Below are 72089 nucleotides of genomic sequence, written 5' to 3'. Positions count from 1 at the left end.
CCCTATTACGTGGATGGACAGATGAGCTCTGTTCTGCAAACTCCCTCATACTGGCTGCCGTCACCCACCATGGCATCTACTGTGACTCCCTGCTCCTGTGAACCCTATCTATGCTGGAGCGAGAAACATATCTAGCCTCTTAGGTATGGATTCTGTAGTATCTGGCTCCTTCCAGAGTGAGATAAAGTCAGTCAACTCATCAGCTGGGTGACCACCCAAGACGTAGCCAGGGCAGCCCTGAAAGCCTACAAAAACAGACTCCTCCTGAGAAGGGGGTTTCAGAAGATAATCTCTCTGTTTAAGAAGTTCCAGGATCTCCCAATGGGAGACATTATCAGATGGAGATCTGAAAGTCCCTCCCTTCATTGAAGTTTGTGTCTCAGGTGATGGATTTCTGAGAGGAATCTAGACATTTCCTTTTGCACGTCCTCTTCCTAGGGACCTCAACAGTGGTACGGTCTGTTGAAGTATCGGAAGTAGGTGGGGAGTGCTGAATGAGGACTGTCTGAAGGCTAGTACTGGCAAAATAGAAATGAAAGGCTCAGACTTAAATTCAATGGAGAAAGGATTGGATCCAAACAAGGTAAGGATGTCCTCTCTCTGGGTAGAGAGAAAGCCTTCTCCACTATCTCAAAGCAGAAGGTCCAGGAGACATGACAGTTGGTTGTACAGGCACTGAAGCTAACTGCACCAAACCCTGAATCCATGTAGACCGCTGCCTCAAGGATTGAGTTGGAGCTGAGCTAATGCCAATGGCGCTGACAGGCAAGGACAACTCCAGCAGCTTCACAGTCACCCCCAACCCTCCACAGCCGATGCTTCGGCTGAGTCATCATAGGTTCATACTAGGCTATCTGCCCTAGGGCATTTATAAGCCTAGCCAGAATGTGTTTGGTGTTTGCCACCCATTTTAAATTTATTTTGCTATGCCCTTTTCCGAGGTTAGTATACTGTGCCTCTGTCTAACAGTGACACAGAAGTGATACCCGGGGTAAACCCACACAGAAGTGATACCCGGGGTAAACCTACGATCTCCCATCCACTCATCAAGATTCCTCTTGGAGAGAGTCAATGAGGGACTCTGCCTAACCTGGACTGGGATTTTATTCCAGAGTGAAGGGAGCCTCTGGGTTATGAATCTGTCCCTCCAGCATGTCCTATTTATTTCAGTGCTGAGGTTCAAGTCTCTCGAGCGCGTAACTCGATGGGATTTGGATTTTCTGAGGTGCAGCATGTCCATTAATTCCGGGTTGGACATGGCTTTATACGCCAGGCACAGATCGCCTCTGAACAGGCGGTATGCCACTGAGTAGAGCTGGAGTTTCTTTAACCGGGCAGCATATGGCATCTGTTTGAGCCCTTTGATCCTCTTGGTGAGGTACTTTTGGGGTCTTTCCAGTTGCTGCAGTTGTCTGGTAAGGTACATCCCAAAAGGGGCATTGTACTCAATTATGGGCCTGATGAGGGATGAGTAAAGAGGCACGATGACCTCCCTGATCTAGATGTGAATCCCTTCATGATTAGGTGGGCTATATAAAATGTTTTTCTAACCACTTTGGCCACGTGGTTGTCAAACGAGATTGCCATCAACTTGGGTCCCCAGGTCCCTAATTACTTCTTCTGTACTTAATGGATTACCACCTATGTGGTAATTTGTGGGCACTTTGTTTTGCCAAAGGGGATGACTATACACTTTTGGCATTTAGCTTGAGGCCATGGCTCTGGCACCAGTTGTCTGTTTCTATGAGGCCCTTTTGGAGGATGCTTGTGTCGGCTGGAGAGTCGATTATGGCGCCCAGTTTGCAGTCATCTGTGAACTTGGTCAGCCACAGTCCTTCCGTGTTGGCCTGTACCTCCGAGAAATATATACCGAACAAGAGAGGTCCCAGGACTGAGCCTTGTGGGACACCACTTGTAACTGGTTTGGAGTCTGACATGGCTCCAGCAATTCTAACCATGTGGGTTCTGTCCTTGAGCCAGTTTGCAATCCATCTAGTGACATAGGGTTTATATTTAAGCTGGTGAGCTTATCTATAATGCCCGAGTGGGGTATTGTATCAAAGGCTTTTGTGAGGTCCAGGTAGGCTGTGTGGACCACCTTCCCCTCGTCAATGGCCTTGGTGACTGTTTCAAAGAAATCGACCAGGTTTAAGAGGCAGGATCTGCCCTTAACAAAGCCGAACTGGGTAGGATCCAGTGTCTTTAGGTCCCCAATATCTTTATTTATGGAGGTCCATGATGATCCTTTCCATAGCTTTGCAGACCAAGCTAGTCAGGCTTATGGGGTGATAGTTTCCAGGATCCGTTGCGGCACCACCTTTATGGAGAGGGACCACTGTTGCTGTACGCCACTCTTTGGGCACATATCCTGTAGTAAGGCTGAGATTGAACAGCAGTTTTATGTTTGGGTTTAGCTCTTCTTGGAGTTCATGTAGGGCGCAGCCCGGGACACCGTCTGGTCCCATTGTGCTCCAAAGAGATTGGAATTGGGCAAACAGGAGCATGATCAGAGTGAAAGAATGGCCTGTCTTCAGATCCAACAAGACCTCAGATCACAGGGCTCTGAAACCACTGGTTGGATTGAAAGAGGAAATCGAGCATGAGGTTAAGAAGGCAGGCTCACTGGTCTGTTGGGAGACTGACAGAGAATTACTCCTATCTGGATCTGAACTCTGAGAAACTTCATTATTCTATCCATATCTGCTTCAGATAAACTCTTGCAGGACAGTACAGTTTTGTACCTACCATAAATGTAGATGTTCGAGTGCTAATACAGCTGCAGTAATCACAGATGGGTTTTCTGCCGTCAGGCGGTCCCTCGGTTGGCCGAATTCCAAAGTCTTGGTCCGGCGTCGGTTGTCGTCGCTTTCTCTTCTGACGTCAGTGAGGCCAGAGTATATAAGACACAGCCAACGCCATGTTCTTCAATCTTTCTTGCCCCAGATGTCAGGTGCCCCCAGAAGGAAGGCAAAAGATAAATTATGCTTATATGTGTATACACGCAATGCAATATAATCCACAATCAGTGGTTGCAAGCAAATAAACCATAGAAGGATAACCCAGTCAGGTTGTATGAAGAGGTTGTTAGGCCCCATGCCTTTACCAAGTGGGGAAGGAGGGAGGGAAACCTGTACTGCAGCTGTATTAGCACTCGAACATCTACATTTATGGTAGGTACAAAACTGTACTATGTTCATCGTGCATACAGCTGCAGTAATCACAGATGGGTAGAGTCCCAAAGCTACGCACAGGGTGGTAGGTACTAGGAGGAACTGGGTTGAGCCAGAATGCCCTGTAAAACAGCAGTGGCAAAGCCTGCTCTGGTTCTGGAATATAAAGGCAGGTGGTAGTGTTTTGTGAAGGTATGTACAGAACTCCAAGTGGCTGCCTCCAGAATATCTTTGGTAGGAACTCCTCTGAGGAAGGCTGTAGAGGTAGCTGTGGCCCTGGTGGAGTGTGATCTGATACCTGTAGGAACAGATTTCCCATGATAGGAATAACAAAACTGTATGCAGCAGCCTATCCACTTTGAAATAGTCTGCTTGGAAACTGGCTTCCCTTGAACCCCTACAGCATAGGACACAAAGAGTTGTTCTGATTTCCTGAAGGACTTTGTTCTGTCCAAGTAGTAATGTAGCTGCCTATGGATGTCTAAAGAATGTAGCAGCCTTTCCCCTTTGTTTTGAGGATGGGGTAAAAGGTAGGAAGGTGTATGGCTTGATTTAAAGCTACCCTGGATACCACTTTAGGCATAAATGATGGGTTGGTACAAAGGGAAACCCTGTCCTGATGGAAAATGAGAAAGGGCTGCACTGCCATGAGGGCCTGTAGCTCCGAAACTCTACGAGCTGAAGTGATAGCCAGAAGGAAGGCAGTTTTCCAGGACAAATATTGCAAATCTGTTGAGGCAGCTGGTTCAAAAGTAGGCAATGTTAATTTTTCTAGTATGTAATTAAGATCCCAGGCTGGTATTGGTTGTTTCCTTGGTGGTCTAATATTCTTAGCCCCTCTGAGGAACTGTCGTAAGAGTGGGTGAGAAAATAAAGGAGGATCCGTGTTGTATTCTGCAGAAATGGCTGAGGCATGGATTTTTATGGAAGAAAATGAAAGTCCACTGTTCAGCAGCTCAGCTAGATACTGTAATACCTGAGGCAAGTTCAGTTTTCTAGGGTCCTGGCCTTTTTTCTCATTCCAAGAACAAAACCGCTTCCATTTTGCGGAGTAAGCTTTTCTAGTAGATGGCCTTCTGGCCTCCAAAATGACATCCTGCACCTCCTTGGAGAGTAGGGTCTGTTGTGGTAAGGAATTTTCCATGCAGCGAGATTGAGTGTTTTCAGCTGACTGTGGAGAGTTTTGTAGCTGTGCTGAGTCAGCAGAAGAGGCATTAGAGGCAGGGACCAGGGAGGAGTATGTGTTAGGCTCCTCAGCAGTGGGTACCAGTGTTGCCGTGGCCAATCTGGAGCAATCAGTATCATCTTCGGTCTGTCTGCTCTTGCTTTCAAAAGTACCTTGGGCAGAAGAGGCAGAGGTGGGAATACATAAACTGTCCATGCTGTCCAACTGAATGAAAGGGCATCCACTCTCCAGGCCTTTGGATGAAAGGTCCTTGAACAAAACGTTTCCAATTGATGATTCCTGTGGGAGGCAAAAAGATCTATGTCTGGCCTCCCCCACACTTGGGTTATTTCTGTAAACACCTGAGGATGTAACTTCCATTCATGTGGATCTGTCATATTTCTGCTTAATTTGTCTGCCAGCGTGTTTTCCAATCCTGGCAGGTACTGGGCTTGAAGTTCGATTTGCCATTCCAGAGCTAAGTTCCAAAGAGTCATGGCTAGTCTGCACAAGGGGTATGAATGTGTTCCTCCTCGTTTGTTTATGTACCACATTACTGTGGTGTTGTCTGTTCTTATCAGTAATTGTCCTGGATGCAGGAAGTCCTTGAAAGCTGTAATTGCATTTATTACTGCTAGCATTTCTTTTTGATTGATGTGAAGGTGCTTTTCTTTTTGGGACCATTTGCCCTGGATGCACCTGTCCGTCATGTGCGCCCCCCAGGCGTAATCTGAGGCGTCTGTTGTGATAACTTGCTTTGCTTGAGGCTTGCAGAATGGGAGGCCTGTGTTTGCTTGACATGCTTGGGCCCACCATAGAAATTCCTTTTGCAAACATAGGATTATTGGTATTATTGTTTCCAAACTGTGACTGTGTTGAGACCATAGGTTTTTAGGTACCATTGAAGTTTCCTCATATGCAGCTTTGCACATGGGATTAAAAGAATGCAAGATGCCATGAATCCCAGAGCCTGCAGGATTTTCCTTGCAGTAAGCCTGGTACTTTTTGCTAGTATTTTGAAGTAATGAGATAGTTGCCCCTGTTTTTCTGGCGTAAGATAGGCCATCTGGGTGTTTGTGTCCAAGTTGGCACCCAGGAAAGTTATTTTCTGAGATGGTGTTAGCCTTGATTTCTCTTTGTTGATTGTGTATCCCAGAGAATGCAATAACCGTGTCACATATGCCAGATGTTCCAGAAGTATGTGTTTGCTGTCCGCTTGGATCAGGCAGTCGTCCAAATAAGGGTAAATTTGTATCCCTTGAAGTCTGCAGTAGGCAATCACTGATGCCAGGCACTTTATTCACAAAGGGCAATGCAGAGAATTGATAGTGAATTGAACCTGCAAGAAATCTGAGGTATCTTCTGCAGCTTTGTCTGATTGGGACATGCAGGTATGCCTCCTTGAGGTCCAATGTTACCAGCCAAAACTCCTTGCCCAGCATGGGAAGAAGTTGCTGTAATGTGAGCATCTTGAATTTTGGTACGAGTAGAAATGTGTTTAGGATGGATAAGTCCAAAATGGGTCTCCAGTCAGTTCCTTTCCTTGGTACCAGAAAAAGTCTTGAATAAAAACCTTGACCTTGTTCGTGAGTAGGTACCTCTTGAATAGCTCTCATGCTTATGAGCTTTGAAATTTGTATTTGTGCCTCTGCCCTTTGATTGTGTGGCAGGTTTGGCATGCCTCTCATTTTTGGAAGAGTGTGAAAATGAAATTTGTAGCCTCTGTTTATAATGTCCAGGATCCATTTGTCTGTTGTGACAATATGCCAATTGGCTGCAAATAATGCTAGCTTTCCTCCCAGAGGTGCTGCCAGCTGAGACGTGCTTGGCATGGAAATGCGGGAGTCATTGGGTTTGCTTCCTGTATTGTTGTGCACTGTCCTCACCACCTCTTGGTGCTGGAGTTTGCCATTGTCGTTCTCTATATGATCCTTGTGATTGCCCTCTGCCCCTTGTGCGTCTGTATCTACCTCTTTGGGGCTTGTCAGTGGCTGGAAAGGACCAGTTTTTTGAAGGCCAATTTCTGCTAAAACGTGGTGGTTGGACCTGTAAAAAAGGCTTTGGCAGTTTGCATAGATTTGGCTTTTTCTTCCATTTTCCGTAGTATCTCCTCAGCATTAGTACCAAACAGCACATCCTTTTGTAAAGGAGCATCTAGAAGTTTAGCTTTGACATGATCAGGCAAGTTTTGTTCTCTAAGCCAAGCATGTCTGCGAATGACTGATCCTGTAGCAGCCGCTCTACTTGAAGCCTCTAGGGCATCATAACCACATTGTAAAGTGTGTTTACCCACTTGCTCTGCACTATGCATCATATCCTGTAACTCCTTTAAATCTGGTTGTTCAGGTTGAGACATTTTATTCCTTAATTGTGATAACAGGAACTGTTGATATTTAAGCATATGAAACTGACAATTTAAGGCCCTCATGGCTAGGGTGGCCGAGGTATATACCTTTACCCCACCTTTCTAAAGATCTTGACTCCTTTCTGCAGGAAGTGGATTCTTGGCAGTGGAGGCCTTCAATCCCTTGGGGCCTTGTGAAATGGTTTCAGGGTCAGCAATATGGCTTTTGAAGAGAAATTGGTGAGAGTTGGGTACTCTGTAATACCTATCAGGTTTGACTGGCGCAGGAGGCAGAGAATCCGGGTTAAGGCAAGCCTCCGAATAAACATCATCAAGTATGTCCAAAACAGGGGGTATCGCCAGAGGTCTGTGTTGAGGTAACAAAAGAAATTCCCTAAGCCTTTTCTTAGAATCTGAAAAGTCTTGGCCTTCCCAATGGAAGTGTTCCCTCAAGGTGTGCAAGGTTTCCCCAAAGGAAAAATCCTCAGGAGGAGACACAGAAGGGATGGACTGTTCTGCATCTGAATCCTCAAAAGGGGAGTAAGAGTGTTCCTCTGCATCAGAATGTTCTGATAAAATGGATCCCTGATCAGAAGAGGGAGAATCTTCCTCCACTCTGGGTCTCTTGTCTGGAGGGGGTTGAGAACCTCTGATAAGAGTAATTAAATCCTCAGCCATTTTAAGCATCTGTTTTTTAGGCATGGGACCTGGAGATCCCTGTGCAACAGGTCTCTTGGGGTGCCTGGCTGCTTTGGATTTAGTAGAGGCCTTAATAGAAAAAGAAGATGAGGGTCTAAAGACACCGTGGGTGGAGGTGGACCTGTCCACATTAGTAGGCTCAACATTAGCAAAGGCTTCGGTGGTTGTAGTCTGGGAAAGGGCCGAGGACCCAGCGGTCTCAGGTACAGAGGACACCGCCAAAGGAGTGTTGTCGGTAGTCAGGGACTGCAAAGGCATCTCGCTGAGAACCGGACCACGTGTAGCCTGTTTTGGCGTGGTGTCGGCGGGGACCGCGGGCCTCACGTGTCGGTCCTTTTCCTTGCGTTTTTTGGACAAAACGGTAGTCGGAGTGTCCGACGACATTTTATAATCAAAAGCTTTACCAAAATAGTGTTGGGCGAACTCCGCCCGACGCTTAATAGTGCGTTTATTGAAGGTAGCGCAAAAGCGACAGCCCGAGACGTCGTGGTCTGGGCCTAAACAAGGTATGCAGAGGGAATGGAAATCCTTATGCGGTATTTGCTTCCCACAAGAAATACAATTATTAACTTTTTCTGACATCGGTCTGAGGCAAGAAAAGTTTCCCCAACGGGGTACTTAGCTTTAATGAAGACTTCGGTTTCCAAAATTTTCGTAATTCAGGAGCTGCCCGACCGGCACTTGCGAACTGCTTCTGCTTCGGGCACCGCACGGCAAAAAAGACTGAAGAACATGGTGTCTGCTGTGTCTTATATACTCTGGCCTCACTGACGTCAGAAGAGAAAGAGACGACAACCGACGCCGGACCAAGACTTTGGAATTCGGCCGACCGAGGGACCGCCTGACGGCAGAAAACCCATCTGTGATTACTGCAGCTGTATGCACGATGAACATCTAAGGGATGAACTAGTGGAAGGTGGTCTGGAGGGTTTACTCCTTATCTCTTCCAAAAAAAAAAAAGTGGACAGAGCTGGGGAGATATCAGCTCCACTGAGAAATGTGGAAAACAGATCTGGATATTTGGTGCTTGCAGTTGCAGGATCTGAGGTTGCTGTTGGTTACAGTTTCTTAGAAACTTTAGCTGGAGTTTCTGGAATCAGAGCCAGAGGAAAATGATTAAGTGTCCATTTCCTGGATTTTCTTTTGGAGCCAAGTCACGTCTTTATCAGGTTTTGTGGAGGCAGTCTGAGCCCCATCCAATAAAAAAAGAAGGCAGTAAAAGCCTTTTAAAACTAGCTTGTTTATCCTCTCAACGCACAGGAGTTGAATCCCGAACAATGCAGCAGTCAACTTCAAAATGGGCAGCGCCCAAACAACACATGTAATCTCTGTGGGCATCAGCATTAGGGATCTCATGCCCACAGGAAGTATATTTCTTAAAATCCCATAGGCTTGTCAGCCACATCAACAGAGTTTTTTTTTTTTTTAAACAGAGACCAGAGAAAAAATACCAACATTGGTACTTCAGAAGTACCGGACAACAGGGGATTACACTGAGAAAACTAAGAACCACGTGAAAGTCAGTATGAAAAGCTTACCACTTGGGAACAGTAACAAATAAAAACGTGAGTTTTATTAATCAGTTTAAGTGCTTTCATCTCCCTGGGGAGATATCAGAAACATTTAAAAAATAAATCCGGTCCAACCATATACTCCCCATAGAACACTTAGATCTACCCACCAAAAATCTAATCACTGTCCACAAACCCAAGCGCCCAGCTGGTCAACTTCTGCTTTCTTTCACCTTAGCCAAAAAATGGAATGCTCTTCCCTCCACTCTTAGGACCTGCGATAACCTCGAAAACTTTAAAACTCCTCTTCATTCTCACCTTTACTCGAACAGGAAATACAACTGTACTCTTCACCTATACCTCTCAAGGTCTTCCCCACTTTTACTCCTGGCTAACCTTTCACCTAGCTAACCTTGCTCATTTGTATTATGTATAAATAATTATACTGTAAAATCTAGCCTCAAGGCCATTTGCCTGTCTTTTACACCTAAACAAAATTGCTTGTTTCTTTATGAGTGCTACCTGTCAATAATGCAAAGTTTCTTAGTAACTATTCATGTAGCTATGTATTGTTGGAGATTTTCTCCCCGGGCCTCCACTGAAAACGGGCTCCCCGAGCCCAGTGGACCTCCCCGGTCATCAAACTGGAATAAATAAATAAATAAAGTGCAACATAATTGGATCTCATTAAAGATACAGCATTAAAAATGTGCAACAATATTTTCATCCAGAGAGATGTTTAAAAATACACTCAGTTTACAGTGCATGATAAAAATTGTGTCACCTAAAACAAAACAGCAATAAATAGTGCAATGTAAACTCTCAAAAATGTTCAAATCCTAAGAATCAATATGTTGGTAGAACACTGTTACATACTCAAACCCTACAAAAAAGAAACACTAATCAAAATAATAACCTTTCAGTTTAGCTACCCTAAACTTAAGTGCTGGTAGTAATGATATAGTTTCATTAAGCCCCAGGGCTCTACCAGCTCTTAATTGCCAAAGCAATTCTCTGTGTTCAATAAGTTATGCCTACACACCACCCCTCAGGTTTTCCTTGACTATATCTATAACACTAAACAAATTTTTTTTTTGAAATTGGTACAAGTGTCAGCATGTTTGGCTAAGGAATTACAGAACTTAATTTTCTTAATCTCTTATGCATGTTCATAAATACCCTTCCGTAGGGATCTCTGTCTTCTCAGTATAGAACCAGTCACAACTAACATGTTGCCAGACTAGCCCCTACAGTTCTACAATTGCCAGATTAACAAAAAAAAAAAAAAAACATCTTGGAATGTAATCCATTGTTCAAAATAAAAATGTCAGCATTTACATTGGAACACTGTTTACACAAACATTTATTAGTACCACCATTTTTATTTCATCTTTCTCACCCTTCGTTTATAAAATATGTTTAAAATTCTCTGAGATTTTACTTACAAAAATAGGTTCCATACCAATAATTTCCAAACATTGTTGTCCTCAAAGAACTTCCAATTACTTTTAAAAACTTTTTTGTACTTTTAGTCCTTTCATTATACATAACCTTACAAGCTGTACCTTAACTTAGGTTCATAGGTTCGTACTAGGTTATCTGCCCTAGGGCATTTATAAGCCAAGCCAGAGTGTATGTGGCTTACACCACCCCTTAGGATGAGAATACTACGCCCTTTTAGGGTTTAGTTTACTATGCCTCTGTCTAGTAGTGACACAGAGATGACCCCCAGGGTAAACCTACGATCTCCCATCCACTCGTCGAGATTTCGCTTGAATAAAGTCAGTGAGGGGCTCTGCCTAACATGGACTGGGATTCTGTTCCAGAGTGTAGGGAGCCTCTGGGTTATGAATCTGTCCCTCCAGCATGTTCTATTTATTTCTGTGTTGAGGTTTAAGTCACTTGTTCTCGTGGCTCTGATGGATTTGGATTTTCTAAGGTGGAGCATGTCCATTAATTCAGGATTGGACATGGCCTTGTAAATCAGGCACAGATCACCTCTGAGTAGGTGGTATGTGACTGAATAGAGCTGGAGTTTTTTCAGTCGGGCAGCATATGACATATGTTTAAGACCCTTTATCCTCTTGGTGAGGAACTTTTGGGGTCTTTCCAACTGCTGCAGGTGTCGGGTGAGATACATCCCAAATGGGGCATTGTACTCAAGCATTGGCCTGATAAGAGAAGAGTACAGGGGCACAATGACCTCTCGATCTAGATGTGAAACCCTTCATGATAAGGTGGGCAATATAGAAGGTCTTCCTAACCACTTTGGCAATGTGAGTGTCAAATGAGAGGTTACTGTCAACCTGGGTCCCTAGGTCCCTGATTACCTCTTCCGTACTTAATGGATTACCGCCTATGTGGTAATTTGTCGGTAACCTTGTTTTTCCCAAAGGGTATGACTATACATTTTTTGGCGTTCAGCTTAAGGCCATGGCTCTGGCACCAATTATCCATTTCTATGAGGCCTCTCTGAAGGATGTTTGTGTCCGCTGGAGTATCAATTATGGTGCCCAGTTTGCAGTCATCTGCGAACTTTGTCAGCCACAATCCTCCTATGTTTGCCTGTACCTCAGAAAAATAAATGCCGAATAAGAGGGGTCCCAGGACTGAGCCCTGTGGGACACCGCTTGTGACTGGCTTAGAGTCTGACATAGCTCCAGCAACTCTGACCCTGTGGGTTCTGTCCTTGAGCCAGTTTGCAACCCATCTTGTGACATATGAGTTTATATTTAAGCTGGTGAGTTTGTCTACGATGCCCGAGTGGGGTATTGTGTCAAAGGCTTTTGCAAGGTCAAGGTAGGCTGTGTGAACTGCCTTGCCCTCATCAATGGCCTTAGTGACCGTTTCAAAAAAGTCGACCAAGTTCAAAAGGCAGGATCTGCCCTTGACAAAGCCAAATTGGGTAGGATCCAATGTCTGTAGGTCCCCAATGTCTTTGTTTATGAGTTCCATAATGATCCTCTCCATAGCTTTGCAGACCAGGCTCGTCAAGCTTATGGGGCGGTAATTTCCAGGGTCCGTGGAAGCACATCCTTTGTGAAGTGGGACCACTGTTGCCGTACGCCACTCTTTGGGTACGTATCCTGTAGCAAGGCTAAGATTAAACAGCAGCCTTATGTGTGGGTTTAGTTCCTCTTGGAGTTCATGTAGCACACAGCCCGGGACACCATCCGGTCCCATTGATGCTGTTTTTAGCTTTAGAGAGGGCGGCTCTCACCTGGGCATCCGAGATGTTAGGGAGGCTACACTCTGCTGGGATGGTTATTTCTCCTTTTGGGGGGGAGGGGGAGGAGAAATTTGCACTGAACCGGTCTGCCAGAATGTTGGCAATGTCAGTGGGTTCAGTGTATTTTGTGTCATTTTGGACTAACTCTGAGCATATCTGGGAGTTTCCACCCAGGTTTCTAACATAGCTAAAGAAGGCCTTGTGATTGTATTTTGCGATTTTTCTCTCAAAGTTGGCCTTGGATGATTTTATGAGTGATCGTAGTTTTTTGCTAGTACTGATCAGAGATGCCTTCCCTTTTAGGGATTTTGCTCTGTCATATAGTAGCTTCCTCCTCCTGTTGTAAAGTTTGTTTATGGCTGGGGTCCACCAGACCGGGCGCCTGCCTTTGGGGGAATGGGTCTTGGTTTTATTTGGGATTGCATGATCCATGCATTCTTGAAGGTGCCCATAGAAGGCATTTGCAAAAGATTCAGCAGTGTGGGTTGTGGTTTCCACTGGCCCAGGGGCCTTGAAAGATACCACTTCAGTCTTAAGAAGTGTGAAGTTTGCATTTGAGAAGTTCTTCACTGTGGTCTTTTGTGCAGGGGGGGGGGCGGGATGTGGATTTCCAGTGAGATTAATTTATGGTCTGATCTTACCAAAGAGGGATGTACTTCCGGTGTGGAGCATTTCGTCCCCATGTTTGTAATGATCAGGTCTAGTATATTGTCTCCTCTTGTGGGAATGGTGACTAGTTGTTCCATTGCATTTGAGTTTATGAATTCTAGGAACCTTTGGGCTAGGGTGTTGGGGCTTGAGTAATGTTCCCAGTCTATGTTTGGGTAGTTGAAGTCTCCCAAAATGATGGTATTTGGAGAGACATTCATACTCTCCAGTGTCTTCAGGAAGGCTGTGTGGGGTTCCTGAGTTTGAGAGGGTGGTCTGTAGCATGCTACAAACTGTAAGGCAGTTTTGCCTATGGTTAGTTGCACCTGGATAGTCTCCAATGCTTCGTGCGTTGCCACTAACCTGGAGGTGTGGGTATCTTTGATGAAAATGGATACTCCCCCTCCTTTTGTGGTTCGGCCCAAGTTTTGGGGCCGGAAAGCATGATATGAGGTAAAACCTGATAGTGCTGGGGTGCTCTCAGGAGCCTTGAACCAGGTTGCATAACCTCTAATCAAATTCTTAGCTGTATCCTTCTTTTTACCTAGTAAACATTCATATTTTGTTTCTTTCACTGGTCACCTCTCTTATTTCAAAAATCATATTGTTAGGGTAACCTGTCATGGAACACTTGCCTTAGAATGCTGATCTCTTCAAGGTCCTGCATATTGGAAGTCCTTGTCACCCTAATACGTTGCCCTTTAACAAGACTGCATTTGAGTGAGGATGGGTGTGCACTAAATGTAAATATGAACTGCTGAAAGTTGGTTTCCTGTACATCCATGTTTTAAAACTGGACCCGGTTTTGTCAAACACCCAAATATATAAGTAAATTTTAAAACAACTATACCATTGTGCAAAAATTGTATAAATTCGTTGACCATGTGTACTGATCCTGGCCATAAAATAAAGATGTCGTCTAAATATCTTAGATTTTCATATAGCTAAAAAGATTTTCATATAGCTAAAAAGTTCAGAATTGAAAACATGAATTTTTCAAAAGCTAACAAAACCCAACTGGCATAAATGGATGAACATCCTTAATCTGTTGGTATATTTCTCCCTCAAAATATAAAAAGTTATTGTCAAGGACAATTCTAACAAATTCTAATTATTAAATTACTTAATCTGAAAATTCTAATTCAATCAAGATGTCTAAAACATGCTCAACCCTTCTTCCCTAGGTATGGAATGAAAAAGATCAATTACATCTATTGTTAAGAAACCAGCATGTCCTTTACATAACTCTGGGGTGAAGCTTTTCAAAAAAATCAGACATTTTTTGCAAGTAAATTGGTTTTAACTTTGTCTACATAAATTCCAAAAGGGTCCATTTTCGAGCAAACTGTACCTATGATATGTCTATAAGAGGGTGTGATAAATTTGTGGACCTTGGAGATCCCAAATATAGAAGGAATGAGTGGTTTCTAAACATTAAGAAACCAAACTATAAGAGGGTGTGATAACTTTGTGGACCTTGGGGATCCCAACATTAAGAAGCCAAAAAGAAATCCAAGGAAATTCTATCATTAAGTACAAGTTTTTCTAAATACATTTCTAGCCCCTATATGCTAGATTTACTTCATTCCTGGAGGCCAAATAATAAAAATCAGTATTCTGTAAAATTTCAAGCATTTTAACCAATCAATAGTATCACAACTCATAACTCCTCCCCCTTTGTAACGTTTCATTATTCAAACAGCTTTATTGTTAACCAAAGATCTGGTTAAATTATAAGTTGTGTGGTAACTTCCATCAATAAAAATGTTGTACATCTTGTCTGCACAAACTCTTGCAGAAGAAGTCAAGACAAGTTGGGTAGTAGGGATTAACCGTACTTTCCCTTCTAAGCAAAGCTGTATCAGGTTCTTTCGTCCCTCCTTCCTGGTTTTTGCTAAATTCAACTTTTTAATATAAAGTTTAAAATCTAGGAGAACCTCACCTAAATCTGTCTACCAGGTACGAATTTTAGCCCCTTTTCAAAAAGTGTAAAAAATGTTGTCAATTGTAAGACAAATATGTTAAAACCATTCCTTGTATGCAAGATTCCCTCAAATGTTGTCTCAATGCTACTGTGTGTGTTAGAGTCCTGTGTCAAGAACTGCAATTCTTTTTCCAACTGAATCAGTTGCCCATCGGGCTGCAAGTTTTTCCTGATATAATCTAAAGGCCCCATGTCTAGGGGTTTCTTTCCTTGAGTCACTAACTTCTCAGACCTTCATAATGGGGGAAAATACTCTTCTCTATAGGGTTACCACTCCACTTCTCCCTCAGTTACCATAAGACCAATCCTGTTCTATAGTCTGAAAATTACCATCATCCATTTCATCATTGTTACCCCTAAATAGCAAGTGTTCAAGGAATTATTCCTTTTTAAGAAAGAATATGCAACACTTTGATCATTATTCCCAATTTCTTATATTTTCTCAACATTAAATTCACATTTTTTATAATCTCTGGAAAATATATTTGAAAACATGTTTACAATTTTCAAATAGTAGGTCCTTGTGTATACTGTTTAATTTGTCAATTTCAATTAGTACATTTGTGTGTTTAGTGCACCAAATAAACTCCATCAGTTCCAAACTCTGCCTATTAAATAAACTGAAAAAAATCTGAACTCAGTTAATCACCATAAAAACTACTGAGGAATATATGTTCAACCTTAAAGGCACAATATTTTTACTAATACATTTAAAGTAACTGTTCTCCATTTGTAATTTTTTTTGACTTTCAATAATTTTCCTTCAAAATCATAAATATAGTTGTTTAAACTGGAGTAATAGTTCTAAGTGAAGGTGCCCAAACTTCTTTTCAATCCATGAACATCAGAATAATGAAGAAAAAAAAGAAAGACTTGTTAACCCAACTTTTCAAATCAATAATGAAGAAAAAAAAGAAAGACTTGTTAACCCAACTTTTCAAATCAAACTCATTGTGCCTTTGACGGACTGTTGTCTGTGGTTACTGTTATTAGAAAAAAATCGTATCCTGTCTACAGTAATGGAATCTTCCCTATTAAGAACCATGACAGACTCCTCAGTTATACAATGCAGTTTATTGTTACAAGTGTCTTAAAATACTGTTGTTCAAAGTCTCTGTCTCCAGAGAAGGAAAACAGCTAAGTTTTCAAAACATCTTTTTCTATTAGGCATAGTAGCCATTTTCTTTTTTTATGCTTGTGCTAGAAAGTCCATGACCAATGGGATTCATGTCATGCTTCTCCATATATCCAGAGAAATCACTGTTCAAACCACTATCAGGTGTAGCGCCATTGGTGGATTTCTCGGTACGCTCCTTCCTGTAGCATGCCATATTTTCAGATGCCTCTCCGATTATCCCATTTGGCACCTACCTGAAGGGGGATGCTTCAAATGATTCAGTATGATTAAGTACTTGCGTCATCAATTCCAGAAGTTGGGACAATTCTGCTTATATATTAGTCCATTCTACTATCGAAAGCATATCGTGATGCAAATAAATCCTGGGAACTTTCCATAACTGCAGTGCAAACACGATCACAACCGAACTAAGTATAGCTGCCCCTCAAAAATACAACTTATAACTGGACAACAGTGGTCTGCACCGAGGAAACAACTAAGAACCAGGTGAAAGTACCCCAGAGACAGACAGAAAAAGACAGGAGTAGAATACCAATGATTGTATTTAGAAGAAAACCCTGACAAGGGAAGAGAGGCCTAACTAGTTGACAAGTTTAAAAATGATTTCAACATTACCAAAAATCTACTATAAAGGCAAAGGGAGGAAAGGGATAAAGAAAAAAAAAAAACACAAATAAGGAGATAAAAGAATCCTATTTAACCCCCTAGCTCAACAGCAGAAAATCCGTGTCCAAACAATGTGACAGCAAACAAGTTCTTAGGTATGTCAGGATGGTGGGGCACTGTGGTTAAAGGGAGGAGCTCAAGAGCTGGATCCACGAGTCTAGTGTAAGCAGCTGTGTCAGATACAAGACCCATCAGTTTAGGAATTAATGAAAGAAAATAACATCAGATTATATTTTACCTAAAGACGCACCTGTAGCTATGCTGTCCTCATGATTCTACTGGCAAGTGCATTTTCATTAGGTACTTGCTTTACACAACACATTGTGCTCATGATGGCTTTCTTGACATATAGACTGTTAAAACTGTATTGCATTGAATTATTTCTTGCAGTAGATTGGGTATAAATTACCAGCATGGTATTAGTTGTGAAGCAGAGAAGATAAGTATATTGCAAAGTGTCTTAGTAAGGGGAAGACTTAAAATATTACTACTAAAAATGTTATTGCAAAACTGCTAAGTAATTGCTAGACATTTTTTCTCTGTCCCCAATCCTCTCATACTAGCAATTGCTTCTTAAATTCACTGGATCTTGATTGATTTCTCTACCAATTACGTTAAATTTCATCCACTCTTGTCCCAGCCTTTTCATTTATACTAGCATCTCATGACCACAGCACTGAATGACCTTTTGCTTTTTCCTACAATGACTGCTAATCTGAGGTATAGGTTTGTCAGGTGGATGTTTATGACTTAAGAAGCACTGTGAAGGTCTATCAGGCTGCATATAAACTGACTTCTGTAAATGGAGCATGCAGTTGAAAGACTAAGGTCAATAGTAGATTTAAGAATTACAAACAGGTCAAAATATGGAGAGAGGTTGGAAGAGAGGAGAGGGGAAAGGGTGTTTGATTTGTGCCAGGTATCAGCTACAGAAGTGGATGAAGTGCCTGGAGGAGAATTAAGACCAGAAGCATGTAAAGAGGGAGAGACCGGGGTAGGAGTTTGAAGTTCAGAATGACAGCATGGCAACTGAGAAAGTTTGAACAGAAGTTAGGAAGGCAGGAAGAGGGTGGAGCAAGGAAATGTCTGTCAATTACTTACCAGTTCTGCAATAATTTTTTAAGTAGAAAAACCTAACTAGCCAAGAGACATTTTAAAGAATTATACAGAAATAAAAAACAGCAGGAATGTGGTCAGTTAAGTATTATTACTGACCTACTGTCGTGGCTCTCAGTCAAGGTACCTTCTCTGTTAGTCTGCACATCCTTATGCCTCTGTGGGTTTGTGCCACATGCTCCAGTTTCCACCAGCATCTCAAAAATGTGTCATAGGTGCAACAGCATTCCTTCATTCTGGCAGCAGTGTGCATGCTCTGTGAAAAGGAGTTTGTGCGAGGTGAAAGAGGATGGTATCTCATTCAGGATTAGTTCCTCTGTAGTGTACCCAATGAGTGCCGGGACATAATCCATTTTGAGATTATTTGGCAGCTTGTTTAAATGTGTAATCAGAAGTGGTACAGTGGTTAAAGTGTATGCCTTTCAAGCACAAGGTTTGATTCTCACCACTGGAAAGAGCTTTACAGACTGATGATGTATATTTTATAGGCAGGGTGGCCTAATGGTTAAGGTGTTTGCCTTACAAACACAAGGTACAGGGGTTTAAGTCTCACAAGGGATAACTGGCTAGGCTTAAAATGGCTCACAAGGGCAGTTAGCCTAGGACGAACCTATGAATGAATAAATGTATAAACAACAGAGGAAAAGTGACTGCTCCAACAAGACTCCAATTAGCCCCTACTCTCCTTGACAGCACAGAATGAGGTGGCTTCACCTAAGTTAGCCCCTCAAGACCTAGAGTGCCAGACCCCCATCATAAGTGCCACAGCAGAAGAAAAAAACTGGGAACAATGTCTGCTGCTTGCACAAGGCTTTACTATTTTTAGTTCCTACTATACATGTGCAATATGGTCTTGAGTGGCATATAAAGAGCTTCTGTGAGGGATGTTTTCTCTTTCCATGAGTGATGTCCCCTAGAGCCCATAGCATCCCTTAGACTGATACAAATGTCATTCTTCCATTCACTGCTGGAGAATCCAATATTAGGAAGCACCACAAATCATGCACTCTGCTTTATATATCTGAAACACTGGAGCAGCAAGAACATAAGCAACAAGCACATTAACTTATCTTGCGACATTCCCCTACTGAATAACCTCACTGAACAAGACAGAATGAGAACAGCAACAAAACAGCGAGAGGTTAAAAAGCACGTCAGCTACAGTGGGCCCTCATTTTTTCCTTTTGGTCGTCACCTCCAGCCCTGATCTGTCACATTTCCCGCTATAACCCTACTGATTTCTTCAACCAAAAGCCACAGGATCCTTCCAAAGCACTTTCAGCAGGTAGGCCTTTTCTCAAGAAAGATGCATTTATAGGCAGCAATGAATTAAGGGGACATCATAGTGAAAATAGGGTAAGGAATATATTAGTTAAAGAGGAAACTTGTAAGATGCAGAACTGTAATTCCCCAGGTGGACCTGCTTGCAATGATTCAATGTGCATTTACATTACATTCCTGTACGTTTGGCTACTATGCTTCTGCTCCATTCCTAAATTCCCTCATTTGCTGCCATGAGAACTGTCTTCTCCTCTTCATCTCAATACTGTACTGTCTGGGTTACGCCTGTAAGTGGACATTGTTTGGTCAGTGTTCTACCCTGGTAAACACATTTAAATCAATAAACAAAATTTACTGAAGCTTCTGTTCAGAGTCTGACTGTAATGACACATCATCGGCTTAAAACAGATTTGTTGATCTGTCCATTCGGACCGGTTTGCTAGAATTGAAAGCATACTATTTCCGAAACATTTTATCTTACAATACTAACAAGCCAAGAAAACCCTTCTCTGTTGAAGATCGGCAGCATGATTATGATTACATTTTATACTGCTTGGCCAACCAAGCAAACTTATCACAACATCTAGTATAAAATTTCAGCTAGCGATGGCGACACCATTTCCACCACAACCAAATAACTGATAGGAGTTAAAACTCGAATGTGGGGACTGCTTAACAAATAATTAAATCATGTTGAAGAAAGCACATCATTCTTTTGTAGTAGGCATCAGTAGAGCAGTTGGAATTCCACAGTTCCCCAAATCCTACAAAGAATGGCATATTTATCTGCAATAGGATAAATATGAAAGAAAAATTGCAGTCAACATGCATTAGACAGAGTGACTGGTCTCTTTAGAAAAGATGGTTCAGACGGGTAGGTAAAGAGAGTAGTAGTAAGCCAGAGAAGAAAGAAAAATACAGCAAAAATTGCGGAAAACATGGGATAGAAACCATTAGGGGAAAGGGCAGTAGTAGAAGGGGCTGGCTGCCAAAAACAGACGGACCTGACTGCTTAAATCGTTTTAACGAAATGCAACATCAAGTCTCATTCGGTCATACAAAAACATTTATTTACTTGTAGAAGAAAGGATGAAGTTCCTTTAAGTAACATACTATGAAATAAAATTACAGGAAAATGGCACAAACATTCCTTGGTAGAAATGCAATAAGTGTGACATGAAACTTTTCAGTGACTGTAGCTAGCTTGGCTATGCCACCTGACTGCAAAACGTTTTAATACACGTGCAGACACAGCTAAGCAAAGACGAAAAGCAACATACTGCTTTTGCGCACACAATCTACTTAGCAGTGCAAAATCGTGGTACTAAATACCAATTATTTTGGACAGCACTCAAGCTGTACTACATAAAAGCCTTCTTCACTGTACCCAGCATATTTCCAAATCATTTAATCACTGCACTCCCAAGTACTACGCTACACTCAGTGAAGGCACAAAAATGAATACATAAAGTTCAACAATAAATAAAACAAGGCTGCCGGAATAAGACACAGTAATCTAGTTTTCTTTTTAACTGTTTATTTAAATTAACCAAGTTCTCATCCCGAAGATCTTCATCAGAACGTCCTACAAAAGAAAGAACAGCTTGTTAATAAACCTGCTTTGTGGTTGAGAATCACAATGTTACTGTAATTTCAGGCTGCAATAGACGCTGTTAACAGCATCGGAGAACAACAGTATTCACAGTATGACATCATGAGCTAAACAAGTTACCTGCTACCCTTGCCAGGACAGCTACGTCAATCACACTTTTAGTAATGGTGTGGTTTGCAAAAATAGCTGGAATCCAACTTCTGCTTAATCACTTTGCAATCTCAAAATATACATAAAGGAAAAAAAAAAAGGACGAACACGTAGGGGGTAGTCTACCCCCAACCATCACACAAACAGTCTATGTTCTATGCACACACTTTCTCTTTGTCTACTCCATATCAGAAGCACATGTCTTGGTGTACTGCACTGGCAGGTCCATGGGATAATATATCACAATGCTCCACTGCTCCTCAGATACCAAAACAAAGCTACAGGAAAAGAAAACACGATAAAATATGACCTCTTCACAATGTAACCTATTATGCCTCTCTGCTACATACGTTATGCAGCTTACTGTGCTTTTTTTTTTTGCTAAAGCTATACATTCTGCAGTTCAGAAATGGTGCACCAAATCACACAAACAAGACACCCCCCGTTTTTGAAATGGCCTTTCATGCACTAGCACAAAAATGGGGCTCTCTGGCCTACAAAATAAAGATATTGGCCTACAAAATAAAGATATAGGCCTCCCAAGTCCACATGGGGTAGGTGCACAGTTTTCAAGTACCCATGAAAATGCAGAATATCAGACGAAGTGCTTCCTTGGGACAACTACTCTATACGAAATGACCTTTTGGACACGCAGAGTCCAATAAACTTATCGAGCTGTATGTCAGTGCTTGGACACTATCCAAATGTGACAAAATGAAGGCAGTCACATCACCCACAACTAAAGACAAACCCCATAACCAGTTAGAGTGACAAGACAAGTAGCATATGCACATCTCTGAAACACTGCTTCATATCAGACACCCACCAAGGTACCACAAAAAAAAAATTAACACACTGTAATCCACAGCAGCTGAAGTATTCTTATTTAATATGCATTAACAACACGGGAAACGGACACCATGAAATACAAATCTCAGACACCAACAGTTATACAGATTCTGCACTCAACAGCATTTTATATTTCAGGACATTATGTGAAATGTATTATAATGCATTTCAGGGCCTGTTTTTACCTACTTGCTATATTAAAATATATATGGAATCAAGGGCTTTTCCTGATCAGTTTTTGAGGTTTTGTTGTATCTTGCTATATTTGCTTCATCATTACACTTACTACTTTATTCTGTTCCAAATGTATTTTTTTCTTTATTAGTGTTTAGACATCTTAGGGAATCTGATGATGCATTTCAATGGCAGTGGAATACAACGCATAAAACCAGATCACATGGATATTGCAGAAGGTCTGACACAACAAGAAGTCTCACACAAAGTATATCACAAAAGTTATATGCCATAAGAAACTACACAATGTTAGACTAAAATATATTGGATAAGGACTGCAGCAACATTTCTTCTCCTTTGTATTTAAGAGGTGAGTGAACAAGTTAGGAGTCCACATTCCCTTTGGTGCAATCTAAGTGCCAGTCAAAATTAAGTTAGTAACAACTTCTCCAGGTCGCATTCCAAACAAAAGCAGCACACCTGCAAGGGCAGTTATCATTCATACAATTGTAACATGCTTCATAACAGGTCATCTAGTCTGTAAAATACAAATAACCCTTAAAGTGGGTTTAAAATGTTTTCAGAAAAATTGATATTTACCAAGGATAAAAGTATTACACCAAATAGCACTTGCCCCCTGCAAGGGCAGTTATCATTCATACAATTGTAACATACTTTATAATAGGTTATCTAGTCTGTAAAATACAAATAATTTAAAAAAATAAAGTGGGTTTAAAATGTTTTCAGAAAAATTAATAATTTACCACGGATGAGCATTACACCAAATAGCACTTGCCCAGGAATGACCAAAGCATTTTAATGAAGTGGAATTTTTGGAGTTGAATAAGACTGAATTTAAAGTTGCACAGCAATACTTCACCCACAAAGAAAGAAGGCTGCAAAAACTAAAACCAACAGCTTTAGCAGTAGGCATGGAATCACTCAGTCTAAACATTTTTTTAGTTCTTGCTGCATCCACAGCACAGTGCAGCTTTTTTTCTAATCAGGACAGAACCCTCAGTAGAAAACAGATGGCTCTTTCTACTGAGGGCACACTTCCTTGGTGGTCTAGGACTGGTTCACCCACTACCAATTTTTCTTCTCTGAAACTCTAGCACTGCTGCATCCGCTTCTTGCACTGCATTACTGTGACACTTACTGGTGTAACAGTACTCTGCGACAGCCCTGTCAGCTGGCATTTAATTAGTCAGTGAAAAAGTATGCTCCCCACAAACCAGGGGGAGGAGCCTTTGACACCTATGCGGATTACAAACGGTACACAATACATATTTCCCCAACTTCGAGAAATTCCTATTGCAGCCACTGGATAGATGGCTGTTCAAGTACAACAGAAAAGCAGGAAGTGGTCATTGCCTCGTCAAGGGGGGGGGTCCTCGATGTTACACAACATATTACCATATTAGTTGATCTATGCAGAAACCCCCTTTGCCACATGCGCATAAGTGGGCTGAATCAGAAACATTAAAATCATGGTGGTGAAGCCTGAAAACAGGAGAAAGAAAACGCTCAGAAACTACCAGGGTACCAAAGAAGCCTGAACTCTATGGGGATAATGCAAACAATTATTCATGAAAGTATGAACCAAACAATAAGTGGCTGTGCCACAGAGACACTTTTCTGAAGCAAGAAGTGGAAGCGGTCAGAACTCTAAAGGTTGGCCTCCGACAGCAGCATCTTCCAATAAGTAATACAAGGTCCAGTGACAAGAGACAATGTGGTTATGGCAATCTTTCTGGAAAGCTACTGGCATTTATTTAGCAAGTTCATCTGACTGGGCCGTAAAGACCTCTTTTCAGTAGAGGGCTGGGGAGAAAAGTTCTAATACAAGAATGCAATTTACAATTAATGATTACATTTAACAGTTACAAAAATACAGATCCATGAAAGATGAATCACAGAATGCTGTACAATACAACTTTAAAATACTGCAATACAGTATAATTTTGGGATTCTCATAATACTGAAATGAACTACAGACAATGTGAACAAAAATAAAAAGGTGTTTTCGTCATAGGTTCATACTAGGCTATCTGCCCTAGGGCATTTATAAGCCTAGCCAGAGTGTGTGTGGATTACACCACCCCTTAGGATGAGAATACTTATAAACCACAGGAAAATTGTTGAGGTGCAGGTAGTTAGGCTGATAGTAGGAATGGGAAGAAAAGAAAAAAAAAAGGCAGAAAGTGAAAAACAAAATAGTGAGGGGGGAATAAGGGTAGGCTACAGACTTAGTGTTACATATAAGAGGAAAAAGGAGCATTGCAGAGCCCTATTTTCGCAGGAGCATTGCAGAGCCCTATTTTCGCAGGAGCACTGCAGAGCCCTATTTTCGCAGGAGCACTGCAGAGTCGTATTTTCGTAGGAGCACTGCAGAGTCGTATTTTCGTAGGAGCACTGCAGAGTCGTATTTTCGTAGGAGCACTGCAGAGTCCTACCTTCGTAGGAGCACTGCAGAGCCCTGTTTTCGTAGGAGCACTGCAGAGCCCTGTTTTCGTAGGAGCACTGCAGAGCCCTGTTTTCGTAGGAGCACTGCAGAGCCCTACTTTCGTAGGAGCACTGCAGAGCCCTACTTTCGTAGGAGCACTGCAGAGCCCTACTTTCGTAGGAGCACTGCAGAGCCCTACTTTCGTAGGAGCACTGCAGAGCCCTACTCAGAGGAGCACTGCAGAGCCCTACTGAGGAGCACTGCAGAGCCCTACTTGAGGAGCACTGCAGAGCCCTACTTTCGAGGAGCACTGCAGAGCCCTACTTAGGGAGCACTGCAGAGCCCTACTGTGAGGAGCACTGCAGAGCCCTACTGAGGAGCACTGCAGAGCCCTACTTTCGTAGGAGCACTGCAGAGCCCTACTTTCGTAGGAGCACTGCAGAGCCCTACTTTCGTAGGAGCACTGCAGAGTCCTATTTTCGTAGGAGCATTGCAGAGCCCTATTTTCGTTACAAAACAGTGATGAAATAAGTATTAACATATGAACGCTTGTTAGAATGTTTAACAAGAAACAAATCCTCCAAACGTTTTACAACATGCATTACACTAATGAACGTTTTAACTTAACCTCTATGCTAAACGTGTCACTGGCTTTTTGCACCATATCGAAGGGGGGGGGGTAACTCCTGAACTGTCTGTGCTCCTGTTAAGTTTCTCTCAATAATTTACAAATATGGAATATTACAATGGGTATGTTTATTCTAGATACAGGATATTCCTGTACGTAAAGTTCTTGCTACTCTACAGCTGCAACTCACATCGACTTGAGATGGTGCACTCTGCAGCTCCTAATGCACTTCTCACAGTCCGAGTTTCTCTGTGATCATTTTGGTATGCAGAGGGTTGTAGAGCCTCCATGAATGTCCTTATCTGTCTTACAGAAATGCCTGCTATTAAACCTACACAACTTTTTGTAATTCTCAATATCATGACATCTTATTTCAGCTGCATTACCATCCACTACCATTTCAGGCTGCAAACCTTCCCATGCTTTCTATTCTCTTTCATTATATTTTACCTGCATAACTAGTACCCTTTTGCAGTTTTTGACCTCAAATTTATTTCTCTCTAGCATTCCATTTATTCTGTAGCAACTTTCATGAATCAGAAACAACGGTTATCTCTGCCACACAGTATTCCTACATTTCAAAACTGCAAAATGACAATCGCCATAGCTTTACTTAGTATTTCTTCTCATGAGATTACACACAGTCAGCATAATTCTACCCACTAATTCCTACTCACCACAGGCCAATACACTTACGCTGACGTTCCTCAACTCCCATTCATGCACAAATTCCTGATGTTTAGTTTGTGAACTGTTATCAGGTAAGACACCATCATGTATACCACTCTCTTGAGAATATGGATGAATTAGTAATTACACTTGCGTTATTTAATGTAACACTGGAAAACTGGAATATGTACAAATATGACAGTTTTTCAAGTTGAAACACACAAGTTTCTGCTCGGCTCTATGGATGGCCTTGTACTGGATATGTTAGCATCTCTACTTACAACTCTGCACTACCAGTTAATCTCTGCTGGTACATTATACTTTCTCACTCTTGAAATTTGCTGTTCCAAGAAATGTTTTTTGTATCTTCTCAAGCAGCCATCTCTCAGCTGACTGAACAATAAGCCATGGACACAGCTTATTTCACCCATAAAGTACGGCCAAATTTCTTTCCTTGATTTCTGCTTACCCTACAGTCTCTACTCAACTCTTCAACAAATGCATTTCTAAGCCAGCACTGGTACACCGCTGGAATTCTACTTTTTCATCTATCACCGGTAACTGCAGTACTATCAAGCAAATTTATAGTTCTAATAAATTTTCAGGTTTCGCTGACAGAAACACACTACATATTAATGTATCTGCTATGTGAAGGTCCATTTCTGATATACATTTAATATTCAAGACATACTTCCAGTAGGTCAACAACAGTAACAAAATAATGGAAAACAGCTCTAGTACTTACCTCCCTCACTTATCTAGAGGAAAATAGTGATGACCCAGGCATGTCCAAGGGGCAGCGCCCGGTGTTCTCTTACTCAGGCATTTCCAAGGGGCAACGCCCGGCGTTCTCTTACCCAGACATGTCCAAGGGGCAGCGCCCGGCGTTCTCTTACCCAGGCATGTCCAAGGGGCAGCGCCCGGCGTCATCTTACCCAGGCATGTCCAAGGGGCAGCGCCCGGCGTAGTCTTACCCAGGCATGTCCAAGGGGCAGCTCCCGGCGTTCTCTTACCCAGGCATGTCCAAAGGGACAGCTCCCGGCGTTCTCTTACCCAGGCATGTCCAAAGGACAGCTCCCGGCGTTCTCTTACCCAGGCATGTCCAAGGGACAGCTCCCGGCGTTCTCTTACCCAGACATGTCCAAGGGACAGCTCCCGGTGTTCTCCTGTCTACCTGGGAAATAGTGATTACCCAGGCATGTCCAAGGGACAGCTCCCGGTGTTCTCGTACCCAGACATGTCCAAGGGACAGCTCCCGGTGTTCTCGTACCCAGACATGTCCAAGGGACAGCTCCCGGTGTTCTCGTACCCAGACATGTCCAAGGGACAGCTCCCGGTGTTCTCGTACCCAGACATGTCCAAGGGACAGCTCCCGGTGTTCTCGTACCCAGACATGTCCAAGGGACAGCTCCCGGTGTTCTCTTACCCAGACATGTCCAAGGGACAGCTCCTGGTGTTCTCTTACCCAGGCATGTCCAAGGGACAGCTCCTGGTGTTCTCTTACCCAGGCATGTCCAAGGGACAGCTCCTGGTGTTCTCTTACCCAGGCATGTCCAAGGGACAGCTCCTGGTGTTCTCTTACCCAGGCATGTCCAAGGGACAGTGCCCGGTGTTGTCTTACCAAGACATGTCCAAGGGACAGCTCCCAATGTTCTCTTACCCAGACATGTCCAAGGGACAGCTCCCTGTGTTCTCCTGTCCATCTCATGAATCTGGGCATCTTGGGGCAATGTAGCAATTGCTTCATGTACACGGACAATCCTCTCCTCCTACCACCCAGCACTACAACCTGTGAGAGATGCACTTATATAGCCAAACTGGAAGAAAAGCTCTCAACCCAAGACTGAACTTGTCAGTCAAGAGGAGAAGATAAACACTTGCACCACACCACACTCATCACATAGTCCCACTATACCTACATCACCAAACCCAAACATAGATACACAAAAACATTCATGGAGGCGCTCATTAATAATCTGCCCAAGCAACAGAGATCTCCAAAGCAGAAACGGAAGCAGCCACCACCCCTGAACACAACCCAAAAGACACATAACCCACAGACTCAGTGTGCGACTCAACCACACCCCATAAGGCAAAATAACGTACCCAACTCACTAGTCATAGGTGACTGTATAGTCAGGCACACTGATGTTCCACTCACCATACTAGACAAGGAGAAAGTTACTGTCAGCTGAAATGCATGCACTCAGGTCACTCCACAACTACAAATAGGACTCTGTCATTGTCCATGTTGGTGTGAACAACCCGAGATATTCCTCCCTGGACTACATGAAAAGAGACATAGAAGAGCTCTCTGATCTTGTAATCCAGGCAGGTATGACCCTAGCAATGAGTAGCATCCTATCTTCGCCCAGAATGATACCACAGTACAAAGACAAAATGACTGACTTCAATATTGGCTAAGCTTCTGGTGTCATTCTAAGGGGATCCAGTATCTGTCTGCCTGAGACGGCATGGTCGACAGGCCACGATGCTTTGCCAAAGATGCCTGCCCCTGGGATTCTGGACACTGGCTAAGGCTCTTGCCACCCCTATAGTTTCTTTTTAGGCAAGGTCCAAATGACAAACCCACCACCGTAGCAGGTACAGGCAAACAAAAAACTGAGGGTAACGCTACTCAACGCTAGAAGTCTAAACCTCAAAATGCACTCACTCGAGGCACTCCTTAAAATGGAGAACATAGATATCTGTGCGGTGACTGAAATCTGGTTCAAGGCTCCGGAGAGCACCCCTGCATTACCAGGCTATAATGCATACCGTACCTTTCGGCCATCTAACCTGGACCGGAACACCAAAGGCGGAGGTGTGTCTGTATTCATGAAGGATATCCACACCTCCAGGCTAGTTGCCCAACATAATGCATACACCTCCAGGCTAGTTGCCCAACATAATGCATACGAAATTATCCAGGTGCAACTAACTCTGGGTAAAACTGCAATCCAAACTGTAGCTTGCTACAGATCCCCCACCATGCCCCAGGACTCCCACTCCTCTCTTCTTGATATACTTGAAAATATTAGGGTCCAACCAAACACCCTAATAATTGGCGATTTCAACTATCTCGCCATTAACTGGAAAAACTACTCATGTACCAACTCCTTCGCTCAACGGTTTCTAGAATTCATAAACTCCAATGCCCTGGATCAACTTATCCAAACTCCCATCAGGGGCAACAATATCCTAGACATACATTACCAACATGAGTGACCGGTGTTCCACACCTGAAGTCAACTCCTCGTTGGTCAGATCCGACCACACCTGAAGTCAACTCCTCATTGGTCAGATCCGACCATAAGCTAATCAACATAGATATCCACATCCCACCCCCACCCCCCATTAAGGAAACCACTGTAAAAAATTTCTACAAAGCCAACTTCATGCTTCTTAAGACAGAAGTGGAAAACTTCACAACACTGCAGTTATGACCGCAGAATCCTACACAAATGCACTCTATAAGCACTTACACGAGTGCATGGATTGTGCTATCCCTAACAGAACCAAGACGCTATCATCCAAAAAAAAAAGGAAGCCAATCTGGTGGTCCCCTGCTATAAACAAACTCTACAACAGTAGGAAGAAACTGTAGCAGAAGAGAGTAAAATCCCATGAATGGAGGAGCTCCCTGGTCAGCCTCAGAAAGAAATGGAGATTCATCATAAAATCCTCCAAAGCTAGCTAAAAAAACAAGATTGCCTCGGATTCTAAGGCCAACCACAAAGCATTCTGTAGCTATGTCAAGAATGTCAATGGCAACACCCAGGTCTACTCTGAGTTACAGCAAAATGGCCCGAAAATTACAGAAACTAATATCGCCAACATCCTGGCTGATAGGTTTAGTGCTAACTTTACCCCCCTCTCACCCCCTAAAGGGCCCATATCTATACCGGAAGAATGCAGAGCCCCTGCAATCACAACTGTGCAGGTAAAAATTGCACTTTTCAAAGCCAAGAACACAGCTTCCATGGGACCGGACAACATCCCAAGCTGCATTCTACATGAACTTCAGAATGAACTGCCACCACCACCTAAGCACCATGTTCAATCATAGCCTCACGTTAGGCTTTGTACGCACTGAATGGCACACAGTAAAAGTTATAAAACTCCAGAAAGGGGGAGCCACCATGGACCCCGGGAACTATCGCCCTATTAGTCTGATGAGCCTGGTCTGCAAGGCCACAGAACGCATCATCATGGAAATCATAAACACAGACAACCTCCAAACTATGGACCCCACCCAGTTCGGGTTTGTGAAAGGTAGACCCGTGCATCCTGAACCTGACTGACTTCTTTGAAACAGTCACCAAAGCCGTAGACGAGGGTAAGGCAGTTCACACAACCTATCTTGACCTCACCAAGGCTTTTAACACCATCCCCCATTCTGGAATTACAGAAACTCACCAAACTGGGTATAAATCCATACGTCGCAAGATGGGCTGCCAACTGGCTCAATGAGAACACACACTGTAAAAGCTGCACACTTCAAATCTGACTTCAAACCAGTGACAAGTTGAGTACCATGGGGTTCAGTCCTGGGTTCTCTCCTGTTTGGTATCTAGTTCTCTGAAGTAAGGGCTAACACAGAGGGCCTCTGGCTAACGAAGTTCACAGATGACTGCAAACTAGGTGCCATAGTCGAGTCCCCAAACATCGTGGACATCCTACAGAAGGGCCTCATTGAGACAAATGCCTGGTGTCAGAGCCATGGCCTCAAGCTAAATGCCAAAAAAAGTGCATTGTCATCCCCTTTGGTAAAATCTTTGTTCCCATGAACTACCACATAAGCGGCAGTCCTCAACGCTGAAGGTGTGATAAGAGACATTGGGACTCAGGTGGACAGTAGTCTCTCTAATCACATCACCACAGTAGTCAGGAAATCCTTCTACGTGGCACACATCACGAAAGAGTTCTCATCCAGGAAAAAAAAGAGGTCATTTTTCCCCTCTACTCATCACTCATTAGACCGATTATAGAGTACAAGGCCCCTTTTGGAATGTACCTCACAAGACATCTGCAACAACTGGAAAGGTAAGTACCTCACCAAGAGGATTACGGGCCTCAAACAGATGTCCTACGCTGACCATCTAAAAAAAAAAATTCCAGCTTTACCCCACAGCATATTGCCTACTCCAAGGTGATCTCTGCCTAACATACAAAGCTATGGCAAACCCAGAGCTGTTGGACATGGTACACCTAAAGAAATCCTAATTCCTCTGGGATACATGCTCTAGGGACCTAAACCTTGTAACCACAATAAATAGAACATGCTGGAGAGATAGATTCCTGCCCCAGAGACTTCACATACTCTGGAACAAGTTCCTCATTAGCACTCTTCAAGAAAAATCTTGATGAATGGATGGGAATTAGGAAATTCACCCCGGGGATCAATTCTGTGTCTCTGGTCGACAGGGGCACAGGAAAATAACTTCCTTGGGTGGAGAAAGCCAGGGAACCTTGTTGGCTAGGCTTACATAGGTCCTAGTACCTACCTATGAACCTAAGTACCATACCCTGCAATCTCAAAGATGCCATATAGAAAAACATTATACTTTGCAAGGACATCTATCCCACCTATACCTACACGTTACTATACATGACGGATAGTGTTACATTCATATAATAGAAACAGCTTCTTTTCTATCTGAATGTATATACGTCATGCAACTTACCAGGCATTTGTAACAACTGGATGGTCAGACCTTTATATGTCATGCAACTTACCAGGCACTTGTAACAACTGGAGTGGTCAGACCTTCTTCATTAAGAGTACAGGATGCAATTAACACGTCCTATACAGACTGTCTCAAAACCCCATCCCTGTACTCAGTCTCCTACAGAATACTGAAGGGAGATCTATGCCCAACTTATAAGGCATTCTCCAAACCAACCCTATGGACTTGCTAGAGATTTGCAAAACACAGCAACACAGCACCAGAATTACCCAATCTAAAGATCTGAACCATGTCTGCGACAAAGAAAAAAACATGTTGGGACGGACAGGTATGTGTCTCCTCTGGAGCTCACTATCCACTCATGTAAAGCAGAACTCTTTCCTAAGCCTATCCAAATGCAGTTTGGATCAATCAATGGATGGAAAACAGCAAATTCAGTCCTGGCTTGTTCCAACTGCCATTGTGGGTCATTTTAAGCCTAGCCAATTACCCACTGTGAAAATCAAACCCTGCACCTTACGTCTGTAAGTTAAACACTTGAACCATTATGCCAACCTCCCACCCAGCATTGTGTCCCTTATGAACAGGGGTAGGGCCACCTTGTAGATGCCCTAACACACATGCATACACCAAAACCCATTCTAGTCAGCGAGCATTGATAAATGGGAAAATTGGGGTATAAATGGCTAGGCTAAAAGGTCCTAGGGCTGTTAGCCTAGCAACCTCCTATAATCCTATGATGTGCATCTGTAAATGTTCTCGAACAAACTGTCTTTTCACCTGAAGGATCACAGCTCCTATGGCATTCTGACACATTTACTTGCAACACAAAAGGTTCATTCACACATTTTAAAGGCTCAGTCACAAAGTATTTTAAAACTAACGCAGCTCCAACAAGCAAAGTGTCTTTGTCAAACAGATGGTTAAAACAAACATGACTGTAAAACACTCTCAAAGAAACAAAGGATATTTAAAAATGTTAAGCCCTTTCGTTCTGCAGTAAAATATCCTTGCTTCTTTGAGACAGGCCTGCAGTCACGTTTGGTTCAACTATTTGTTTGATGAAGACGTTTGGCTGGTGACTACATGAACCCATGTGAGTTTTGGTTTTCAGGTTTTTATATTTGGGTTGTACGGCAACACACTCATTACTTGGTTCTTGGCTGCTGTAACTAGACCTTCTTTCACAGCACAACTTTTTTCTCCATTTACAGTACCATCTCCAGGCGCAACCTACTCTAAAAAATGCTTGCTTTAAAACAGTTATCAGAGAGAGTGTTCTCGGACAAAACACACAAATTCTACATGACACAGCATAATTTCTAGAAACCTCTAATGCCTGCTTATATCTGCTTTAACATTTAAACTATTTCTTTTATCAAGCATCAGTTCATCGGATATTAGAATGTGTGAAACATAATTCAAACGTATCTTACAAGTACTCATATTCAAGGTGAAATTATGCCTCAACCTATAAGGCAAGTTGTTCCAGTCTTGCCTGATCCCATAATGACAGATAGTACAGTTGCGTAAAATTCTACCATTATGTCCTTCTCTTCACTGCTGCAGTATTCTTTACAATAGGGATCCCCTGCCTAGGGCAGCCTGACACCTGGCCAGAATACCAAAGCCTTTAGGGTTGTAATGGTTACGCCATATGTCACACCTATCCCCCCCACAAATCATAGGGCATAAAGGTGACATCCAGACGTACCACCCTCAGTAATAAAAAAGCCCCAGTAAGAACAAACGTTCAAACTATCAGGTAACAAGACCAACCAGAAGGAAGAAGGCTCTGGGGATGGAGGGAGCGAGCGAATACTGCAACAGTGAAGAGAAGGACTTCACTATGTCCTTCCATATTCACTGTTGTAGTACTCTTTACAAAAGGGAGAGTACAATAGTGCAGGGAAAAGACTGGGAAGAGGAAGGACCAGTAGAACCCTCCAGAAAGCCATGTAGAATGGCCCTGGCAAAGCCAGCTCTGGGCCACAGAAATTGTAATCAACTTATAGTGCTTGGTAAATGTATGCACACAAGTCCAAGGTCCAAGTAACTGCCTCAAGAACAGAATTAGTAAATCCTTTGGGGAAAAAAAAACACCAGAAGAGGCTACAGCCCTAGTAGAATGAACTTTAACAGGAGGAGGAAGGTTCTTCCTGTGAGCATTCAAAATCATACGTGTGTCAGGAGGGGCACTTTCCCATGCAGAAAATGCAAGGTTTGTACTTTTAACAGCAATAATTCATTCATACATCGCATCACAAACAGGACCTACAGGCTGAATAATTATGCAGACTACAATAGCAAGAACTTGACATACTTGGCCAGTTGTACTTGCAGTCAGCGTTTTTATGTTGGCATGACAAATAGATGCTTAAAGGAATAGATTTTCCTTCACTTAAGTGACATAAGAGATAAATATAAAAACAATGCACTTTCACAACGTACAATATCAAATATAGGGCACAATTTTTTTTCACTGCATTGGAATTAACAATGGATGACTTGAGAGGTGGAGATACTGTAAATAAAACAGAAATAAGAGACAGGGTGGATAGCTGACTTGCAAGCCAACCGACCCCCGGGATTGAATGGTACAATCCCTTCGAAGCCCATACTGTGGGGGCGGCAGATGGAAAGATGACATTTCATTGGCTGATTACATTTTGAAAGAGAGGAACTGAATACATGTTATTTAGGATCTGAAGAAGGCCTTAAAAGGCTGGAAGCGCTCATCCAGGATTTTAACTGTTACTATTTTTTACAATCTTTTAACAATAAACCTTCTCTGCGATGGCATCTCATCTTTTTGATTTACTTTGTTGAAGAAGGAGATGCCTCTGGCGACTCTAAGGAATTTATTTTATTATTAATCTAAAGACCTAGGATGAAAGGAAACAAAAGCTGCCCAGATTTATGAATGGCTTTAGTTTTATCCAAATAACATCTGAACTGTTTATTCAAATCCAAGGTGTGAAGAACCTTCTCACTACAGACTGCGGGGAAGGGGAAAAAAAAGTGGGCAAACGAATAGAAAGATTAGAGACAACTCCATTAACTATGTTGGGCATAAAAGGAGGACTAGTACGAATAGACATCCTGTCCTTATGAAAAATCAAAAGAGGAGGAACAGCCTGGGAGGTAACTTGTGATGACTGTCCTTGGCTAAATGCAGATGAGGAGGGAACCAATGCTGTCTGGGCCAAAAGGGAGTCACCAGTAAGATTTTGGGAGCATCCTGTTGAACTTCTGCAATGAGATGAAGAGGAGGGAAGGTGGAGAAAAAATCCCCTTCCAAGAAAAAGAGACTGTGTCCACCTTCCAGGCCAGAGGACATGCGGCTCTGGTGCAAGAGAGAGGAAGTTGTCTGTTCAGAGGGAAGGCAAACAGATTTACTACAATGTCCAGAAACACATCCCCACGAAGCATCCACTTGTGGGATTGTGTTATAGACCTGCTCAGAAAATTTGTGACAACACTATAATCTAAGGGAATATAAAAAGCCTGAAGGGCCACCTGATACTGGACAGCTAGATCCCAACCTGAAGAGCTAGTCTGCACAGCAGAAAAGACATTGTCCACCCATGCTTGTTGATATACCACATAACTGTATTATCATCTTTGAGAATTCTGAGGGGTCCTGGATGGAAGAGAGAATGAAAATCCTGTACAGCACAGCCAGAAGAGCTCTCTTATCTTTGACACTGGTGTGGTCTTTCTTTTATCAAAAGAGACCAAAGGCCCTGCAGCATTTTAGAGGACTGAAGGAGCCCTCCCACCCATATCCCACACCCAAGGCATCTGTGTGAAGAGTTCCTGAAAGGGGACTGGAGTTTGAAAAGGCAGCCCTGGATTGAGGGACCATTTATCAGTTAAGTTCCAGCTTAAGACGTGGAAGAATGGGGACTAGAAAATCAAAAGCATGAGAATGCTAAGGCTAAACTGACTTTAGAAATCACTGGATCTTTCTCATATGGAGCTTGGCCAGATGAAACATAGGACTGGTGGACGCCATGCAACACCGAACCCTTAGAAACTCCCTGGATGTAACTAAAGCCGAAGCAAGAACGGATGGAAAGAAAGCAATCAGAGCTAAAGCCTTGGGAGGAGGAAAGGATACCAAACATTGGAACAAGCTGGAGCCTGAGCCCTAGGAAAACATGATCCTGGGAAGGAGTCAAGAATGATTTTTTGGAAATTTACAGTAAACCTCATGTGTAGATACTGAAGTAAGATCTCTTGGGAACAGGCCTGAATAAGCAGGTTGTCCAGGTAGGGAAAGACCTGGATCCCCCTCAACCTGCAGAAAGCAATCACAGGAGAGAGGCACTTGGTGAAGACCCTTGGAGCAGTAGAAAGGCCAAAGGGCAAAGCAGAGAACTGAAAATGCCAGGAAGCAACACAGAAATGTAAACACTTCCTGAAAAGTGGATGAATAGGAATATGTACATACACATCCTTGAAATCCAGAGTAACTAGAAAAGCCTGAGAAAGTAGCAGAGGAAACAAGGTTTGAAGGCACAGCATCCGAAAGGAAGGGACCTTCACAAATGGATGCCTTCGTTACTGAGGACCAACAACATTCTAGAGTAAAAGCCCTTCCCCCTCTGAGGAGCTGGTACTTCTTGAATTGCTCCCTGAGCCAGATCATGTTTTCTTAGGGCTCAGGCTCCAGCTTGTTCCAATGGGACCAGACGGTGTCCCGGGCTGCGTCCTACATGAACTCCAAGAAGAGCTAAACCCAAACATAAAACTACTGTTCAATCTCATCCTTACTACAGGACATGTACCCAAAAAGAGTGGCGTACAGCAACAGTGGTCCCTCTCCACAAATGTGGTGCCTCAACGGATCCAGGAAACTATCGCCCCATAAGCCTGACTAGCTTGGTCTGCAAAGCTATGGAAAGGATCATCATGGACCTCATAAATAAAGATATTGGGGACCTACAGACACTGGATCCTACCCAGTTCAGCTTTGTTAAGGGCAGATCCTTGCCTCTTAAACCTGGTCGATTTCTTTGAAACAGTCACCAAGGCCATTGACGAGGGGAAAGTGGTCCACACAGCCTACCTGGACCTTGCAAAAGCCTTCGATACAATACCCCAACTCAGGCATTATAGATAAGCTCACCAGCTTAAATATAAACCCCTATGTCACTAGATGGGTTGCAAACTGGCTCAAGGACAGAACCCACATGGTTAGAATTGCTGGAGCCATGTCAGACTCCAAACCAGTTACAAGTGGCGTCCCACAAGGCTCAGTCCTGGGACCTCTCTTGTTCGGTATATATTTCTCGGAGGTACAGGCCAACACGGAAGGACTGTGGCTGACCTAGTTTGCAGATGACTGCAAACTGGGCGCCATAATCGACTCTCCAGCCGACACAAGCATCCTCCAAAAGGGCCTCATAGAAACAGACAACTGGTGCCAGAGCCATGGCCTCAAGCTAAACACCAAAAAGTGTATAGCCATCCCCTTTGGCAAAAACAAGGTGCCCACAAATTACCACATAGGTGGCAATCCATTAAGTACAGAAGAAGTAATTAGGGACCTGGGGATCCAAGTTGATAGCAATCTCTCATTTGACAACCACGTGGCCAAAGTGGTTAGAAAAACATTTTATATAGCCCACCTAATCATGAAGGGATTCGCACCTAGATCAGGGGAGGTCATCGTGCCTCTTTACTCATCCCTCATCAGGCCCATAATTGAGTACAATGCCCCTTTTGGGATGTACCTTACCAGACACCTGCAGCAACTGGAAAGACCCCAAAAGTACCTCAACAAGAGGATCAAAGGGCTCAAACAGATGCCATATGCTGCCCGGTTAAAGAAACTCCTGCTCTACTCAGTGGCATATACTGCCTGCTCAGAGGCGATCTGTGCCTGACGTATAAAGCCATGTCCAACCCGGAATTAAATGGACATGCTGCACCTCAGAAAATCCAAATCCCATTGAGCTACGTGCTTGAGAGACTTGAACCTCAGCAATGAAATAAATAGGACATGCTGGAGGGACAGATTTATAACCCAGAGGCTCCCTTCACTCTGGAATAAAATCCAAGTCCAGGTTAGGCAGTGTCCCTCATTGACTCTCTTCAAGAAGAATCTTGATGAGTGGATGGGGGATCGTAGGTTTACCCCGGGTATCACTTCTGTGTCACTGTTAGACAGAGGCACAGTATACTAACCTCGAAAAAGGACATAGCAAAATGAATTTAAAATGGGTGGCGAAAGCCAAACACACTCTGGCTAGGCTTATAAATGCCCTAGGGCAGACAGCCTAGTATGAACCTATGAGTTAACAGGCCCTGAAGTACCTCTAGAAAAAAAGGGCAGCTGTTACTGAGCAGGCTAAGGAATACCCAAAAAGGGGGAGGTTTTCAGGCCATATACCCTTGGGAGAATTATGGAAAGTATCCAGGAGTCCTGAGTGATCTTTAAACAAATAGGAAGGGACAGGGAAAGAGGAATGTTCTACAAAAGGGCCTTGCTGAGACAGATGCCTGGTGTCAAAGCCATGGCCTCAAGCTCAATGCCAAAAAGTGCATTGTCATTCCTTTTGGTAAAAACTCAGTACCCATGAACTACCACATAGGTGGTAGTCTACTTAACACCGAAAGTGTGATAAGAGACCTTGGGACACAGGTGGACAGCAGTCTCTCCTTTGATAATCACATCGCCATAGTAGTCAGGACATCCTTCTATGTGGCACACATCACAAAAGGTTTCTCATCCAGGAAAAAAAAGGTCATTGTTCCCCTCTACTCGTCACTCATTAGACCCATTATAGAGTACCATGCCCCTTTTGGTATGCATCTCACAAGAAATCTACAACTGGAAAGGCCACAGAAATACCTCACAAAGAGGATTACTGGCCTCAAAGAGATGCCCTATGCAGACAGTCTCAAAAAACTGCAGCTTTACTCCGTTGCATATCGCCTACTCAGAGGCGATCCCTGCCTAACACACAAAGCTATGTCAAACCCAGAGCTTTTAGACATGCTCCACTTAAAGAAATCCCAATCCCTATGAGCTACACGCTCTAGGGACCTAAACCTCGTCACCACAATAAACAGAACATGCTGGAGGGATAGATTCCTGTCCCAGAGACTTCCCATACTCTGGAACAAACTACCTATCTATATCAAACAAAGCTCCTCATTAGCACTCTTCATGAAAAATCTTGATGACTGGATGGGAGATAGGAAATTCACCCCGGGGATCACTTCTGTGGCTCTGCTCGACAGTGGCACAGGAAAATAATCTTCTTGGTTGGAGAAAGCCAGGGTATCTTTGGCTAGGCTGATACAGGCCCTAGGGGCCAGTAGCCTAGTACCTACCTACCTATGAAACTATGAAAACAGCAGGGAAACGACCGGACAGTGCCTGGTCCATCAGGAAAAGGAGGATTCTAAACTGAAGGGGTTTGGGTAGCTTTAGCAGGAGCCCTTCTACCACCCATTTTACCTTTGGGGGGGGGGGTGTCTACGAACAAAAGCAGATTTGTTAGGGTATTTACTTTGAAGTTTAGAACAGGAGAAACAAAAATATGTTTCAGATCTTGTAAAGCTTTATTCTTTTCCTGGAGGGACTTAAAAACAACTCAGCAGCACCACCACCAAACAAACATTTACTATCCAGAGGAGCACCCATCAACTTTGCCTTGATATCATAAGCAAAGGTTGGAGTCTGAGCCAGGAATACCTCCTCAACACAGAACCAAAGACAGCAGCTCTAGCTGAGGGATCAGCTGCATCAAAGCTGCTTTTAATAGAACAGTGAACAACCTGAGAAGGCGCCCCTAAGAAAGAAAGAGAGAGCAGAAGTATTCCCTTTCAGAGTCGGGAAGGTTTGAAATAACCTGACAGGCCTGAGAGAGGGAGGATCAAAATACATCTGATCACAAGGGTCTGGTAGTTCACAGCTCTAACTGCCAGGGTAGCAGAAGTGTACATTTTCATACCCAACCTCTCCACGGTTCTGCTGTCCTTGTCAGCAGGAAGCAACTTTGTAGAAGGCAACAGCTTTGATTGCTTGTCAGATACAACAGACACCACAGAAGGGTCATCAGAGGTGCACTTATAAAGAAATCTGCAGTCTTCAGGCACACCTATCAGTTTTTTTTTTGGGGAGCAGAGAAGCAAGGAATCAGGAACCTGAGAGGCAGTGGAAAAAGGCACCCAGCAAAGCAGTAAGAGAACAGGACGAACAGTTGAGGGCCTAAGAGACTCCACTTGCAGAAGCTCATAGTACCTCTTCTGAACATCAGACACCTAAGCACAATCCCCTTTAAAAAACTGCATAATTTGGGAAATTATGTCACCAAAAGAAATCTCCTCAGTCAGGACCAACAGACTCCTCTTTCGCAGAACCATAATCGGGGGGGGTCTTGCTCCCTAAGCATTTTAAGAGTGATAGAAGACCAAGGAAGAGCCAGAACAGTACCTCCGAGAGGGCTTTAGAGCTATAAGGGCATTAAACATGACTTGCGTGAAGTTTTGCCGTTCACACTGAGGATAACTTAGGAACAGAAGAAATACGCTCCTCTTCTTGTTTCTTTTTTTTAAGGGGATGTCGGCCTCAGAGGTGTAGCTAGGATTTTCAAATTTGTACTGACAGCTCTCAAACTGCTACCCCCCTCCCCAGCCAAGCTACGGCCATTCTCGTAATTCACGGTTCGCTCTTTTAGTGTCGAAGAGGCATTCGCTGTAATGCCTCTTCAGTAACATAATATAAATTCACTCAAACTCGGTTCCAATTGAAAATTAACCTGAAATGTCAGTTCTTTGAAAAATGCAGCATGGTAGTTGGGGTAGAGACTTTATGCTTTTGTTTTCTGTAACTAAGGTACAGGTTTTGAGCTTGAGTAAATTACTAACCACCTGCTACCCCTAAATAGGATGTTTCATTCACACACACCCCTAACCTACCTCTTAGTGCAAGAAATATGGACAAAGCCTAAAATAAACAGGGAGAGATATTAAATAATGTTCTCGTGAACTTAGAAAGTTGCTAGAATAACAGGATTTGTGCTAGTATGAATTTTTCTAAAGGACATGAAGTCTGAAGCTCAAATGTCTGTCATTATTTAGCAACTTCAGCCTTCAATGATTTTCTAGAAAATCACAAAATTTATGAGGAACAGACAAAAAATATGGGGCAAAAATCTGGACATTCTGCAAAATGTGGACAGTTGAGAGGTAGGCTACCTACCACACACACGCACACAACCTCTCAACCTCTTACAGCAACAAACTCATACATAAAACTGAGGCAAAGGCCCAAAAATAAGGACACTTTTTTAAAATATTGCTCTTATAAACTTAGAAAGATAATAGAATAGTAGTAGGTCTTGCATCAGTACGAATTTTCTGAAAGGTATGAAATCTGAAACTGAAATGTCTGCATTATTTTCTAACTTCAGTCTTTAACAATTTGCCACTAATTTGCCAGAAAACTGCAATTTTATGAAAAACGGACCAAAAATGTGATGCAAAAATATAAAATTGCCAGACAAACAGCTGGGAACCTGTCAAAGGAGGGACACCACTTTAATATGAGCACAGTTAACTTAGAGCAGCTGACAAAATTAGAGAATCTACATACATTTCTGAAATAAAAGTAATGTATAACTTTGATCATTACAGTTATTTATAAAAGTAAAGTAAACCCTCTATGTTTTCTTCCAAAATTGCTATTTTGTGGAGGGATCATTAGGGGAAGAGCAACATTTTGAGCCAAAATCAGGGACAGTTGAGGTTTGGCTATGCCTAATTCTATAAAGCAATTTATTTGCATGTACCTCTCAACCTGTTAATGCAATAAATCTGGACAAGGCCAAATATATTGAGGGAACATATAAACAGTACTAAAATTGCTCTTGTATAAACTGGGACAGTTGATAGAACAGGTCTTATTTTAGCATGCATTTTTCTGAAGGTTATAAAGTCTGAAACTAGTGGGTCATTATTTAGTGACTTAATTCCTAAATCATTTGCCAGAAAACCACAAATTGAGGAACAAACCAAAAATAAGAAGCAAAAATCTATTCATTCTTTGAAAATCTGGACAGTTGGGAGGTATAGTTCAGCTGGGGCTGTCTAAGTTTGCCGCCCTTCCCCCTCACAAAACCATGGTCGAATGGAGCCTCCCCCTGCAGCCATTCCAATGATCCATTACTTTGCTATTTCACTCCATTTACCATAAACACTAGTGTGCATACTGATTTACTTCTATGATGATTTGAACTTCATTTGAAAGTTTTATTTTGCATTTTACAGCACAAACACCAAGACATCTGCTAAACAAACTTGGCATTAAAACTTCTCTGCCCTTGAAACTCACATTCATTGAAACAACATTAAAACCCACATTCAAAGAAAAATACATTTTACCCGTGGCAGATAAAAATTAATTCTGGGCTGCCTTTAAATCATAGGCCCCTTGCATATTAAACATACATGTGCTCTTTGATACACCTTCCTATTGCTTTGAACATTTTTCCAGTAAACAATGAAACAAAACTGCCCAATTCAGAACATTTCCATTATAAAAGTCTAGTCAAACTTCTACAGTCCACCATTATCAGTAAATATGCACAATCTCTGAAGTAGTAAAAAAAGTCATCTAAATAATTCCACGTTAAATAAATCTAACTAATGAAGAGGTTGCTGCTAGCAATCACCTTTATATTTCATGACTTCACCGAAAAATAAAGTGTCTGATGCCCCTGAGGAATAAAATTGCCTAAATTACATTAATAAGCTAGTAATATTGCAATAGGAAATGGATGGCAAACTGATAACAGACGCATACAGCAGCATTCACCCCTTATGGGAGTAGAACCAACAACCTTCTGCATTAAAAGCAAGTACACAACATTTTGTGCTACTAGCAATGTGAGCCGACTTGGCATAATCAGCACTAAACTTCTCTTCCCCTGCAGCTCTCAGCTCCTTGTAAAATCTACGCAATACTCAACTACATCTCAACTTCGCAGCACAAGAAGTCTGGAAAAAGCCAAATTTATTGGGGGGGGGTCAAAAGGGCAAAAAACAGGAACACATTAAACATTGCTTGTATAATCTTGGAAAGCTGCTAGAATAAAATGCTGTGTTACCATCATACATTTTACTGCCAAGGTCACTGTGCGAAATAGTCAGAACAACATACCACTATGCCAAATCACCTGCTTTGTGAAAGAGGAAGACTGAAACTTAAATGGCTATCATTTAATGAATTCAGTTCTCACCATAGCTGTCAACCTCTTAGCACAAAACACCTGGACAAACCCAGTAATGAGGGAATACAGCCCTCAAACATATTCAGTGAATTCAGTTCTTGCCATAGCTGTTAACCTTAGCACAAAAAACCTGGACAAAGCCAACAACAGGGTATTACAGTCCCACAAATAAGGACAAATTTCAAATAGTCATAAACTTAAAAAAATTGCTATAAAAAAGGTTGTGTTAGTAAAACAACTTTTTATTCTAGCAATAAATACTATGTCACAAACACAGGGATAAGATGCAGACTCCACACAGAAGGCACCCCAGCCAAGAATCAAACCAGAAAACCTATAGCTGTGAGGCAACAATACTGCGACTGCACCAAATATGTAAGGAAGTAAACATTCAGAAACCTGAAGTCTGAAATTTAAATGCCTGTCAATTTGTTAATCAGGACAGTCTGACTTGGAACAGAAAAAAAAACAATTCTCAGCAGAGGCCCAGGAAAAAATAATGCAGACATGTCTTTGTAACATGGGAGGACACAAAAGCAAACCAACACAAACACAGGGAGAAGATAGACACCCCCCCCCCACAAAGAAGGCACCCCAGCCAAGAACCAAACCCAAGAACCTACAGCTGTGAGGCATCAATGCTACGTTGCTACCACTGCACCATCAAATTTCAAGCATTGCAATATTTAAAAACCACAGATATGATACAGATATTGATCAGATCAAATATGAGGCAAAAATCTGCAATTTTTTTTACAAATGGTGGTGGGTAGGGAATTCAGGTCTTTAACACCTCCATACAAGGTACAGGGTTCAAGCCTGAGGTATTCCCTACCACACCACCATGAGTAATCACCAGTACATCCCACCTGGGGCATTTTCACACACACACACACACACACACACACACACACACACACACACACACACACACACACACACACACACACACACACACACACTCTCTTCATATTACTCACCAACCCTCGGTTGCAAGACCCTTCTAAATAAAGTCCTTGAAGTGAGACCAACATAACGTGTACATCCAACATAATGCTTGAATCCTCCTGCTCGTGTACATCCAACATAACGCTTGAATCCTCCCGTTCGAAAAGCATTTGAACTGGCCGGAAATACATGCGCGGTGAGCTCCATTCCGACTGGCTGCCCTGATGAGCTGACATCATCGTGCAGTAAAGCGCGAAAAAAAAAAAAAAAAAAAGTGAAAATTTAAAAAGCTACCCCCCTTCTAAATAAGCTGTACTGAAATCAGTACAGTGCGTATGCCTCCCGACGTCCCCGGCCTAAAAGATTTTAGGAGGCTCTGACCCCTGACAACATTCAATTAGTGCAGTCGGTATCACTTCCCTCACCAAAATCAGAGGAACACCCCTAGGCCCTTCAGTAATTAAATCAGCAGCTGTTCTCCTTGTGCATCCAAAGTGGACATCTGCAAGACCTCCATGGACGCATGTGAAAGCTGGATCCTTGCTGGCCTCCAAAGTGGTCGTGGCAGACGAGTCCAAGAGAGAAATTGGACGGTCCTCCGGGCTTTAACTAACCTTAAGACAGACATCAGACAGAGGCAGCAAAGCAGAAGAATCAGACCATGCTTTCTTGGTTGTTTTCTTCCCAGACAGCTGACCCCCACACCAGGAAGATCTTTCCATGGTGTCCTTGACTAGGCAGCTTAAGACATTGGTTTTCCAAATAAATAGCCAAGGAGGACAGCTGACTACACATCTTAGAGATAAAGGCTTGGCAAACAGCATAAGACATATGGTTGTGGGAAGCACCTAAGCAAGATAAACACTGCTTGAGACAATCTTTATGGGGAATCTGTCTGCCACACTGGCATTTTCCCTGTCTGGATGACATGAAACCAAAAACCAACAACCAAAGAAAGGGAGAAGATAGCAAAAGAATCAAACGAGGCACTTTGCTGGTTACCAAGCCGCTTTCAGTTGACGAAAGAGCATTCAAACAGACTATCGAAAACGGCATTCGGACTTGCAGTAAAGATGTAGTGAGGATGGTATGTCCTGACATCACCTTTATGCCCTACGCCATGCGTGGGGAGCATACATGTGATGTACGGGGTACCCATTACAACCTAAAGGCTTTGGTATACTGGCTGGACGTCTGGCTGCCCTAGGCAGGGGATCCCTACTGTAAAGAATATTGCAACGGTGATATGGAAGGACATCAACATATATGTTTATACCACTTTTCAAGCTTTCACTTACTTGTTTAATAGTTCTATAGAATACCTCTGGTGATGACAAAATAATTGAACGTTTATAGAACATGCACCTTCTTAATGACATATCAAATGAACACAATTTGGATTTTTTCCTCATCTAGCTTAAATTGCTAGTATTTATCATTTGTGCACTACAAAGATCACTTTTTCAACTGTAATCAACAGTTACTACTTTTTTTCTATTTACTTCTCACGTCTCTACATATCAGCCACGAACCCCCCTTCCATGAAACTCGAGACGACTGCCTAGGGGTGTAAAAATCTTCCCTTGGATCCTCTGGAGTCGAAGCAGTTTGATGGGCAGTCACCCAGACAACTTTTAGTGTATCTGTGCATTCACTGGCATCCCAGCCATGACAGCATTTGTTTTATAAGTGGCCCCCGACCTCCTTCTGGGATGGTGATGCAGGCAGATACTTCACTGCAGGTGCTAACAATATCCATTTTAATACTCGTGCATGCATCTTGGCATGTGGCCCAAATAGGCCTCTGCCATTACCTTGGGCAGCCGTGCCCATATCTGTCCTTGTCCTCGGATTCCATCCCTGGACACCAAGAGAGACCATGTCCAGAAGTGATACAGCAAGACTGACCAGGACTCTACCCCCACCCTTAAGATAACTGAACCTGTTGTACCTGGGTCATATTCAGGGCTTTATCATTCTATGCCATTGGTCAGAATCAAACCCTGTACCTCGTATCTTAGATTAGGACCCAAATCATCACAAATTTCTACCAGCTAATAGAAGGGTGACGCAAAATATTCAAAAAAAAAAGTTAAAGTGCTACAATCTTAAAGGAGTTACTGTACTTATTTTTACAAACAGGTACTGGTAGCTCTGTATGCCATAACTTTACACGGTATTCAGAGTAGGTCAACAATGCACACAGTGCTTTTTAACCTCAATACTTCAGAAAGTGCTGACAAAATATTAAACTCTTGTATAGTTTAAAGTCATCACTTTGCTCATTCATTCTCAGCCTTTTGACAACAGACTTTGACTAATATTAATGCTTCTGATGCATTTCCAGATTTCACTGTAACACGTTAATGGCATCAACCAGTCCTATATGTTGTTAAATGACTCGAGACCCATCTCCCTGGGCTATATGAAGAGAGGCATTAAGTTCTTGGACTATATCTCTTGGGCCGGTATGAATACAGCTAAACCAAACCATGACAAGCTACAGGTGATACTGTGCAGAGCCCATCATGACAAGCTAAAGATGATACTGTGCAGAGCCAGGAGTACAAGCAAAAAAAACTCCACTCCCTGCAAATAACTGGTGCTATTAAACCTTAATGCCAAGAAATGTACAATAGCATCTTTCAGAAAGACCATAACCTCTGCAAACTACTACAGTGACAATACACCCTTAAGGGTACACCCACTGATCAGGGACTGAGGAACATACGTGGACAGTGACCTGACTTCTGTCATTCTTTACTGTCTACAGTAATAAAGAAATAAATCATTCTAGGTTGCGATGCCATTAGACCAGTCACTGAGTACAATGTCCCCTGAGGTAGATACCTTGTCAGGAATATGCAAAAACTGGAGCACACACACAGATTCCACACAAAGAAAAAAGAAAAACATGATGTAATCAACGTGTCCTATGTGGACTTGATCCTTATTTTGGTCTACTACAAACTGCTAAGAAGCAATTCATGCCTGGCCTACAAAGCATCCTCTAATCCAGCCTCAATGGACCTGTTGCACACCTGTAAAATAGCATTAGAAACACCATCAAGGGACCTCAACACTGCCAGTAGCGTAATTAAAACATGTTGGAGAGACAGGTATGTGCATCAGACTGCTTGTTCTCTGGAACAGGCTTCCCATTCATGTGATGCCTAGTTATTCCCTACATTTTTTCAAGTGTAACCTGGACCAGTGGATGGGGAATCATAAGTTTACCCCTGGCCTGGCACCTGAAGCCTCTAAATGTTCAACCACTCATACCAATGTTACATACCCCCCCCCCCCGACAAAATAAATGTGATCTAAAACTACATCTGGAAAGTATGGCTAGGCTTAAAAAGGCTCTTCGGAGTTGTAAGGCTAGCAACCACTATGATCATGTTTCTGTCCAGCAAAATGCAAATTATTTTGAGTATGCCTATCTTTTTTCCACAAACCTTTCAAAAGTGGCTCTCCCTAGCACAGATTCGGTAAACAGATTAATAACAGAACAATGCTTCCTCTCATCCATACAACCTCACTCAGAAAATGAGGCCTGAATTTCAGCATCTAACTTCTCTAGTGCACACTGCAGTGTTTAGGATAAACTTTTTTTTTTTTTCATCTCGCCTTTAAGCATCCCTGTGACTAGCACTTGCTCTAATACCTGCTGGAAAGCACTAGGAAGCCTTAAACTGATACAAGCACTCAACTCTCCTTATTAAGGAGGAGAAATGAATCACATGCACTAAAACAGCCTATAATTGCAAAGTACCTTGCTAAGGTAAGGGAAAACAGCTCCTGTATTTTTCAAAAAAAAAAAAGCGCCAAACCAGGCATGTCCAAGGGTCAGCTTCCATTGATTTCTCCTGTCCACCTGGTAAATCTGGGCATACTGGGCCAATGCAGCAATTGCCTCATATGTACACAGACAGCCCTCTCCTCCTACCACCCAACACTACAACCTGTGAGAGATGCACTTACATAGCCAAACTGGAAGCAAAGCTCTCTCCACCCAAGATTGTGCTAGATAGTCAAGAGAAGGTTAACACCCGCACTACACCTCAAGCAACACATAGCCCTTCTAAACTCACACCACCAACACCCACACATAGCAACACTAAATCCACATTTGCGGAGGCCCTTAACTGTAACCTGCCCAAGCAACAAGGACCTCAGAAGCCGAAACGCAAACTAACACCAATCACAACCAAAGTGTCACACAGTTCACAACACCAGTGTGCCACCCAGCAACAGCCCCTAAGGCAAGACAACGTATCCAAAACTTTAGTCATAGGTGACTTTATAGTCAGGCACACTGAAGTCCCACTCACCAGGCTGAACAAGGAGAAAATTACAGTAAGCTGCCTGTCGGGTGCCAGGATCCGCCACATAACTCATGCACTCAAGTCACTCCACAAGTACAAATATGACCATTGTCCATGTTGGAGTGAATGACTTGAGATGTACCTCCCCGGACTACATGAAGAGAGGCATGAAAGAGCTCTCAGATCATGTGGCCCAGGCAGGTATGACCCTAGCCCTGAATAGCATCCTGCCTTCTCCCAGAATGATACCACAATATAAGGACAAAATGATCGACTTCAACAATTGGCTAATCTTCTGATGTCATTCAAAGGGGATCCAGTATCTCTCTGCCTGGGACATCATGATCGACAGACCACGATGCTTTGCCAGAGATGGCCTGCACCTGTCGCCCCTGGGATTTAGGTTATTGGCTAAGGCTCTTGCCACCCCTATAGTGCCTTTTTAGGCAAAGTTCAAAGGACAAAACCACCACCGTAACAGGTACAAGCATGCAAAATCTGAAGGTAATGCTACTCAACGCCAGAAGTCTAAACCTCAAAATGCACTCTCTCGAGGCACTCCTAAAAATGGAGAACATCGATATCTGTGCAGTAACTGAGACCTGGTTCAAGGGCTCCAGAGAGCACCCCTGCAATACAAGGCTACAACTCTTACTACATTTTTAGACCATCAAACCAGAATCGAAACCCTAAAGGTGGAGGAGTGTCCATATTCACACCACCAGGTGCAAGTAACACTAGGTAAGACTGCAATCCAAATTGTAGCTTGCTACAGATCCCCCACCATGCCCCAAGATTCTCACTACACCTTTCTAAACATACTAGAAAATATTAATACACAACTAAACACCCTAATACTGGGTGACTTCAACTATCCTGCCATTAACTGGGAAAACTACTCATATACCAACACCTTTGCCCAACAGTTCTTGGAATTCATAAATTCCAACGCCCTGGATCAACTAATCCATAGTCCCACCAGGGGCTCCAATATCCTAGACCTAGTCATTACCAACAAGGGAAATCGATGCTCCACACCTATGGTCACCCCATCGTTGGTCAGGTCAGACCATAAGCTAATCACCCTCAACATCAACATCCACATCCCACCCCCACCCCCCAAGTAAGGAAATCTCCATAAAAAACTTCTCCAAAGCCAACTTCATGCTACTCAAGTCAGAAGTTACAAACTTCATGACACCCATGCAGACTGGAACTGAAAGTTCGACTGCTGAGTCCTACACCAAGGCACTGTACGAGCACATACACTCATGCATGAATCGTGCTATCCCAAATAGAATCAAGATGCTCTCCTCCAAAAAAAAAAGGAAGTCAATCTGGTGGTCTCCTGCCATAAACAAACTTTACAACTAAAGGCGAGACTGTTGCAGAAAAGAGGAAAATCCCAGGATGCAAAAACCTCCCTTACCAGCCTCAGTAAGAAGCTGAGATTCCTCATAAAATCCTCCAAAGCTAGTTATGAAGATAAAATTGCCAAAGATTCCAAAGACAACCACAAGGCATTCTATAACTATGTCAAGAATCTAAATGGCAATGCTCAGATCTGCTCTGAGCTACAACAGAATGGCATTAAATATAATGATCCCAAGGATATTGCCAATATCCTGGCAGATCGATTCAGTGCCAGCTTCACCCCCACTCACCCCCTAAATGGCCCATCTCGATACTGGAAGATTGCCAGATTCCGGTAATAACGGCCACATAGGTAAAAAACGCACTCTCCAAAGCTAAGAATACAGCATCCATGGGATCAGATGACATCCCGGGGCGGCTGTGTACTACATGAACTGGCACCTCACCTAAGTGTCATGTTTAATCATACCCTCACCTCAGGCTTCGTGCCCACTGAGTGGCTCACAGCTACAGTTATCCCACTCCACAAGGGGGGGTCCACCTTGGATCCCGGGAACTACCGCCCCATCAGTCTGACAAGTCTGATATGCAAGGCCATGGAATGTATTATCATGGAACTTATAAACAAAGACATTGGCAACCTTCAAACACTGGACCCCACCCAGTTTGGGTTTGTGAAGGGCAGATCGTGTCTTCTGAACCTGACTGACTTCTTCGAATCAGTCTCCAGAGCCGTGGACGAGGGTAAAGCAGTCCACACTGCCCATCTGGACCTTGCCAAGGCCTTTGACACCATCCCCCACTCTAGAAGCATAGACAAACGTACTAAGCTAGGCATTAATCCCTACGTCACTCGATGGGTTGCCAACTGGCTTACTGACAGAACCCACACTGTAAAAGTAGCTGACTATCCAGCTCCAGACACGTGACAAGTGGAGTACCTCAGGGTTCAGTCCTGGGACCTCTCTTGTTTGGCATCTACTTCTCTGAAGTACAGGCCAACGCTAAGGGACTCTGGCTAACAAAGTTCGCAGATGACTGCAAACTGGAAGCCATTATTGAATCCCCAAATTATGTGGATACTCTACAAAAGAGTCTTATAGAAAGTTTGGTGCCAGAGCCATGGGCTCAAGCTCAATGCCAAGAAATGTATAGTTATCCCCTTTGGTGAAAAAACATGTACCCGTGAATTACCACATAGGTGGCAGTACACTAAACACCGAAAGTGTGATAAGGGACTTAGGGACACAGGTGGACAGTGGTCTCACCTTCAATAACCACATCGCCACAACAGTCAGGAAATCCTTCTATGTGGCACACCTTATGACTAAGGGCTTTTCATCCAGAAAAAAGGAGATCATTGTCCCACTGTACTCATCCCTCATTAGACCCATTATATAATACAATGCTCCATTTGGTATGTACCTCTCAAGACATCTCCAACTGGAAAGGTCGCAGAAATACCTCACTAAAAGAATCACAGGCCTAAAGCAGATGCCCTATGCTGACCACCTTAAAAAACTCCAGCTATACTTTGTCGAATATTGTCTACTCTGAGGCGATCTCTGCTTAACATACAAGGCCATATCAAACCCAGAGCTGTTGGACATGTTACACTTAAAGAAATCCCAATCCCTCAGAACTACACGCTCCAGGGATCTAAACCTTATCACAATAAACAAAACATGCGGGAGGGATAGGTTCGTGACCCAGAGACTCCCCAGACTCTGGAATAGACTGCCCATACATGTCAAGCAGAGCGCCTCTTTGGCCCTCTTCAAAAGGAACCTTGATGATTGGATGGGAGATAGGAAATTCACCCCGGGGATCACGTCAGTCACTCTGCTAGACAGGGGTCCAGGGAAGTAAATAGTGTGGGAATAAATAGCCAGAGAATTGTTATGGCTTGGCTTGTATAGGCCCCAGGGCCGACAGCCTAGTACCAACCTATGAACAGCACTGTTATTTTTGTACCTCATGTTCCTCCTTTCTGCTAACACTACCGTTATACAGAACTCATTCTTCTCATCCTACCTGCATCTCATCACACACCAGCTTACCCAGTTAAATCTTTCAACTTCGTTCTCACTCTCTCTACATATGCCCAGCCCTTCAGGCAATGACAGGTCTGCGTCTACGGAATGCCTGCACACTACTACTGCTGTTATTACCATGCAGCTCACAAACCCTTTGTTCTCACCCTGCCAATGAAGCAATTGTAATCAACACCTGCACACTTGCATCATCATCTTTCAGTTGTTCCCGTTAGGGGTCGCCACAGCGGATCACCTGTTTCCATTTCTTCCTGTCCTCTGCATATTGCTCTGTCACACCAACCACCTCACCACATCCATAAACCTTATCTTAGGCCTTCCTCTTTTCCTCTTACCTGGCAGCTTCATCCTCAGCATCTTTTTCCCCAATATACTCTGCATCCCTCCTCACCACATGTCCAAACCAATGTAATCTTGCCTCTCTGGCTTCGTCTCCAAACCTTCCAACCTGGGCTGACCCTCTAATATACTTATTCCTAATCCTGTCCACCATCGTCACACCCAGTGAAAATCTTATCTTTAACTCTGCCACACCCAGTTCAAACTCCTGCCTTTTTGTCAATGCCACTGTCTCCAACCCATATAACATAGCTGGTCTCACTACCCTCTTCTAGACCTTCCCTTTCACTCTTACTGGTACTCACCTGTCACAAATCACTCCTCACACTCTTCTCCACCCACTCCACCCTGCCTGTACTCTCTTCTTCACCTCTCTTCCACAATCACCGTTACTCTGAACTATTGACCCCAAGTATTTAAACTCATCCACCTTCGCCACCTCTACTCCCTGGATCCACACCATTCCTCTATCCTCCCTCTCATTCACACACATATATTCTGTCTTAGTCCTACTGCCCTCCATTCCTCTTCTCTCTAGAACACATCTCCATCTCTCCAGGGTCTCCTCCACCTGTTCCCTACTCTCACTACAGATCACAATGTCATCTGCAAACATCATAGTTCACGGGGACTCCTGTCTGACCTTGTCTGTCAACCTGTCAATCCCCATTGCAAATAAGAAAGGGCTCAGAGCTGATCCTTGATGCAACCCCACCTCCACCTTAAACGCATCCGTCACACCCACAGCAGACCACACCGCTGTCACACCACCCTTGTACATATCCTGTACCACTCTTACATACTTCTCTGACATTCCTGACTTCCTCATACAATACCACAACTCCTCAATAGGCACCCTGTCATATGCTTTCTCCAAGTCCACAAAAAACACAATGCAACTCCTTCTGACATTCTCTGTACTTCTCCATCAACACTCTCAGAGCAAACATTGCATCTGTAGTGCTCTTTCCCGGCATGCAACCATACTGCTGATCACTAATCATCACGTCCCTTCTTAACCTAGCTTCCACTAATCTTTCCCATAACTTCATGCTGTGACTTAATTTAATCCCCCTGTAGTTACTACAGCTCTGCACATCACCCTTATTCTTAAAAAATCGGTACCAAAACACATTTGCTCCATTCCTCAGGCGTCCTCTCACTTTCCAAGATTTCATTAAACAATCTAGTTAAAAACTCGACTGCCATTTCACCTAAACACCTCCATGCTTCCACAGGTATGTCATCTGGGCCAACAGCCTTTCCATTCTTCATCCTCTTCATAGCTATCCGGTATGTCACCTGGGCCAACAGCCTTTCCATTCTTCATCCTTTTCATAGCCATCCTTACTTCCTCCTTGCTAATACTCACAATTACATTTCCACCATTTGATCCTTGGTGCTGCCCTCACACTCCTCTTCCTCACCAATGTCATCCTACACACCACCATCCTATGCTGCCTACCAACCCAGCCACTGGGGATGCACAAGCCAGTGCATTTCTTTGTGCAGGTCCCAAGCCCGGATAAATGAGGAGGGCTGCGTCAGGAAGGGCATCCGGCGTAAAACTTCGCAAAAAAATTTCATGTGGATACCTGCACACTTGCAACGTGTATGAATAAGGAATTGGAAACCCGTCACAACGTAGGTGTGGCCAAGTCACCACTGTGGCTTACTTACACCAAAGATGAGTAACCACTGACACTGTAACCAGTGGCAGCACACAGTCCAGTACAACACATGCATTCTCAGGAAGGCCACCACCACAAAAACTGTAGTAGCGACAAAATCCAGAAGGTACAACAGGGTCAGAGCATGGAACCTCTGCTCCAAGGTCCATGATCACTAAGGCAGTCTACAGAGCCAAAGAATAACCAACAATGTCCCATACCAAACTCCATTACATCAGCCAAAACCTGTTAAGATGGGATCAGCAGGAATTTCCCCCAGTTTATGGTGACCAGCAGGAACAGCAGTCAAGGAACCACCCATTCTGGGAACAGTCAGTCCCTCATGGGACCACCAGGAACATTCAGTCCCTCATGGGACCACCATGAGCCAGTAATCCAGACAAAGGAATACACAGAGTGCTGCCTTCTGTAAGGTTTTTATTACCCTGCTCAATACACCCTGCAAACCCTCTTGGGTGTAGAGGAAAATCGAAACTGCAGCTCTCTGCACACAACTGATGCCACCCCCCCCCCCCCCACACACACACATACTTTCCTCCCGAGGAGAAGAAAAAAAAGATGATTTTCTGCATACCTTACAAATCTATGTACCAAAAATGTTCTTATCCACAAATTATCTACCAGGCATCCTATGGCAACAGCTACATGGCACACAGACGGTTGTCATATGTAACTTGGCAACAATGTTTGTGCTACAGTTACTACAGCCTAGGATGGCACAAAAACAGCTCATTCCTTAGAGAACCCAGATGAGAACAAAGTGTTAAAACCCTTGGCCACAGAAAGAAAGGACAGCCTCACTAACCAGTATGACGTGTACAGTCAAGATAAGCCCACACAGCTGGGTGAGAACCTGAATGATCTACAACATGGCTGCCCAATATTCTCAAGCCACAGCAAACTTGGAGGGAAATAAGATTCTGTGGGCAGCCCTAGGCTATAAACAGGATAGTGACTGAACAGTGGAGTGAAGAAAGCAACTTCCTCTTGGGCAACGGTAAACAGGATGACCTGACCTTGCAAAGATGAAGGCTCAAAACAAGTCTTCCAAAGTGTAAAGTGTCTGTTTTGTCTTTAAGAGGTCAGCCATTAGACCTTGAGAAAGCTGTACAAATGAAACCTCCCTACTGAATGGAGCATACAATATAGACAGCCTAAGATAGTCTCGGATAGCCTGACCCTTTCACAGTTGTACCACATTGCGTAATTAGCAAATGTGTTTTCCTGCACAACAGTAAGTATCTTCCATTAGCCTTCTACCAACTGTAGGAAGTCTGAGCCTCAACTGTGATTCCTAAAGTGGGAAGAAACCTATGGAAAAGTCTCGGGTTGTTAGTGCCATTACAGAGCTACTGTCGGATGAAACAAGGGGCATGTTCCGGCCACTTTCAAACAGCACTACTCACTTGTTAGCAAGAGAGGCTATAAGATTCCTGCCCTATAATGGTGTATGACCAGGTTGAATCACTGCAATTTAACAGTGGTGTTTCACGATCCACTCTTCTTGCATATCTTGTCTCATTTCATGCCACACTCTTCTTGCGCATCGTCTCATTATTTCACGCTACACTCTTCGTGCATATCTTGTCTCATTATCACGCCACACTCTTCCTGCATATCTTGTCTCATTCATGCCGCACTCTTCTTGCGTATCTTCTCATTATTTCACGCCGCACTCTTCTTGTATATCTTGTCTCATTTCACAGCGCACTCTCTTGTGTATCTTGTCTCATTTCACAACGCGCTCTTCTTGCGTATCTTGTCTCATTATTTGGTCACCACACAACATGTTACAAACTCACCAGTGTGCATGGCACAAGTCACGACAGAGTTCCAAACTGTGGCAGCAGGGGAAAACACCCAAGTAGGAGGGGCTACTAGATCCCTTTTCCAGTCTTGCACATTAAGTCATGATGGTGGGTGGTGTAGACAGTCCTGACCACAGGAATTTCATAGACAAAAATGTTACAACATAAGGTTGTATGAACCCAAACAATGAGCTAACCAGAAGGGCTCCTGATGATTTAGAGAGACTTCTGAGAGACTGCATACTGACTGCTACGACACTAGCATTTAACAATTAGGGTACAGGTTTAAAACCTGCAAACAATGCATGAACTAGGGTGGGCAACTAAACCACAGAATGTACACGGCAAATGGACCATGTGACTATTTACACATTGCCAGTCCCCATCCCTTAAGACACACACTGGGAGGTAAAATTGTGAAAAATGTATTCAAGTGTATAATCCCTTCATAAATGAAGACAGCATGTCAAATTTCTTGACCTAAACAGGATGTCTGTTCCAGAAAAGGGGTAACCTTGTCCAGGTGTGGAAACCAGAAACAGATGACAAGAAACAGAACAGTATTCCAAATGGCACAATCCAGGACAATGAAAGAACTAATCAAGCTTACTGTTACTTATTCATCCACCAGAAGAGAAGAGGTAACTAGCTTGACTGCAAAAGTGCTGCAAGTGACGGTGGCTAACTGGGTAAGGAAGTGTGTAAAATACGCTTGCTGCACATCCTTTGGTTTAAAAACAAAATGAATTAAGTGTTGTTTTACTGCACGTGTGATGGCGCAATGAGGATGGAAGCAAACACAGCAACCCAATAGCCAAATAAAATGGTGGTCAATGAGGGCAGATGCACCAAAGGGTGACTCTACTCACCAAAACGGTGTAAAACACTAATTAGTGAATCAAATACAATAAAGGGACACTTACTTGGCTACGATACTATCATTCTTCGCCAGCCTTAGAATTGCATCATCAGACTCACCCTAGAAAGAAAAAAGGAAAAGTATATCAAAATTCTATACTCTAGAATCAAAAGACAAGAATGTTTTCCAAGTTCAGGCAAGCATTACATTTTAATGAGTCAGCAATGTATTTATTAGAGAGCTTTATTTGATGGGCTGGAAACAAAAAGGGTGAACAACTGCTGAAGACCCCAATACTTCTATTATTAAGACTGCAGCATCACCTATTACCCCTCATTAAGTAGCATGTGCTTTGGGTGTAGTAGTGACAAAAATGTGCTTTTTGGGCTCTACGTCGGTACTGTGAAGTTAAAAATATTGCAACCGCTGTAGTGCTAATAACATATTCCACTGCTCAAAGGACAGACTCGGTACATTTAAAACACGGGTGATCTAAAATTTAACACTTTTTTAGATGCCTCATCTATATCCCAAATCATAACACCCACAAGGTCACGCTAAGAGAAATGGGTGTGTTTCTTTTCTCCAGTCTAACTTTGAAGTTAATGTACTTTAATTACAGGGCTGCTTACCTTCCCCACAAAAATCTTTAAAATGATGTTATGCTAAATCATCACTACGGTCAGTTGAGGTTGAACGATACAAGTCGACCTCATTGAGCTTTCCCATCAATACAAACAAGCAGACCACTTTCTTCTATCTGAAAAATAAAATTTATAAAACCAGTAACAAAACAGAACAATACTTACCATTCTTCTGATGGCACCACAGATGGCATAGGTTTTAAACTGTCCACTGAATCTCCCTGTGGTCTTGTCAACCTGCAGAAACACAGAAAAAAAACTTTAACCATTACATCCATGATGTTGTACACCAATCCAGATGCTGCCACTGTTTTACTACAAAAACACATATACAAACATCATATTGCTCATTAATGACTCGCAACTAGATAATGTCTGCTGATCCACACGTGACCTCATTTTTTGTAGGTGGCTTGAAGCAGACAGAATGCGTCTGTTTGAAGTTAACACAGGCACATCATGACCAACTGACTATGGATCATCTTACCACCATTAAGTACACCACCAAGATAGATTACTAATGTTTAAAGACATTTTTTGCAGGGTGGCACTCCCCCCCCCCCTTAATATGGGGGCCCAGCTCCATACCCACAGAATTCAATTATCTTTGTTCCTCTGCCCCCCCCCCTAATGAAGCCACAGATATCAATGGTATTATATAGAGACACGTCCAAGTGAGCTAAGCATGATATGCTGTCTCAGTCACCTACAGGTGACCTAAACACTTCCACCCACAGAAAAAAGCAGACCATCACAATGAACCCATATGAGACGGCTCCAAAGGCACACACCACAATTCTGGTTTTTGGTTGGTGGGAGAGGGGGGGGTGTATGTGTGGGCTTGTATTGTATTTATGCATATATACATTGTTTTGGTATATATATATATATATATATATATATAGGACTTTAGACCCTTACATCAGTAAAATGATGTGTGGGTATGTATTGTATATAGGCATATACACATTGTTTTTGTATATACATACAGGACTTTGGATCTATCCATCATTTGGGTTATAAGCAAGGGACCCAATACTACTACTAGTATAGGGTAGGATCAGTTCACTAAATTAGTTTTAGTGACTTTGTTTGTAAATACTATCGTGCTTTTCAGAAATATGGAGGCAACATTCTGTCAGTGCAGGTTAATATATTTAGTAAGCACATTAGACTCTCACCAGCTTTAGAGGGCTTGGCTGGTTTGGGTTGATGATTTCCCACATTCAAGGCAGCTGTTTCTGTTTTTTATTGTTGTTTTTTACTGATGGAATTATACCTCGCTTTATGTGGGGTTATGTATTTGTTTGTTTATTATCATTATTATTTTTAATATGAATATATGTTTTAATATGATATAGAACAATAGTATTTATGGTTTATACATGTGGTTTGTATTGATTTTTAAAATAGTATGTATAACAGGTTCTTTCAGAACTTATTGAAAGGTTTTATGTATTCAATAGTAACGTTTTTAATTGTAGGTGGGTCCTCAATTATGAGGTCATTAACAAGGGTAAAAAGTATTTAAGTTAAGTTTTCCCTTGAATGCATTGTTTCGTCTGAAGAAGGTGGGATATTGAGCCTACCGAAAGTTCTTGTGTGTAATAAAAGTGCTTACAATATTATATTTACTAAGCGACTATTTGCTTTCATTGGATTCACTGAATTTATCGCTGCAGGACTGTTTCCTTAGAGGTTTTTGTGTTCATTGGTTTGTTTGGCGGTTTGAGTTCGACACACCACAATTCTAAACACAAATCAAAATAAAAGTGAACATCTTTTAATACAGTGCCAAAAAATACTAGTGTTAAGTTAAAGATGTAGATTCTCACCTCAGCAATGTTGAGCTGAATAGAGGCGTGGTCTTTGGCTCCAATTATTCTATTGCTAGCGGAACTATTAGCATAAAGAAAAAGCAACATAGCAAACAGGTTAATTTTTCCAGCCTACAAACAGTTACTTAACAGACTGCACTTTTGTCTGCAATTTTTCAGCATAAATTTCAATCAGCTCCAGAAAAACCCGAACTACTGGAAAAAAATTAACAGGCAGTGAAGGACTGGGAGAGTCTTGTTTGCTGCGGTCTGTGTCAGATATCACATCTTGTATGGGAAGCCAGACCAGCATGTACACCGCTAACACAGTGATACAGTGCTTCACAAAAGGGACACTGAATTCCATACAGATGTCCGATTTGTACTGCACACACACACTGGTAGCAATTACAACATAACACAGCAGAAAATTACACACTTCTGCATTTTGATGATTTTTTTGGGGTGGGGAACCCAAAGACATTAACACTCTAAACAAGACTAGCAGTGAAAGTATACAGGAAGACCCTTCAATACAGAAATGAGGTTTAAAAATGAGGGGGGTATGGCCTTGTAACATACTGTCTAAAAGACAGTGATACAGTGTTAAGCGAGTAAGGTTCAAAACACTTGGGAATGGCAGTTGCAACACTAAGAAAGTTGAGACGGACCTGGGATCCTTAGCTATCAACAGCTCCCATATTTTTTTTCATCTAGGTGGTTCTCAATGTCAGATTTTGTTACTGCATTAATACATCCACATGCAACTCATTTTTTCTCCCAGATGAATATAGCAGCACAAAATCAAACCTGCAAGACATGCAGACTGCCTGTGAAGAGTCTCAAGCAGAACACATCCGGAGGACTCAAAATAAAAACAAGTATTAACCCAAGATTGGCTGTGCTGTGGAGTTAGAAATGCTAGCCTAAGAGAGAGGGAATGGGAGAGGGAAAACTCCACATCGAAAAAAAATCAAGCTTTTGAAATGGCTGGGGTAAACCAGTAGCAAGGCATTTCCATGACTGTTGCATGCATTCTTCCAGCACCACTATGCTACTGCAGAGAACAGAGTGCCACTTTGGCTGCCCCATGTTCATTAATACACTGTTAATGAGGATAAATCTACAGCAGAGCAAGAAAGTGGCAACATCATGAAATTTCAAAATACTCTAAACCAAAGGCTTCGCATTTTAAGACAGCAGATGAACAGAATATCAGTAGAGGGGGAAAACACGAGAGTTGGGTTCTACTTCAAAATACACTTTTATACACGAGATAAAAACAAATAAACACCATCATTTTTTTCCTCAATTCACCTTTTCAAAATACAGCACACACTTGTTGTTGGGAACCTATAAATTTCGCTAAGCAACCAGAATTAAAGCACACTGGCTATAAAAGATGCATTAAGAACTGGGGCTGTTCAGATGCCTATAGATCTAGAAAGACTGCAAGGATGAAACTCAATTACCATAACTACAACATAAAATTTAAAACGAGTCCTCAAACAAGTGAATGGGACTCAAAAATATGCACACACCCTTCAGTTTTCCATTATGATATACATATGGGGAGTTATCCATGATTTAGTATTTTTAAAAGAAAGCCATTAATAGAAAAAAACAGACAGCTCAGATACATACCTGCCGCTGACTGACACAAAAAAATAAATAACTCACCATTTGCGGGGGACATACAAGTCCACAAACTCGCCAGCGTCGTTCTGCATTCTGAATTAAAGTAGTCAAGGCAGAATCTGTAACAAAATGCATAGTAGTTAGGAACTTGTCTGCACCACAGGGCTCCAAGTAAACTGTACTAAAACCTTAAGCTCACATTTCCATTTCAAATTCCGCTTCCACCTACACTAGGAAGAAGAAGCAACCTAATATTCAACCTAGTGTGCTATCCAATAGCAGACTGTTCACAACAGAGCCTATTTTAGGATAACACTTCTTTGGGACATCTCCAGACAAGTAGTTGCTTGACATTTTTTTTAGTTCATGTTAAATCTCTACAGACAACTACTCACCCTTCAAATGCATCATTTACCTGATCAAGACATAAACGGGCACATATTCTTGATCTTCCATGCCATTAGGGAGCCAAAGGTCCTAGGTCTCTCGTATACCAGAACCAGCAAATAAACAAAACAAGGTGGCAACACTGGTTAACTACTCAGCACCTTCCCCACCTCTGGAATAGACTCCTGTGGCAAATACTGGAAAAATCTTAACTAGCTTGATATTCTACTCCTCCCTGTATGAAACGGAAAAACAGACAGTATTACACCATCAAACTACAGCGACTCCTCTCTTTCAGCCTCCCCATCATTTGACCTCCTCAATATGTTCCTTTAACTGCACCAATCTAACCAGATAGGCCCACTGGGCATGCAAGAGCAACAAGGAGCAATGTCTGGTTAAAGGACTTGCTCAAAGTCACACAGTAAATAATCCAAAAAAAGGAGCAAAACTCCTGAACCGGAACATAAATGTCCAAAAATAAAGTGAAAATGACCAGGTAGCATAAGTCACAGGAACACTTTATTGTTAAAACCACAGTTAAGCACTTCCCCCTGTAAAAGGTATCTTCAGAACCATTAACGAATCGTTAAGATTGAAGATGTCATTTACAGGCGAAAGCGCTTAGCCATGGTTTTAACAGTGAAGTGTTCCTGTCACCTGTGCTACCTGCTTTATTTAAAGTCACACAGTAGGTGAATAAGAGCAGAGGGAATCAAACACTGTACCATAGGAATGAGCACTCTGCCCACTACCTATCTCTTTTAAGATTACTGTCACGGTCCCAAAACTAACCCATAAAGAATTCTGTTAACTACTTCACTGGCTAACAATTTCTCTCTTAATCCCAATTCCATACCTTTCAACAGTCAAAATTTTCACCTCATATTTGGCCTGTTCCTCATAAAATTTGTGACTTTCTAGCAAATCACCAGGGATTGAAGTAGCTAAATAATGACATACATGAGTTTCAGACTTTATGTCCTTCAGAAAAATTAATGCTAACACAAGACCTGTTAGTCTAGCCACTTTCTAAGCTTACAAGCTCAATATTTAAAATCTATCCTTATTTTGAACTTTTGTTCCCCAATTACATAGGCTATATCTAGATTTCTTTTACCAAGACGTTGAGAAGTATGCCCCAATCAGTAGAGTCTATCAGTACCCTATATGGCAAATCATTCAAGAGCATTAAGTTATGATTTCATTTTAGGGAACCGTCAAAGCACAGATACAGGCCCTGCAGCCCCATATGTCAAAGCAGCACTGAAAATGAATAATTCCTTAACCTTACTAATGGAGAAGCAAAAAAGTGTGTGATCTTGTTGTTTAATGCTCATTGACTGCTCATCATATAGTAGGCTTACAGAAGAGACTGCTAAGACAGTTTTACTGGTGGTGGTCGGGGGGGGGGGTAAACAACAGTCTGTACTGCAATGCTCCTCTTTCTGTCAAACAAGTCAAAACTAACTTTTGAAGTATTAACCCCCCCCCTCAACATGAGCAACCTTGTACTGCAGCTTTTTGTTTGCATTCTGTTAAAATACGCATCTACTGCCCTTTTGCAACCTGTAGCTTAAATAACATATGTACACATTTTCTTAACCTTGTTCTAGTACTTAATCTACATGCTACGACTCAGGGCTTCCTAATTATACTACTTTGTATATTTATTTCGTAGAGTGTATTTGTGCTCAGAGCCCAGGCTGTAATGGAAAAGAGTTTATAGATCAGCCCATCCACTTGGTGATCAAAAGAGCAGTAAGTAAACTTAAGACAACTGTTCCACCATCCACCTATCAAAACAAAGTGTAAATTACCAAGGAGCCCTCATGGGACTCAGTGGACCGGTACAGTGTTCACATATGAATATACCTCTAAATACTCTTATTTAAAATGTCCAGATTTTTGCCTCATATTCTTGATCTATTCCTCAATTTGTGGATTCTCTGGATTTTTGTGGTAAATCAGTGAAAACTAAATTCACTAAATAATGACAGGCATTTGAGTTTCAGACTTACCGTTCAAAAAATGCATAGTAGCAAACGAACTTTTACTTTAACAAATATCTAAGTTCATGAAAGCTACATTTAAAATCTATTCCTATTGTTTGTGCTTTGCCCCCTTCCCAAACTCCTGCTCACTATGTTTGCATTTATCCATATTTTCGTAGGAATGTTCACCTATGGGCATGGACTGCTACTGCACATCACTAGATGCCGCATGAAGTGTTAAGTACTGTAACAACACGCAGTGGAGTTAAATCTGACACACCGAGAGCAACCGGATTCCTATCGGTAGCGCGAAGACACCTAAGGCAGGCAGACAGACTCAGTAATTTAACTCTCCACACAAGAATTGGAAAAAATGTACCCAAAATGAACTTTTCCGTACTAACTACACGGCGCTAGACACTAATTACCCCTCCCCAATTTATTAATGTAACAGCCATTCCCGTATCAAAAAAACGGCAGAAATAATAATACTACGTAAAACTGCTCGCTTTTTGCTGATGTGACAATTTTACCCTACAGCAAAGTCTAATACCAAGACGGAACACAATGAAGGGGAGACTGGGCCACATGGTAAGTGAATTAGTACAAATACTGAGCAGCTAAGTTCTATCAATGCCTATGATAGTTCTAGCAACACCATCAACTGCCAGATGATCCAGCAAACCTGGCTACCTATAACCGAACATCCACAAAAGCCACTACACAACCCAAAACTTTACAAATTAAGTTTCTGTAGAGCCTCACCTCCTTGAGTTGAGATAACCAAATCCAAAAAGGAAGGAACCTCAATTTTACCGGAAGTTGTAAGAAGGTCCTACATAATGAGCGCCCTCCACAGCGGTCGCGTCCATCGTTAAAGCGCCCTCTGACGTGGTGGTTGTAGATTTACCTGAATACCACGTCTAATAACGGTGGAATTTTGTCTGCATTTTTGCGGTACTATAGGTGCTTCTCTGCAAACCAACAGTCAGATTTGGGGCACTTGCGTACTGCGAAAACATATATAATCTCTGGTAAACCTGCTGGGATAAAATATATTTCATACATTTCTGTAACCATACCTCTTAACCTTCTTAGAGCATGAAATCTGGACAAAGCCCCCAAAATAGGGTCACTTTTTTAAAATATTGTGCTTGCAAAGTTAGAAAGTTGATAGAATCATACCTCTCAAGTGTACCTCATTACGAGGAACGTACCTCATTTGGGGGTCTTAAAAAGTTCATGTTCCTCAAAGTTCCTCAATGTTCCACATTGAAAGACCCTATCACACATTCAGTGTTAGGAATTTTTTAAGTGAAATCCATGGTAAATAGAAATGAATCATATTAATTCATTAAAATATCTTCTTTATAAGTAAAACCAGCATATTTTAACCATCCTATGGCCTTCCTAGATGAAGTTGTTAGTAAGCCATTAGTATGTGTTCCACATTTTGCCCATTTGTTCCACATTGTGGGGGCTAGTGTTCCTCATTTTGGAGATGGAAGGTTGAGAGCTATGGATAGAATAACAAGTTTGAATTAACATTAATATTTAAGGACATGAAGTCTGAAACACAAATATCTGCCATTATGTCCTGACTTCAATCCTCAATGCCAGAAAACCACATTTTAAAGAGAAACAGACCAGCAAAATGATACGAAAATATGAATAACTGAGAAGTATGTCCATAACAGCTGTTATTTTGCATTTGCAGCACCTTAGTATTATAAGAAATAGCAGATACAGTTAAAACTTTCCAAGAGTGAGCTTTGCTTTTGTCAAAAATGTGAAGTCCCATAATTAATTACACTGGTTTTGAGTACGAGTTGCTCTGCATTTTCCCTTTTCTGTTAAAAATGTCTCGTATGCTTTTGAAAAGGTGGCAACGGAACCCTACCTGAATTTATTTATTTAGTTATTTAATTTATTAATTAGGCAGAAAGTGTACCTTTTCATCTACGACCCAGTTTTGAAGCACAATACAGATTAAACATGAGTGCAGAAGTTAAAATCACATTCTAGCTCATAACAGTATTTTCATATATCTCAACCTTCCATCTCCAAAATGTGAAAGACTGCTTCTCATAATGCAGAAGTGTTGTCACCTCTCAAGACTTTTTTTTGTGAGTCAGGAAATCCAGAAATTAAGATTACTGCCAGAAGATTTAGTTTTGATGAGTATTTGCCGGGGAATTTTTGACCCATTTTGAGAGCTAACATATTTTGAAGTATATTTCCCAAAATGTTTACAGAAACACTTAGATTTCCTTTTTGCATTTAAATGATTTTGACATTATAGTAGGAGATTAGTAGGCTATCGACCTGGAGGTCATTTCAAACCTAGAGTGTCATTCCAATGCTCCAATGTAATACCATAGAAGTGCTAGTCAGTAGCAAAGCTTGCATTTAGTAAGACTGTTCATATCCAGGAGGGTTGTGGGTGCTATCCCCAGTAATAAATTACAGTGCCCCATCCACTTGTCCAGGTTCCTCTTGAACAGTATCATAGAGGTGCTCTGTTTCACATGAATTGGTAGCATATTCCAAAGGCGCAGCAGTTGTTGGGAGAAAAATCTATCCCTCCCGGATGTCATATTTAAGTCGCAGGCCATATTTAGGTCCCTGGAATAGGTAGCTCTAGTCCCATTTGATTTACGGATATGCAGCAAGTTCATTAGGTTTGGGTCTGAGATTGCTCTGTAAGCCAGGCACATATCTCTCCTAAGACGTCTATACAATACAGAGTACAATTTCAGGGACTTCACTTGGTCCGTGCAAGGCAATGCTGGAGTCCCTTGATGATCTTTGTTAAAAATCTCAGAGGTCTCTCCAATTCCTGCATGTGCTCTGCATGGGAGTCTTTTGTATGCTTGAACTAGCATACTGAGTGATGTGAAATGTGGTCACTAGCAGGCAGTTAGAATAATCAAAAGAAACCATTAACATGAGTAGGAGTCTTACAAAAGGTACACAAAAGTCTGAACTTTCTTTTTTATAAAATTGAACGAATTAAACTGTCCTTCAGTTAATGCTCTCCGTTACAAAACTACATATGTTTTTATCTTTAATATAAATAGTATTGCATTTACAAATAAAACCTGGATTCAGGAAAATTGCACACATTGTAGGAAACAGTACATATATTTTCATCGTTTTTCCCATCCTAATTTCCTCAAATGATTTTTAGACCCTCATACTTATCTAGTGTAATAGTTTCAACAAACATACCAGTTGCCAATACAGTACCGCAAGTGTTTTACCATGCCCAGCATGTTTACACATTTAGTTATCTGTTGCATTTAACATAGTATTTACTGGCTCTTTAAAACTATTGCTAACATGATTATTAACTTTGGAAGTGAAGCAATGTACATTTACTTATTGAAATGGGTGGGCAATATGTGTGACAATGGGTGGGCCCTTTCTTCAGGGTTTTGCTTCTTCCAAAAGTGGTATCATTAATGTAGAACAGTGGGCAAAATGTGGAAGACTCACTAACTTCAACTAGGGAACTCATTACATGGTTATTAAATGTTCTTTCATACTTTAAAAATATTCTTTTAATGAAATTAATAAGGTTCGGCATACTTCACTATTAATTACTATGGAAATTTGTTTAAAAATTGTTAGCAAAGAATATGTATCAAACCCTTTTAATGTGGAACAGTGTAGAACGCACAATTTTTTATAAAAATTAGGAATATTCCTCATAATGATGTAGACTTCATAGGTATGAGTATTTAGACAAGCAAAAGTGTGTCAAAATGGAAACAAAGATGCTTTGTGATCCCATAGGATTATAACAAACAATGAAGGAAGTGTTAAGAATAAGGATTATAAGCAAGACAGGTGCCACTCATATTGTAAACAAGAGGTAGGCTGAACCTGTAAACAAGGTACATACAAAATTATATACAAACTGGCAGCATCCTAGATGGTTTTGAATGAGCTCTTCCAAATAGCTAGATTAATGACTTCTCAGCATTGTTAACTATTAGCAAGTTTTATTGGTGGAGTTCTATTTTATTGTTTCCACCCACTCTTTGGCCTATTATCTGATAATCTTTTTCATAGCTCTTAGCATTATGTGCATTCTCATGAATATATTATTGCTGTTAAGAAAGTCATACTTCTGTGTAGTAGCAACACCACAAACACATGTAATCTGAGCAGCTGTGATATGGAAATAACAGTATTATATCCCTTGGGAACAAGAAAGCAGCAAGGATAGATAAACTCACCATGGGCAAAATCTTTATTCTGATATATGAAGCCCCCCGTTCTTGTTTGCAAGACAGGTAAATATGTATAAATAAAATCCGCCACAGGGGCTTCCTACCATACTCACCACTGTCTCTCACTAGCAGAACTAGGCTGGCTAGACCTCCCCCACCTCCTTCAATGATACCAACTCACACTCACCCACAAACTTATAAACCAACCACTAAAAGTCCCATCCCTCCGGAATCTACTCCAACCCTACATAACCATGAGACCACTAAAATCCAGCCACAAAAACCTCCTACAGGTCACAACAGCCATTAACTCTGCTGGAGAAGCATTATTCTCCTGCACTATAGCCAAACTCTGGAACTCCCTCCCATCCTCAATTACCTCTGTAACGTCTTGCACCCACTTTGAATCCTTACTAAAATCACACTTCAAAACTTGCCAGATATGCCCTTGCAACCCCCCCTCTAATACCATCCACTCCCCCCACCCATTACCTCTCTCAGCCCCCTATCAACAATCTACTCTTAGCAAGCTTGGCTACTCATGTTCCGAGGCTACCTACCACATAATACTAACTTCTTGTAGCAAAAACTGCTAATGACTGTTATGTACCTCAAAAACAGATTGTATCAATTGTTCACTGATGAATCTCAACTACATTTGTAACCATGTTTAGTATATGTCACCATATTTTAAAATTGTACTATGTTCTACAGCTGTTTTACATCTGTTTTCTTCTTGTCTTGCGTCCTTAACTGGACTAATGTCTATATTTAAATGCTATGTTTTTTAACTGTATAATGCAAATAATACTTAATGTGGAGCTTTTCTTCCCGGGCCTCCGCTGAAAACGGACGTGTGTCCAGTCGGACTCTCCCGGTCAATAAATGTAAATAAATAAATAAATGTGCTTATTTTTTCATGATTGTGTGACCTGGATAACAAGGGTCTATTTTCAGGTGCATTTATTTATGAACTATAGAAAAGAAAAGAAAGAAATACAACACAAAAAATGCAAAATACCGAGTTTACAATGTAACAGCATAATCTGTCAAAAGTATTGCCAGCACAAATCATAAGAATTCCAACCAGAGCTGGCAAAATATTTATCTTTTCATAATTTCCTTCCTGTGGAGTACTTTTAATGGATCAGTCTAATACCTGGTTGACCAGAATCATATCATAATATTCCCAAAATCACTTTGAGAGAGCAATGGATAATGTTATAGGACTGGAATTACAACCTAATCATCTTTCTGAAAGATATAGCTGATCTGATCTGCTCACACTTATCCCAAAATGAGAGACAGCCAGTCTTACTATTTTAGGAGAACACATTTAATTACTATTCCTTAAATACTGTAACAACTATGATACTGCATAGTGTTCATGGGTAATTGCTAGGCTAGCTGCCCTTGTGGGCCATTTTAAGCCTAATCAGTTTCTCTTTTTGTGCTCAAATTAACTTATCCCATTTAGAGATTGTTGTTACCCATTCCATGGTCAAATAGTTATGTATTACCCTAATGAGAATAACTGGGATCATATCACAGATAATTTAAGAGACTCTATGCATGGGATAAAGCATGGGGTAAAGCATTTTGGAGCTGTCTTTGTCCATTAGTAGAGGGGGGCAGTCCTGGGGGAAATTGTCTTTTCCCCATCCACAGATCCAAGTTGTACTTGAATATGGACAGGGATGAACTTTGTTTAATGTGGATGGGGAGTCTGTTCCAAAGCAGCAGTATCGTCTGTGAGATATACCTGTCCCTCCAAACCATTCTGTTGATGAAGAAGTTTAGATCACTAAACAGAGTATTTCTGATGCCATCTGACTTGCTGATATGCAGTAAATTCATCAGTAATGAGTCAGAGGATGCCTTGTATGCCAAACACAGGTCACCTTTTAGCAGTGTGTAGGATATTGAGTATAGTGAAAGGACTTTGAGTCGTAACAAGTAGGACATGTTGTTTAGGCCTTGTATCATTTTAGTAAGGTATCTCTGTGAAAGTCCCAGCTGTTGTATGTGCCTGGGTGGATATATGCCAAAGGGGGCATTGTAGTCTATGATTGGCCTAATTTATTTATTTTTTTATTTTATTTGACATTTGTTGACCGGGTTGGTCCATCTGGGCCTAGGCCCTTTTTCAGTGGAGACCCGGGGAGAAAAGCTCCAAAGTTACAAAATATATACAAGCTCCAAGAATAAAAACATTTGCTAATACACAAAAAAATACCTAACAATGTAAAACAAGTATACAATGATAATACCGATTACAGATTATATACATTGTTGGCTAGCTATGTATATTAAGGTAGGTAATCCAGGAGAAATTGAATTTAAAGTAAAGAGAAAAGAAGCAAGTAAGGAGTGTTTGGGTAGCAATGAAGGAAAGATAAGAGTGCAACAGTAGTTGTTGACCATTCTACTGATGAGGAGATAGATATAGTAAAGGACAGTTAGTAGCTGTTGACCATTCTACTGGTGAGGAGATAGATATAGTAAAGGACAGTTAGTAGTTGTTGACCATTCTACTGGTGAGGAGATAGATATAGTAAAGGACAGTTAGTAGCTGTTGACCATTCTACTAGTGAGGAGATAGATATAGTAAAGGAAGAGATGAGTGCAACGGTAGTTGTTGACCATTTTACTGGTGAGGAGATAGATATAGTAAAGGACAGTTAGTAGCTGTTGACCATTCTGCTGGTGAGGAGATAGATATAGTAAAGGACAGTTAGTAGCTGTTGACCATTCTACTGGTGAGGAGATAGATATAGTAAAGGACAGTTAGTAGTTGTTGACCATTCTACTGGTGAGGAGATAGATATAGTAAAGGACAGTTAGTAGCTGTTGACCATTCTACTAGTGAGGAGATAGATATAGTAAAGGAAGAGATGAGTGCAACGGTAGTTGTTGACCATTTTACTGGGGAGGAGATAGATATAGTAAAGGACAGTTAGTAGCTGTTGACCATTCTACTGGTGAGGAGATAGATATAGTAAAGGACAGTTAGTAGCTGTTGACCATTCTACTGGTGAGGAGATAGATATAGTAAAGGACAGTTAGTAGCTGTTGACCATTCTACTGGTGAGGAGATAGATATAGTAAAGGACAGTTAGTAGCTGTTGACCATTCTACTGGTGAGGAGATAGATATAGTAAAGGACAGTTAGTAGCTGTTAACCGTTCTACTGGTGAGGAGATAGATATAGTAAAGGACAGTTAGTAGTTGTTGACCGTTCTACTGGTGAGGAGATAGATATAGTAAAGGACAGTTAGTAGTTGTTGACCATTCTAGTGGTGAAGAGATAGATATAGTAAAGGACAGTTAGTAGTTGTTGACCATTCTACTGGTGATGAGATATATATAGTAAAGGACAGTTAGTAGCTGTTGACCATTCTATTGGTGAGGAGATAGATATAGCAAAGGACAGTTAGTAGTTGTTGACCATTCTACTGGTGAGGAGATAGATATAGTAAAGGGCAGTTAGTAGTTGTTGACCATTCTACTGGTGAGGAGATAGATATAGTAAAGGACAGTTAGTAGTTGTTGACCATTCTACTGGTAAGGAGATAGATCTAGTAAAGGACAGTTAGGGGTAGGAGTAGGGACATTCTACTGGTGAGGAGATAGATATAGTAAAGGGCAGTTAGTAGTTGTTGACCATTCTACTGGTGAGGAGATAGATATTGTAAAGGACAGCTAGTAGTTGTTGACCATTCTACTGGTGAGGAGATATATATAGTAAAGGACAGTTAGGGGCAGGAGTAGGGACATTCTGCAGGTGAGGAGATAGATATAGTAAAGGACAGTTAGGGGTAGGGGTAGGGACATTCTACTGGTGAGGATATAGTAAAGGACAGTTAGGGGCAGGAGTAGGGACATTCTGCAGGTGAGGAGATAGATATAGTAAAGGACAGTTAGGGGCAGGAGTAGGGACATTCTACTGGTGAGGAGATAGATATAGTAAAGAACAGTTAGGGGTAGGTGTAGGGACATCCTACTGGTGAGGAGATAGATATAGTAAAGGACAGTTAGGGGTAGGAGTAGGGACATTCTACTGGTGAGGAGATAGATATAGTAAAGAACAGTTAGGGGTATGTGTAGGGACATTCTACTGGTGAGGAGATAGATATAGTAAAGGACAGTTAGGGGTAGGAGTAGGGACATTCTACTGGTGAGGAGATAGATATAGTAAAGAACAGTTAGGGGTAGGAGTAGGGAAAGGGTTTAGTGGGGAAGAAGGGAGTGTGAGTTTGGAAGGAGGTAGTGTTGGATACTAGTAGGAGAAAGAGAAGTGAGGGATTGGTCTGGAGCCGACTAAAGGGGGACAATGACATCCCTTGATCTAGACACAATCTCTTTGTTTATAAGCTGTGCAATATAGAAGGACTTTCTTACAATAGACACATGTTGGTCTAAAATTATCTGTAACATCTTAAAATTATTCAACAATGAGTCTTTACTTTCCCTAACATAGCCATTTTATTGGTAGATGGTGTAGTTTAGGATGCAAAATCTTCTACTTCTTTAAGAAATGTCCATCTTTGGATATCTGTAAAATGTCAGTCCAACACCGACGTATGCTACTTGTAAAATGCTTTAATATTCTACAGATGTGCAGCCGAACAGCAACTGGAAAACAGTGTAAGGTGAACTAAATCAGAAACCTTCAGCATTTTCACAGGCACTTCCACAAGGAGGACATAGTTTCAAAAATTATTTTCCTTAACATCTACTGCCAGTGGATCACTTATTGCTTACTGCAGCATTCAGATTTTTTAATTAATTTCTTTAACCATTCCCAAGGCATTAAATATTTAAGGAATGAAGCAATGTTATGTAACATTTACAAAACAGACTCGTAATTGCAAACATAAACTGTTAATAGTCATTGGTTTTGATCACTCTCTGGATAAAATGCCCTTTCAGCCACTGACACACTAACAATTTGTTGTTATATGCTAATATTTTATTTATTTATTTGCTTAGTTCATTTGTTTAGAAGGAAAGTGAACTACTAGTGTCATCAACAAGACCATTTTCAGTGATGAGATCGCACACCAGGCAAATGAGAAATATTTATTTATTGACTGCCTTTGTTTATCAAAATTGTCAGGCTGGGTTAAAAAAAAAAAAAAAAAATCTTTTCGGCAGAGGCCCAGGGAGAAAAGCTCCACATCCAAATCTTGGATACAAGCACAGTTTGGAAGTCAGTTTTAACATAACAGCAGGAAGCATTATAGAGACAATACATACTCAAATATTGATAGATATTGCAGAAAAAAAAGCATCAGCAGTTATTGGGTTTATTTCTTTTTGGGTAAGGAAACTAAACGGTAAGAATAAGTACAGAGTAAGACAGCATTAACACAGAAAAACTAAGAGAAAAAAAGAAAGTACTGCAGGTCAGTATACCAAATCATTTCCCTTTCTAGAAGTAAGTGTGGACTAGACAGGCAATGAGAGGAAGAGGAAGTTAAGCAGGATGTGTGAATACTAAGTTATCAGATTTGAGGAGTGACAACTCACTGAGGGGTATGTACGAGGTA

General features: G+C 42.0%; 1 protein-coding gene across 2 annotated transcripts; it reads right to left on the bottom strand.

Moving 5' to 3' along the window:
* Positions 1-20471: 20471 nt before the first annotated feature.
* RPS21 (ribosomal protein S21) lies at positions 20472-63170 on the bottom strand. Of its 2 annotated transcripts, XM_044090410.1 has the most exons (6): positions 63065-63170; positions 59961-60037; positions 58299-58362; positions 56629-56700; positions 55884-55939; positions 20472-20536 (listed from the first exon to the last, which is right to left on the bottom strand). In XM_044090410.1, exons 2-6 carry the CDS (start codon positions 60008-60010, stop codon positions 20527-20529), a joined length of 252 nt encoding a protein of 83 aa, XP_043946345.1. In that variant the 5' UTR covers positions 60011-60037; positions 63065-63170; the 3' UTR covers positions 20472-20526. The 2 variants fall into 2 exon arrangements, with proteins under 2 accessions (XP_043946345.1, XP_043946346.1); XM_044090411.1 differs by lacking the exon at positions 20472-20536 and having other exon boundaries at positions 55880-55939.
* Positions 63171-72089: the final 8919 nt, after the last annotated feature.

The sequence above is a fragment of the Protopterus annectens genome, chromosome 12.part0, assembly GCF_019279795.1.
Source record: "Protopterus annectens isolate FY-2018-M chromosome 12.part0, PAN1.0, whole genome shotgun sequence".
Taxonomy (NCBI): Eukaryota; Metazoa; Chordata; order Ceratodontiformes; family Protopteridae; genus Protopterus; species Protopterus annectens.
The sequence above is the reverse complement of the archived record's forward strand: the minus strand, read 5'-3'. Positions and strand labels throughout refer to the sequence as shown.

Coding starts and splice junctions, on each gene's coding strand:
- RPS21 (XM_044090410.1), bottom strand. CDS start 60,010: ATGCAGAACGACGCTGGCGAGTTTGTGGACTTGTATGTCCCCCGCAAA. Junction 58,363..59,960: donor TTGTATGTCCCCCGCAAATG/GTGAGTTATTTA, acceptor TTATGCTAATAG/TTCCGCTAGCAATAGAATAA. Junction 56,701..58,298: donor TTCAGCTCAACATTGCTGAG/GTGAGAATCTAC, acceptor GTGTTTCTGCAG/GTTGACAAGACCACAGGGAG.